The 71,018-nt window shown below is 43.0% G+C and overlaps 2 protein-coding genes across 4 annotated transcripts; one reads left to right on the forward strand and one right to left on the reverse strand.

The window, feature by feature from the left end:
- Positions 1-1,205: 1,205 nt before the first annotated feature.
- On the reverse strand, positions 1,206-23,031 carry RNASET2 (ribonuclease T2). 2 transcript variants are annotated; one of them, XM_064158417.1, is made up of 10 exons: positions 22,785-23,031; positions 18,069-18,173; positions 15,747-15,810; positions 11,216-11,271; positions 10,274-10,331; positions 9,364-9,434; positions 5,349-5,462; positions 3,165-3,210; positions 2,424-2,498; positions 1,206-1,595 (listed from the first exon to the last, which is right to left on the reverse strand). In XM_064158417.1, exons 2-10 carry the CDS (start codon positions 18,155-18,157, stop codon positions 1,404-1,406), a joined length of 765 nt encoding a protein of 254 aa, XP_064014487.1. In that variant the 5' UTR covers positions 18,158-18,173; positions 22,785-23,031; the 3' UTR covers positions 1,206-1,403. The 2 variants fall into 2 exon arrangements, with proteins under 2 accessions (XP_064014487.1, XP_064014488.1); XM_064158418.1 differs by lacking the exon at positions 22,785-23,031 and adding an exon at positions 22,698-22,718.
- A 5,871-nt stretch (positions 23,032-28,902) lies between these two features.
- On the forward strand, positions 28,903-50,029 carry CEP43 (centrosomal protein 43). Of its 2 annotated transcripts, XR_010305558.1 has the most exons (13): positions 28,903-29,443; positions 34,419-34,472; positions 35,518-35,572; positions 36,175-36,263; positions 38,125-38,259; positions 39,002-39,085; positions 40,495-40,712; positions 43,865-43,974; positions 44,548-44,616; positions 45,429-45,468; positions 46,502-46,595; positions 47,770-48,256; positions 49,056-50,029. XR_010305558.1 is itself a non-coding variant. In XM_064158419.1 (12 exons), exons 1-12 carry the CDS (start codon positions 29,354-29,356, stop codon positions 47,842-47,844), a joined length of 1,113 nt encoding a protein of 370 aa, XP_064014489.1. In that variant the 5' UTR covers positions 28,903-29,353; the 3' UTR covers positions 47,845-50,029. The 2 variants fall into 2 exon arrangements, 1 of the variants encoding a protein (XP_064014489.1); XM_064158419.1 differs by having other exon boundaries at positions 47,770-50,029.
- The last annotated feature ends 20,989 nt before the right edge of the window (positions 50,030-71,018 follow it).

The following is a 71,018-nucleotide window of genomic DNA, read 5'->3' on the forward strand; positions in this document are numbered from 1 at the left end:
CTCCCCTCTTGCATGGGCACTGAAATGATGGCACTGTTTTTCCTTCCAGTGGACAGTGGCTGGGAACAGAAGCACAGTTCAGCATTCAGTAGCTGCTGAGGTGCAGAGTGGGGACACCACTGAGGCCTGTGCTACCTCTGCTTCGGCTTGCAGAAGCAGCTTTGCCTAGCAGCTGGGCAATGCCAACCAGTCACTGCCCCTATTAAGAACAGGAGCAATGGGGAGAAGTCCCATTTTCTTCTTCCATCTCTTCTTTCCCCTGCTGCTAGGGAAAGACAGATGTGTCTAGGGAAAGACAGAGATGTCCTTAAGCAGAACACACATGCGCAAAGGCACCTACTACATTTTGCATGAGAGAGCTCACACATAAAGCACACAAATGAGCTAAGTCACTTTGTGAAGCACTGAGATCACACAAATAAATACCCTGCTGGGATTCAGTGAATGTATTTAATGGTGCAGTAAATATAGCCCTCATCTTTCCCAAGTTGTGTTGAATCTTCAAGGCTGGCTTTTATTTTGTTCAGGGGATTCTTTTCAGAAATGAAACAAATTTTAAGGTTCCTGATATATCTTGGTTTACTTGTATTTAAATTGTGTTAGTCCAACTCTTGAAAAGGTAAGACATTCCAGTGGAAAACAACTGCCAAGACTCATAACTGGCTGTGAGACATGGCCAGAGAGAACAATGTCCCGGGTATGATCTTTGTTACTGCATTGTTACTTCACTCACTATGAAGTCATACAAAAGTTGTTATCTTTGGTCTCTGAGTGGGGAAAGGTTTATTGACTCTGAGGATGTGGCCTCTGTTCAGCACCTCTTCTATGCCCAATCAGCATGAGTTCAGGAAGGACATGTTTTGATTGACAAACCTGATCTCCATTTACCACAAGGTGACCTGCTTAGTGGATGAGGCAAAGGCTGTGGTTGTTTTTTTACCTGGACTTTAGAGAAGCATTTCACAAAATCATAGAATCAACCAGGTTGGAAGAGACCTCCAAGATCATCCAGTCCAACCTAGCACCCAGCCCTATCCAATCAACTACACCACGGCACTAAGTGCCTCAGCCAGGCTTATCTTGAACACCTCCAGGGACACTGACTCCTGGGCAGCCCATTCCTATGGCAAATCACTCTCTCTGTCAAGAACTTCCTCCTAACATTCTGGCAAAGCTGTAAATCAAAGACACAAATCAATACAAAGTCAGTGTGACTGATACTACAGTGTGGATCATTCCACTTTAATGGCAAAAGAAGTGTGTTTTCCAGAAGAAATCTTCACAGTATGCTTGTGATAGCAATATTGCAAAGCCCTGATGATAAGCCAAAACAGCTTTCCAAGGTACAATGCTTAAGGGTTCATTTTTTGGTGCCATTTAAAATGTTTCAAACTCTCAAGGCTTCATTTGTGAACTTGAACCTGTGAAGGATAATAGGTTGGGAGAGAATCGTTGCAGATAGACAGCTCCTCAGTTCCAAGCTTCAGGACAGCCGGCACTGGGTTGGATTCACTCTTCAATGCCGTGCAGTTTCTCAGCTGCAGTTCTTTGGTGAAGCAGAATTCAATCTGACCAATTGTTTGTGCTTTTTCACCCTGGAAACGTGAGGGATGAGATCAGCATAATGGGGAGAAGAAAATGAATCAATTCTTAATACATATTGCCTTATTTATAATTAAAGTAATGCATTTTTGTGTATTTGCCCCTTGAAAAATGTGAAGGAGATCAGTACCAGATGCATCTGTTCTGAATAGCTTAGAGTACATACTTGCCTTTAAGGAGAAAGCAAACAAGGAAATGCATTCATAGAATCAACCAGGTTGGAAGAGACCTCCAAGATCATCCAGTCCAACCTAGCACCCAGCCCTAGACAATCAACTAGACCATGGCACTAAGTGCCTCAGCCAGTCTTCTCTTGAACACCTCCAGGGATGGTGTCTTCACCAGCTCCCTGGGCAGCCCATTCCAATGCCAATCACTCTCTCTGTCAAGAACTTCCTCCTAACATCCAGCCTAGACCTCCCCTGGCACAACTTGAGACTGTGTCCCCTTGTTCTGTTGCTGGTTGCCTAGGAAAGAGTTGGAAAGGAGGTGGAAGGGTGGTTGGGAGCCCCTCCTGGGGACTCTGGTTTCTGAGAGGGCTGTTGTGTTTCTCTATTACTTTTAAACTTGTCTAATTTTGTCTATAGCTGTAGATATTGTAAATACCTGCTTGTATATTGTGCTAAGCTGTAAATATAAAACTTCATTTTAATTTCCAGCTTGGCTGAGTCTAGTCGGGGTGATTTCTTAGGTGTGGGGGAGCAGATAACACCCAAACCATCACAAATAACAGGTGCTTTGTATTTTGTTTGTTTGGGGATTGGTTTGCTTTTCAGTTTTGAGAGGTTCAATGAATGTGTGTTTGTTTGTTTGTTTTTTACCTGTTCTGGAGGAAGGCATTGGATCTTTGGAGTTACACCATAGAATCTTGTAAGAGCTTCCTTTATGGCAGTCATCTGAAAAATTGTATAAATTAATAAGTCACAGCACTCTTCCAACAGATTTTAAATTCACCAAAACGTTTAGATAAAGCATAACCTTAAATAACTTTACTATTTAAAATAGGTCATTTTCTAGAAATTACTTGACTCCTGCTGAAAATCACAAATGCATTATATTGTTTTATTAAAAAAATATAGAATCATCATAGAATCAACCAGATTGGAAAAGATCTCCAAGATCATCCAGTCCAACCTAGCACCCAGCCCTATCCAGTCAACTAGACCATGGCACTAAGTGCCTCAGACAGGCTTTTCTTCAACACCTCCACGGGCAGTGACTCCACCATCTCCCTGGGCAGCCCATTCCAATGCCAATCACTCTCTCTGACAACAACTTCCTTCTAACATCCAACCTAGACCTCCCCTGGCACAACTTCAGACTGTGTCCCCTTGTTCTGTTACTGGTTGCCTGGGAAAAGAGACCAACCCCCACCTGGCTACAGCCTCCTTTCAGAGAGTTGTAGACAGCAATGAGGTCACCCCTGAGCCTTCTCCAGGCTAAAAAACCCCACCTCCCTCAGCCCCTCCTCAAAGGGCTGTGTTCTAGGTCCCTCACCAGCTTTGTTGTCCTTCTCTGGACACATTCCAGTACCTCAACATCTGTCTTGAATTGCCTCTTACCTGGTAATATGAACTGCTTGGCTTTATCCCTGCTTTCAGGAGACAACTGAAAGAAAGATAAAAGATTTTTTTCCATGGTTCCTGTGTGCAAACCTAACTTCATAACTGTTAGTTAAATAGATAATCTTATTGAGAACTTGGCAACCACTACAGTGATGGGGAAACTTGTCTTCCATTCTCTGTCAGGTCTAAGAAAGCTTCTCCTTTTCTAAAAGGATGCTTCCATTCAACGTGGCAGGGCCAGGAAGAACTCCCTCCTTCACTTTAGTATGAGGAGCTGGAAGAGTTGAATCTTCAGACGGAGAGGGGAAGGAACAATGTCACTGTCACTTGGACTTTAAAAATGTCCTGTTGAGTGCCACATAAGGGCATGAAGTCTAACTGCCTCCTTTTTCCTATCTCAAGCCATAACCCTTTGCTCTAGCCAGCAGCAGGGAACACAGACCTATAAGGCTGCTTTAGGCAATCTAATGCTCTAAACACAGGCTGGGTGGATTTTGACAGACTACACTGAAGAAAATGACACATGTATGGACCTGGATCAACATCAGTGTCAGTGCAGAAACACTTCCTAATAAATACGTTTTTGAAGAGGAAAGGTTGTTCACATAAAAGAAAGAAGGTAACTCTCAGGAGTCTCCAGCCTAAATACTCCTTCCTTTAAATTCAGTCCTGAGGGAAGTCCGCTCTTAAAAGTTGACAACAAGACTCCAGGACCCAGTAGGTGCCAAATCTTTTAAGTTCCAGCTTTTTCTGTAAGGAATGGTCAAGTTTAGCATCTTGTAAGATTGAATCCAGGAGTGCAGATAATGCTCAACACTTCCAAGCTCAGATTCTGCACAGGACTCTACAGCTGCCTACAAAGGTCTAGCTCTTTGTCGCCATCATTTGGCACTGAATATAAGGAGGCCAATAAAAGAGATGGGTGTTCTGTCATTCTTACACGAGCCTGCATGATGTCCTCTTTTTAACAATTTCCTTTTGGAAATAATCTTTTAATCACTAACACTACTTTTTTTTCCATTCAAGTATAAACAAAGTGCAATGAGAGCATTATACATTGAGTAAAGACTAATTTAAGTATGTTCATTTTTACACTGGAGGCTATGCTCTGAGCAATTAACTTCAACAAGCTTCACTGGTTTTCATTGTTACATAAGCTCATGTAGAGTCATATAGCTGGTCATTGTGCCATCTGTGAAAGGTTTTACTCATTCTATCACATCTACTCAGCCACTTGACTTACCAGATGTTATTAACACTACATATGACATGCTCTTAAGCACTGTGTCTGGAAAAACCTGGTAAAGTTTACAAGGCACATACAAAAATAGGAGGAGGGGTGGGAAAAACACAGATGTCCTCCATGCATATGCAAAGTGAATGAGACCTTGTTAGGAGAGTGCTTGGACAAGATGCTAATAGAACATGAATGGGAGTTTCTATACACAAAAGAATTTCCTCTTTCAGGTACAGTTTCTCTCAGAAACAATTTACAATCAACAAATCTGCACCAAACAGTCTCCTACCCATTATCAAGCACTGCTGAGAAAGGACCCTGGCGTTCTGGCATTTAGCTGCAGGCAGAATGTGTATATGCAGTGCTTGTACAAGCCACAACATTCCCATCAAGATTTTTCATATGGAGTGGCCAGCAGGAAAAAGTAAGTGAGTCACTTCGGGGGGTTGTTTGAAAGGACAGCAGAGGGCTGCCTGCAGTGACTGAACTTCAGGACACTCTCTCTTACTGTTACCTCTCAGCATTTTTCCAGGATGTTCTGCACAATTTTGCCTGCAACTTGTCCTTTCCTCTGAGCAAATAACTATGTTTTCCAAAAGCAAGGGTCCTCAGTATGATTCAAAAGTTTTGGGGGGTGGTGTTAATTGATTAAGTTTACAGGTATCATAGGTTTTGGTAGTGAGACATAGCAGACACATCTCAAAATTTATTGGCTCACATGATGCTGCAAAGAAAGCTGCTGGCTTACCAGACTCTGAAGTGACCAGAGATAGGCTTCTCAGAGTAGACAACCCATCTTCTGAACTCCAAGTCTAAAATGGATCTATGCTAACAGAGTCATTTTCCCTCTGATGTTTAGACTGTTGGATTTTTTTAAGGTTAGATATGATTTTTTATATAAACTGTTTTAAATCAGAGGCAGTTCACCAAGTTCATTTACGTACCTATTAAGATCAATGTGCTCATAAAGTTCCAAGGCTTTACCAAAGTATTTCTTCTGAGAATTAAGGACATCAAGTGTGGCTGCACAAGTGCCATGCTTCTCCCACTCATGTTTCCTACAGGAGGAAGGTAAAAGTTAAGTTGTATGTGCTGTACAAGCTAGCCAGTATACTTAAATCAAGTGTCTGAAAGGCTATGTGTGAAGTAGGACACTGCACTACAAAAGGTACTGCATGTGCAAAAGGCAAAACCAAGAAAAATCACTCACTCCTACCATTTCAGTCACAGCAACAGCAATATATTATTTGGTAGATTCATTTACCATGAGATTCTGGATCCATCAGAAGCAGCTGCTCAAGAAATCTCATCAGACTAAGAAAAATTATTTCAGACAGTAAGTTATATTAAAAATATATATATGAGTGGGTGCCCTGGAAGGCCAATAAGCCTATTAGATGACCTGGCTTGCCTCATCTTTCTGCTGATGGGAGAAACAAAGGCTGGAGGAAAACAAAGGGTTGTAGCATTATATCCCCTCCCAAAGTGATAAACAGGTACCCACAGGCGTTTAGGTACTTGTTGGTGTCTTGCCCAAATAAGCGTGAGCAAGCCCTGCTTTCACCTGATATGGTCAGTTCTGCAACTGCCATTTTGATTGGTGAATTTCTGTGGCCAAAGAAGCCTTTGCACTCAGGCAAATAATATAAATTGAGCTTGCATTTACGGAATCCAAGCTCTCAGTTACAATGCATTTGTCACCTTATTGAAATGTGAACGAGTTAGTCTGTCAATTAACATATTGCAGTGCTACAGCCTGACATTTTTATTGCTTTTCTGGTATTTCTGCTTATAATTTCCAGCTATTCAAAGAAATGCTATTTCTTAGCCTTGAACTGAAAGGGAAAAGCTTTTGATTGCATCTGTTTATACCTGCTGCCTATCAAAATATCTCTGTTAGTAACTAAGGACTGGTATGCACCTGTTTTCATGAACAGGTAGGTGGTAAGGGCATGAAAGGTGCTAGAATAAGAAAAAAATGTGTTGCAAATCTAATTCCTAGAACAGTTTAAGGTGACATAAACTTGTGCTATCACAGAAAAAACATTCTCATGCTCTCCCCAGCACAGTGCATCAATAAAGTACCAGAGGGAAGAAAAGTGAGACCACTTTTAGAATCAACTCTTTCAAGTCTGTGATCACAGCAGAGCTGCTCCAGCCCTCTGAACATCTTCATGGCCCTTCTCTGGACACACTCCAGCATCTCTACATCCTTCTTGTAATGAGGGGTTCAGAACTGGATGCAGTACTCCAGGTGGGGTCTCAGCAGAGCAAAGGAGGAGAATCACCTCCCTCCACCTGCTGGCCACACTTCTCCTGATGCAGCCCAGGATCTGGTTGGCTTTCTGGGCTGCAAGTGCACACTGCTGGCTCATGTTGAGCTTCTCGTCCACCAGCACTCCCAAGTCCCTCTCCTCAGGGCTGCTCTCCAACCACTCACTGCCCAGCCTGGATTTGTGTTTGGCATTGCCTCCACCCAGATGCAGGACCTCGCCCTTGTTCTTGTTGAACCTCCTGAGGTTGGCTTGTGCCCACCTCTCCAGCCTGTCCAGGTCCCTCTGGATAGCATCCCTGCCCTCAAGCCTGTCTGCTGCACCACACAGCTTGGTGTCATCAGCAAACTTGCTGAGGGTGCACTCAATGCCTCTGTTCATGGCACTGACAAAGATGTTGAACAAGACTGGTCCCAGGACTCATCCCTCAGGGACTCCACTTTTGACACTTACAAGTTTATCTTGCTATACAATGTTTACAGAATCAGTTTAAGACTCTGAGAACAAGCGTTAAAAGCAAGGATAAGATTAAAAGATATGCATATTCCATTTGAAGCTTTTCCCTAGTAACACAGGGAGGAAACAGTGATCCAATACACAGGAAAATTTACAGGCACTTACAGCTGAGATGGTTTAAATGCTAACGCCTCTAGCTATGTCCTCTGCTTCTTATCTGGTGTTACCACTTTTACTGTAGAACTATATAGTCATGCTTTGGCTGATGCAGCTCATGGCTCAACAAATTTGCTTGAATGACCATTTTATCTGAAAATAATTCACTCAAACTGAAGCCTGTGCAAACTGAAATAACATCCATACTGCTCTTTGGTCCAAGTGTCTGATTATTCAGAAGCAAAAGAAACATGGAGAAAGGAAACAGGGAGAGATCAAAATCTCCTCTCTTCCTATGAGCCAAGCAGGTTGATTTCTAAAAAAGTTCCTAGACTTAATTTTAGGCTGCTAGGAAAGTAAGAGAGAATTCTGCAGAGAAGGGGATAGCATGATGCAGCATATCCTATGCTCTGTGAGGAAGCCCAACAAGAATGGACTGTCAAGGCTAGCAATGTAGTGAAGCTAGCTAAGTAAAAAACCTAGGAACTGCTCTTGCAGCTAACTGTGACATCCCAGGAGTGCTACAGCTGTTCAAATTTAACACGTCAACAGCAGCTGCTTCTTCCTCCTGGGAGAAAAAGACATTTTTTCTCTCTTTCTTTCACTAAGTTCCATTTTCTCTAAAACCTCTGCCATAGCTGCCTCTTCCAACAGCTGCATTTTGTAGATGCCCTAACAAGAAAACTGATGTATTTTGTAATTACAGCTGACAAGACATGCTGATTTCAGTGGCCTCTTGGAAACCACTTCTCATAGAATCAACCAGGTTGGAAGAGACCTGCAAGATTATTCAGTCCAACCTAACACCCAGCCCTAGCCAATCAACCAGACTATGGCACTAGGTGCCTCAGCTAGGCTTTGCTTGAACACCTTCAGGGACAGCGACTCCACCACTTCCCTGGGCAGCCCATTTCAATGCCAATCACTCTCTCTGCCAACAACTTCCTCCTAACATCCAGCCTAGACCTCCCTTAGCACAATTTGAGACTATGTCCCCTTATTCTGTTGCTGGCTGCCTGTCAGAAGAGACCAACCCCCACCTGGCTACAGCCTCCCTTCAGGGAGTTGTAGACAGCAATGAGGTCACCCCTGAGCCTCCTCTTCTCCAGGTTAAACAACCCCAGCTCCCTCAGACTATCCCTCTACGGTTTGTGTTCCAGGCCTCTCACCAGCTTCGTTGCCCTTCTCTGGACACATTCCAGTATCTCAACATCTCTGCTGAATTGAGGAGCCCAGAACTGGACACAGTACTCAAGGTGTGGCCTGACCAGTGCTGAGTACAGGGGCAGAATAACCTCCCTTGTCCTGCTGGCCACACTGCTCCTGATCCAGGCCAGGATGCCACTGGCTCTCTTGGCCATCTGGGCACACTGCTGGATTATGTTCAACTGCTATCTACCAGTACACCCAGGTCCCCTTCTGCCTGGCTGCTCTCCAGTCACTCTGTCCCCAGCCTGTAGTGCTGCTTGGGGTTGTTGTGGCCCAAGTGCAGCACCCTGTGCTTGTCATACACATGTCACCTGAAGTTCTGGGCCCCCCAGTTTAGGAAGGACACTGAGATGCTCGAGCGTGTCCAGAGAAGGGCGATGAGGCTGGTGAGAGGCCTCGAGCACAAGCCCTACGAGGAGAGGCTGAGGGAGCTGGGGTTGTTTAGCCTGGAGAAGAGGAGGCTCAGGGGTGACCTTATTGCTGTCTACAACTACCTGAAGGGTGGTTGTGGCCAGGGGGAGGTTGCTCTCTTCTCTCAGGGGGCCAGCTCCAGAACAAGAGGACACAGCCTCAGGCTGCGCCAGGGGAAATTTCAGCTCGAGGTGAGGAGAAAGTTCTTCACTGAGAGAGTCATTGGACACTGGAATGGGCTGCCTGGGGGGGTGGTGGAGTCATCGTCCCTGGGGCAGTTCAAGGCAAGGTTGGATGTGGCACTTGGTGCCATGGTCTAGCCTTGGGCACTGTGGTAAAGGGTTGGACTTGATGATCTGTGAGGTCTCTTCCAACCTTGGTGATACTGTAATCACTAACCCACATGTCTCACAAAATAATATCCAAAATACTTTTCAAGTGCTTTTGTACTTACCAGAATTGTGTACGATTCTGGGATGAATGAAGCACATCAGGCCAATAGTGTCTCATGTCTGACATAAGATCCTAAAAACATCACAATTGATAAATGCACCTATAAAGTTGAAAAGCTCTTTCTTACACCATCTATTACATGCACTGATGCATTTTTTACATCTGAAGCCACATCTTATCACATCCCCAAGTAAAACACTTACAGAAGAAAAATGGTATGTTTCCCCAATCTTTTGAAAACTCAGTTGTTGGAAGTAACCAGTAGGTGCAGTTGTCTATCTGAATGTTCTAATACCACCATACTGCCTTCAAAGTAAGATTTCCCTCCAACTCTCTCTGAAGTTGTGCAGTTATGCAGCTTTTCACATTTACAGGCTCAAGCCCTTTAACCTTGTTTAAGACACAACTGAATAAAATACATTTAATTTATATTTTAAAAAAAGAATTAAAAAGGTCCAATGCCCTGAGAGAAAACACAGAAAAATGTACTCTCATCTCTTTCATCTTGTGTGTCTGGATTTGCAGTAGAAAACATAAAAGACAACACTGACTGTAACCTCTTTTTTATAGGTACTTTTTGTCACTGCAGATTCACCACCAATTATTTTAAGGAGGATGTGGCTAACAAGTCAACCCTTGATCTGCTGGACACACTCCTCCTAATACACCCCAGGATCCCACTGTGGCCTTCTTGGCCACAAGGGCACATTGCTGTGCCATGGGTAATTTGTTATCCAACAACTTGTTACCATCCCTAGAGGTGTTCAAGAAGCCTGCAGATGTGGCACTTGGTGGCAGTTGTGCATCGGCTGGACTTGATGATCTTAAAGGTCTTTTCCAGCCTTTGTGACATACAAAAGTAACTGCACTCAGCTTTGCTTGGTAAAACTGTTTCTGTTGTACATAAATACCTTAATCTCAGTGACATTGAAGTGCCAACTCCTATTACATTCTTCACCTTTGTCAGGCCTAGGGAAAAAATACACATGAGGAAAAAAAAAGATGCCTCCTTAATCAGCAATGGGCATTAACGACATTCTACTCCATTTTAAATATGCAACATTATAGCAACAGATGTTAAAGAAGGAAGTAACTCCCCAGTATCTACAATGGTTTAGAAGTAAAAATTGAAGACATTAACTGTGGCCAAAACACTTCCCACGGAGAACTTCTTCACTAAGCTCTCCAGTCCCTCTTTTAAGTCCATATAAAAGTCATACAGGGGGAGTAAATGATAAGGAAAGGTCTTGCATGTGATGTCAGTGATACTGACCTCCTCAATCACTGCACCAAGTCATGATTTTATGAGTATCACCAGACACTCACTGGAAATCTAGACATAATGCTGTTTCCTTTTCCAGGACACATGACTTAAAGTTCTGTACTGAGTTCTGTCCTCTATTTCTCAGGAAAAGCTTTGAAATGCTGCTGTTGGCACCAATTCTCGTGAGGTGATTCCTTTACCATCAGTTAGTTTTTCCTGCACTTTTACAATATTTGTGCTGAGGCAAGATACTTTAAGCCACAAATAGTCATGAGACATGAAAAAAAAAACTGTGTATTTAGAGAGGAGATTAAAAGAGAAACTATGCTTCCCTTTCTGTTTAAGAACATTACTTATAAGATATATTAATACAATGTTTGTGTGGCAAAAGGGTTTCAGGAGCTAAACAAGTCATGAGATATAGAAGTGTATTTCAGCTTTATATGTCAAACCATTGGGGTTTGATTTCCAACAAAATGAAGTTTTTTTGTTTTAAGGAATCATAAAAAACTCCAAGAGATTAAGCCCTCAAACAAAAATATTTGCGTTTTCCTTTCCATGCTGAAATAGAAACATTCTCTGATCGTACCACAGTCCATGGATTGTCCAGTATTCTGGAGGGTCTTGACAGTCATTAGCACTCATCTGTGGAAAACCAAAACACAAAATATTTGTTGCATCTATCCAGGAATAATGGCTTAATAATCTCTTTCCCTGGTCATCCAAGGCTCCAGTTAAGACAGAAGTTTTGCTTGCCCAAAGCAGGAAGTGTGGCCAGCAGGTCGAGAGAGGTAATTCTCCCCCTCTACTCTGCTCTGCTGAGACCCCACCTGGAGTACTGCATCTAGTTCTGGAGCAAGAGGGAAGTGGAGATGATGGAGCATGTCCAGAGAAGGGCCACGAGGATGATCAGAGGGCTGGAGCACCTCTGCTATGAGGACAGGCTGAAAGAGTTGGGGCTGTTCAGTCTGAAGAAGAGGAGGCTCCGAGGTGACCTTCTTGTGGCCTGCCAGTATCTGAAAGGGGGCTACAAAAAAGCTGGGGAGGGGCTTCCTAGGCCATCAGGTAGTGACAGGACTAGGGGGAATAGAGCAAAGTTGGAGGTGGGGAGGTTGAGACAGGATGTCAGGAGGAAGTTGTTCAGAATGAGAGTGGTGAGAGCCTGGACTGGGTTGCCCAGGGAGGAGGTTGAGGCCCCATCCCTGGAGGTGTTTAAGGCCAGGCTGGACGAGGCTACAGGCAGCTTGATCTAAGGTAGGGTGTCCCTGGACATGGCAGGGGGGTTGGAACTAGATGATCCTTGTGGTCCCTTCCAAACATGATGGGGCTCCAGAATTGGATGCAGTACTCCTGGTGGGGTCTCACCAGAGCACAGTGAAGGGAGAGAATCACCTCCTTCCACCTGCTGGCCACATTTCTCCTGATGCAGCCCAGGATCTGGTTGGCCCTCTGGGCTGCAAGTGCACACTGATGTCTCTTTTCAGTAAACGTTCTGCCATTAAACAACAACCTCCCCATGCTTTCTTCCCCTTAAAAACAGATTTCTTTTTCAGTTCTGCATTCTGTCTTAATTATGCCATGCTGCCTTTTATGTGGTGCCAGCATAAGAGCAGAGTGTAGACAACAGCAGAGAGAGAACTGTAATCTCATTAATTGCCTTCTACGGACCAGTGGCAGCAAAACTGCAAGCTCTGTAAGACTTCCTTGTTCTGTGTCCATTTCCTTCCTCTCCTCTCTCACCACTAACAGAAACAATGAAACCAAGACACAGCTTTCTTCCTGAGTGTTTTCAACAAATACACATTGCAGACCAACATCACTCCTGTCATGATAGAAGCTCTGTCAAGCTGAAAGAGCTGATACCTGGCCCAAAATACAGCAAATTAATAGCCATCAGCTAACGAATCATCCCCTAAAAAACACCATGACAGCTAACCAGCTCGCTCAGTTGAGAGCAGTAACAAGAATAGTGCCAGTTGTTCTCCTTACCCAATCTTTAGCCACGCTACAGGAAAGAGCAGAGTATTTTAAATTCACAACTAATTCTTTTATCACAGCACTAACCTCCTTAGCAGTTTCTTCTACACATTTCATCACTCTCTTGGTGTTACACTGTGTGTTGGCAGAACTGTGAGGCCAATGCAACCTATGACACATTAGTTCACACTTGGCCTGCTTTGGCCAGTCTCCATTCATCCTCCCTTTAATTCTAGCCATATTTTTCCAATGATCACATTAAATCAGTTTCATAAAGTGACTAGTCTAGAGAAGCTGGATAACCCTGCTGCTTCTGCAAAAATACCACTTCTTGTCAGCTTTCCTTTTTATCAGACATTGATTGCTAAAGGATTAGTTCAACTCTTCTGCAACCCTCGACTTGAAAGTTAGAAATGTACAGGCATTAGACTTCAGAAAGCCTTCTATGCATGTCTAATTTGAGAAAAGGAACATTGTTTTATCTTGGTTTAAAGCAATCTGATACTCAGATCAATCCAAACTAACCACATATGATCTCTAAGACTGAGAAAAGTGCCAGTGAACCTTTACACCTAACATGCTGAGAGGGAATGCTGCAACAGTTAGCCTATTTGTAACAGCAAACAGCAGCCCTCAGGAGCGTAGGAGCTCCTTTCACTTCTGACACGCTGTAAAGTGAAACACCATCAAACTGCCACAGAACTACTTGTGTGGTACAAATTCCTTAATACAGCAGTTTGTACGTAGGAGATAGCAGCACTACTGGATCCCATACAAATAAAGTTTAAATGAAGTCAGCTTTTGGAGAGTGAAATATTTCATTCTGCTCTCTTTTGGACATCCTATGGAAGCAGGCTGCCTGTTTAACTAAGCTCAATTCTAAGTGTTATTTTGTAATGAAACATCTGAACTGCTATGAAAAATCCTTGCTTTTGAAATGGTGGAAATGGACTTCTGCAATTGCTTTGCCATTCTATTCATGCCTGCTGTTGCCTGTTGCCATTGCTTACTGCCTTATTGTTTGCCTGGAAACTACACTGGCTTGAGTTTACCAGGGACAGACTCCAAATGCCTCCATGCGATCGGCCTGCATAGCCAGCGTGCCAAGACTGCACATGGCAGGACATCCTGCCTGCATCTGAAAGTCTGCTGCCAAGACAAGACATCCTGGAAATACACAGATCGTCCAGAGCAGCCAGGAGACAAGGTCAGAGATTGTCTGCCTCCTTTCTCCAGAAGCCTGGAAAGAATCAAGTCACAGTGGCAGACAAGACAGAGTTCCCTGAAAGCATTTGGGCACTGTCTGGATTGTGGCTAGCCCCTGCGGGTTGAGTAATAATAATGTTGTGAGTAAACACTTAAAAGCCTCTTTGTAATTCTCCACTGCCTTCTGCCATAAGCAGAAAAGAGCTCCTTGAGTCCATCTACTGGGCAAGCAGTACTCCGACCGTGAGCGGTATTTGGCTGCAAGAACATTCTCTTCCAGTTTAGTTAATGTTTAGATATTTTGCTGGTTTTTACTAGATCTGGATATTATCTGTAAAACGTTTCCATGACTGTGCAAATAACTGATTCTTATTAAAATCAGTGGTTGAGGGTGGTGAGAGGTCTGAATATCAACATTAATAAACAGTATTAATTTTGGAAAATACATAATATTGCATTAATTTCCCCTTCATAACACCTTTACACAGGAAGCATAAACTAGTATTTGCAGAAAGTAGTGTCTCACAGGCTTTTAGAGAAATTATGAGTTGTGCAGTTTCCTTCACCCAGCTATTTTTCCTTTCAACAGCTTTAAACTGAAGAATGACATAAAAGTATCTCCTCCCTGAAATAACAGCAAACATATATAAGTACACTGTATAAGCAGAATACATGATAAAAGTGCCCATGGCTGAATTGGGGAACTTATCTTAGATAAATATTATTAAAAAGAAAGCTGTTACAGGAGTACAGATGAGATATGTTTTTTCCATATGACTCACTGATATGAAACTGGGCAAAAAGTCACTTAGTGTCATTTTATTTTCACTTTTTCTACACTCCTTTGGAATACTTCTACCTCTCACTACAGAAGATCATAAGGAATCAATAAAGCGTAAGAAAGTCTACAGTTTCTGATGTATCTTCAATTATTCATTCATTATTGTATCTTCAATTGTTCATTAAAATCTTACTGGAAGGTTATAGAGCTTATTTGTTAATAGACCAATGGCACTGCTCTAGGATTAAGAGTATCAGTCAGCATGAATATATTGTATGAGAACTTGTTAGTAAGGTGCTTTTTTTGTTTGATAGGTTTGTGGGCTTGTTTGGTTTTATTTTTATTGTTTGCATATAGTTTACATAAGCAACTGCCATAACAGCTTCACATCTCTCTTTTCCCTGACTAAATCCATATTTGATGGCTTATCATTAAAATGCTGGAGCTAACATTACAAAGTTAAAATTTGTTATACAAGGGATAGTTCAAGTACTAACCTGGAGCTTTTACCCAAGTAAGGCAGCCAGGCCTCCTTACAGGGTCTCAGGAAAGCCTAGGACTGTCTACAACTACCTGAAGGGAGGCTATAGCCAGGTGACAGTCAGTCTCTTCTGCCAGGCAACCAGCAACAGAACAAGGGGGCACAGTCTCAAGTTGTGCTGGGGGAAGTATAGGCTGCATGTTAGCAGGAAGTTCTTGCCAGAGAGACTGATTTGCTGCCCAGGGAGGTGGTGGAGTCACTGTCCCTAGAGGTGTTCAAGGAAAGACTGGATGAGGCACTTAGTGCCATGGTCTAGTTGACTGAATAGGGCTGGATGCTAGGTTGGACTGGGTGATCTTGGAGGCCTCTTCCAACCTGGCTGATTCTATGATTCTATGACTGAGTTCACAACCAACAAGGCATTACAAGCAATTAAGTCTTAGTGTACAGTATGTCCTACATTGACAACTCTATCTGTAACACAACAACCCTGTATTGTTTACTGCTACTCTGGAGCTCAGAAGAAGTAGCAAAAGTTACACCAGTTAAAACTTTCCTAAACATATAGAGGCATAGGCAAGATTAAATTCTTGATGACTTTTATTCTTTGTTTTCAAATATCTATTGTCCAATACCACCTTTGTTAGGATAAAAAAGGAAACACAAAAGTCTCACCTTACACACAGTCACTGGCCAATGATGAGCAAGATACAACTTTTTCCAGGTATGAGGGGTGTCACTGGATAAAAAAAAGAACAAATTTATTTTTCCTCAAGCATTTAAAAAACAGTGACAGCTTCAGCCAGCAGGGCGATGTCTACTAGCAGAATGCATCAATGATTTTAGAGCTGGTTATTGCTTATAGCTTCTCTTGCAGTATTTGAGAACTCCAAACAAAGCAGTACGAAAATAACACATCACAGACACAATATATTTTAAAAACTGCAAATACCTGCCCATTGATAAATAAATTGCACTCCTTGTATCCAATCTCCATATGCTTTCCACTTCATAAAATCATAGAATCAACCACCTTGGAAGAGAGCTCTAAGATCATCCAGTCCAACCTAGCACCCAGTCCTATCCAGTCAACTAGACCACAGCACTAAGTGCCTCAGCCAGGCTTTGCTTGAACTCTTCCAGGGACGGTGACTCCACCACCTTCCTGGGCAGCCCATTCCAATGCCAATCACTCTCTCTGCCAACAACTTCCTCCTAACATCCAGCCTAGACCTCCCCTGGCACAACCTGAGACTGTGTCCCCTTCTTCTGTTGCTGCTTGCCTGGCAGAAGAGACCAACCCCCACCTGGCTACAGCCTTCCTTCAGGTAGTTGTAGACAGCAATGAGGTCTGCCCTGAGCCTCCTCTTCTCCAGGCTAAACACAGCCAGCTCCCTCAGCCTCTCCTCACAGGGCTGTGTTCCAGGCCCCTCAACAACTTTGTTGCCCTTCTCTGGACATGTTCCAGTATCTCAACATCTCTCTTGAATTGAGGAGCCCAGAACTGGACACAGCACTCAAGGTGTGGCCTGACCAGCACTGAATACAGGGAAGGAATAACCTCCCTTGTCCTACTGGCCACACTGTTCCTGATCCTGGCCAGGATGCCACTGGCTCCTTAAATAGGGAAGAATCATGTTTTTCTGTTTTACATTTAAGAGACTGCTTACTGTCAGGCTTTTATAACAAAAATTAAGATATCTTTGCCACTTCTACCGAGCAATTTCCAACAGTTTGGAGCAGATCTATTCTGGATGAACTTGTAGTAGGTAAAAAAGCTGCTTCAGACACACCAGCAGATATATTTAGCTATTAAGCAACCACACTAAGTGACTAAATAAAACAGAAAGTGGGAAAAAAAACAAAGCAGAACTGTAAATTGTTCAATCTGACAGCACTATGTGCAGTACTGTAAAATAAATTATTTGTGCAGTACTGTCAAAATAAATGATTATTCTCTGGAAGCTAATAGCCACATGGCCTTCATTAGTTATGTTTATTAGGCAGAGGTTACACTAAAAATAAAAAGAAAGAGAAAAAGAAAGTTAATTCTTCTTAACCTGAAGAGTAGGGATGGTCCCATGTTACATCACTTCTCATCCAGCTATTAAATAGTGCAAGAGCTTAAGCTCAGATCTGGACTATCAGGAAAGTAATTTTCAATACCTATCCAGCTTCAGGGATATCCTGCCCTTTTTTACCCCTTACAGTTCAGCTGTGTCTCTAGTTTAGCCTCAGACACCAATATGGCTAAGTGCTATCCCAAGTCCTGGGTATTGGAGAAGTCTTTGCATATTGCCTTAAGGTACCAAAGATTTGCAGTTTAGCCATTCAGTTCAGCATTGAATTCAGCACTCCTAACCATTCTCTTGCCAAAATATTGAAAGGAAGGAGCAAAGTTTATTTCTCAATATAATGCAATAGAAATGAGAGCTTTTACCACAGAAACCCATGATCTGCAGCATAAATTCCTCCATGAACAACCAGTATTCAGGCTCAGGTTATCTCAAGTGCTACAAGCACCAAAAGGCTGCACAGCACTGATACAGCCCCAGCTGGGATGCTGTATAGGAAGGAATTTCAAATTACTGGAACTGAAAAAATAACAAGGGGAAAAATATGAAAACAAGTACACAATGTATCAGTGCAATAAAAAAATATCATGCCATAGAACAGAGACAATTCCAAGGATTTGTTCCAGCTTCCAAAATCATTTGTTTTTTGTCCTTTCTGCATTACAAGTCTGAATGATTCATTTAAAGCAAGACTATAAAGTTTTTAAAAAGAAATTAATGTAATTTAAGTTCCCCTCTCATTTCATGCTGACACATTAATAAATATAAAGCTTTTCTTAAGCATGGCCCCCCACTCCTCAAGTAAAAGCACGTGCTTCATATTACCAGTCACCTTAGGGAAGAACAGCACACAATAAAACAAGTTAATTTACACTAACTAAACTTAGAACTACCAGAGATTTCTTTTTGAAGCATAACTTACCTTTGTGTGAATTTATCTGAAGCACACCAACAGCATAATGCCATAGAAAACCAACATAGAATCCAAAACTGTAGCTTTGTAGGCTTCATTTTGTTAGCCAAATACCTGTAGAAAGGTATTAAAAGAACTCTGTTATTTATCCAATGCACTAAATTGCAAGTGTTAAAATACAGGAAAACACAACTACATCAGAAAGGGCAGGTTATATCAACTCTAGATTAGATTTACAACCATGGATAAAATTATTTCTCTTTCAAGACTGTGCTGGAACCGAAGTATGGTGTTTGTGCTAGTTTGATGCTAGCTAGAATATTTTGGTGAGAAGAATTAGATTATAGGCTGTGAGAAGGAAACAGTGGTGATGTCTACTTCCCTCACAGGCTTGCTGAGATGTTTAAGAACAAGAACATAAATACAGATAAGAGAATATCTCTCTCTGGGCTCTGGCTGCAGGCACTTCTCTCTAACCCAACTTGCTGCCTGACTAATCTGTCTGCTTCCTAACCCTCCTGGCCAACCCTCCAAACTTACCTTGAACATAAAATAAGGTCTGGAGTAAGGTAGAGGGGTGGTTGAGAGCCCCTCCTGGGCACACAGGTTTCTAGGAGGGCTGTTGTGTTTCTGTATTACTTTTTAACTTGTATATTTCTGTATATATATTGTAAATATCTACTTGTATATTGTGCTAAGCTGTAAATACAAAGCTTCAGACAATTTCCAGATCGACTGAGCCTAGTCTGGGTGATTTTTCCTCAGTAGGGGAGGGGGGGGGGGGGGGGGCAGGTAACCCAAACCATCACAGTGTTCAAGCACAAAATTCTCTTAAATGCTAGATGATTACTTTAAAAAAAAGGCCATGAAAAATTATTAGTTCCTCTTCTTATTCTAAATCTAAGACAATGTGGTGGGTTGAGAACTTTCCCCTTCATACCCTCTCCCCTTGCATGCTATTGAAATTTACCAGACTAGTTCAGACAACTTGAAAGATGAAACTGTATTTACAGCAAAGCACAGTTTATACACACAAAGTAAATATGTACAATATATTTACAAGTATTTACAATTATATATAACTTAAAAACAACACAGAAATCCAACCTCCCACCTGACTGCTCACAAAGGGCTCAAAGCTACCTTCTCTACCCTCTTCTTCTCCCTCTACTTCCCCATACAGGCAAACAAAAAACAACCAGCAAAGCTTACATTGTTATTTGTTAGTGGAGAGATGAGAATGGGGTGAAGGAGAAGCAAACAGGAACAGCATCACAAACTGAGTGAGACAAATTATTTACTTTTTGGCTTTTTATGCCTCTCAGCAAACCAACGACGTAGACTTCATCATTATTTTCTTTTTACAACCAATCACCTAATTTGTCTCATTAAAATATTCCAATTCACCTCAAACCAGCACAGCCAGCCTCTACAAAATCATGCACAATTGGCCAACTACATCTGAAACTCTAGAAATCATTTTTGCCAACAAGAGAACTTTCACTTGGCACAGGTTTAAAAAAACCCCAGTTGCCACCTCTATCGTTTCACATCACTTCAAATGTTTCCTCCTAGAGCCAGAAATAGGTGTACATGCATGTTATTTATATGCAGTGATTAATGCCTCACCAAGCTTACTTTCCAACTTCCTCATTTTCAGAGCCCTAAAAAAAGCACTACAAGACACTGAGTGTAACCTACGTGCCCCTTCTAAGACAGTTCACTACAAAAGTCATATTCTTCTCTCTGTAAAGGCTTTTAAATTAATCCTTTCTATAACAGTCAAATAATGCCTGTTTCAATGCTAGTTAAAACACTGCTATTAAGGCTAACTTTGGGAAACTCAGTGTAGCTGATCCACTGCACCTTATAATGAAGAATTCTTTTATTTGTCTGTGATATTGATGGTGAGAGGTTAAAAGTGCATCAGTCTTACGTGAAAAGCTTGCAAATGATGTACTTTGCAGGAAATACGCATCCAAATTAAAACTGTATTAACAAGATGTAGAAACCACATCCAGTTTTAATAACAATTGCTTCTGTTTACTAAAAATTACACTGGATTACTAATTCCACAAATATGAAAAAGGAGAGATTAACAAACTTTAGACAATTCTACTCTAACAAGAAGAAAAAAGGGATTTTCATATTGTTGGTTATGTCATGATGTTCCCAAGACTTCTTAATGAAGAAAGCTTAAAAATGAAACATGCACACAGACATAAAATCATCATTTGAAACTATGTTATCATCACATGAAACTATCCAAGGAATAAGAATATCTTTAGGATAACTCTTGCTTTATTACACTTGGATATAAATGTGCAATATTTGTGCATGTTACTGATCAAGACAAGGTCATTTTCAGCTTAGTTTTAGTGCTGGTATCAAAAATACCTGACCAAACAGGCTTATCAAGGACTAGGAAGAACTTGTAATATATAGTGATGAAATCTTTAACAGATTTACTATTGTATGAAGTCTAATATCCCCTTGAGAGGGCTGCTGACTTAGCACATTCTTCTTTTGGACACTAGCAATTAGTTACAAGTGTTCCCCTCCCTTTTTTCTTCCCTTTCCTCCTCCACTCCCCCCCTTTTTATATTCTTTTTTACAAATGACTGATAGACCCTACATTTATATAAAATTTACTGATTGACACTCTGGTTCAGGCATATAGGTGTGGAGAACAGAGAAGAGGCTGCTGAAGAGAGCTGGGCCCAGAGAGTGGTGGTGAATGGTGCCACATCCAGTCGGCAGCTGTCACTAGTGGTGTCCCCCAGGGATCAGTACTGTCCTGTTCAATATCTGTTGGAAGGTAGGAGAGCCCTGCAGAGGGACCTAGACAGGCTGCATGGGTGGGCAGAGGCCAATGGGATGAGATTTAACGAGGCCAAGTGCAGGGTTCTACACTTTGGCCACAACAACCCCAAGAAGTGATACAGGCTGGAGACAGAGTGGCTGGAGAGCAGCCAGGCAGAAAGGGACCTGGGAGTGCTGGTAGATAGTAGCTGAACACGAGGCAGCAGCGTGCTCAGGTGGCCAAGAGAGCCAATGGCACCCTGGCCTGGATCAGGAACAGTGTGGCCAGTAGGCCCAGTAGGTCCCTGTACTCAACACTGGTCAGGCCAGACCCTGAGTGCTGTGTTCAGTTCTGGGCTCCTAAATTCAAGAGAGATATTGGAATACTGAAACATGTCCAGAGAAGGGTGAGCGATGAAGCTGGTGAGGAACCTGGAACACAAACCCTATGAGGAAAGGCTGAGGGAGCTGGGGTTGTTTAGCCTGTAGAAGAGGAGGCTCAGGGGGGACCTCATTGCTGCCTACAACTACCTGAAGGGAGGCTGTAGCCAGGTGAGGGTCAGTCTCTTCTCCCAGGCAAACAGCAACGAAACAAGGGGAGACAGTCTCAAGTTGTGCTGGGGGAGGTGTAGACTGGATATTAGGAGGAAGTTCTTGCCAGAGAGAGTGATTGGCATTGGAATGGGCTGCTCAGGGAGGTGGTGGAGAAGCCATCCCTGGAGGTGTTCAAGAAAAGCCTGGCTGAGGCCCTTAGTGCCATGGTCTAGTTGACTGGCTCTGGGTGCTAGGTTGGACTGGATATATCATCTTGGAGGTCTCTTCCAATCTGGTTGATTTTATTATTCTATTAGCACTTCCTAAGAGGGGTCCAACAGGTAACAGCATAGCACACATGCAGCTATAGTCAACGCAAGTCTGGGTAGCAGCAGCCAGAGATAAGAATCAGGGCAACAGCTAGCCTGGCATCTAAACCTATGAAAATGAACCCATAAGGTTTTGCTACCACCTCAGAAAAACGCAGCGCACACAGTCTCTGTTAGTTACATGAATTAAACAACTGAGTTACAAAGTTGCACACCAAGCATTAACTTGTAACAACTCTCTTAGCTCTGGCAGCTTTTACGTCCACAGCCCACTCGTGGCTTACAATTTATCCCAAAGTCCTAGAACTGCTCCAAGTACAAAAAGCGCTTTAAAGATTTACAGATGCAACACTTCACGTCCACTGCTTTCTTAGAACTCTCTTCCTACTGCTCTCACAAAACACACTTCAAAGCAGAACTTGCCCAGCAGGGCGAGGCCGGCAGCAGCTCCCTGCTGCACTCGGCCCTTGCCCAGCAAGTACTGAAGAAGGTGGGACGCTGCTCTCCTTACACACAAACATACTGCTCTACTTCCAGCAGTGTTCCAAGACTTACCTTCCGGACACCATAAAGTACTTGTTCCAGATAAGCAATTACCACCTTTTATAACAAATGGATTTTTATTGATTTGAAGCCCGCAGCCGAGCAGAGAACCCGAAGCAGGATGCCTGCAAGCGACAGGGAAACAATGCAGTTTCTTTGGCTTTCTATTTGCTTCACAAGGAACTGCAGCGTTAAGAAATGAAGCCTAATGCGATGCGAGCCCTTACCAGTCCTGCAAATCTCACCTAACTTCGTGCAAGTCAGCAATTTCACCGGACGCAACTGGCCAAAAAAGCCGACACAGAAATAACCCAGGCAGGTGACCGCTCCTGCCTGCAGCACGGCCGCTGTCACCGCCGTGCAGCCACACATGGGTCAAGCGGTGGCAATAAGGTGTAGAAGGGATGCAGAAGCTGAAAGGCTTCCAGACCTGACCCCCGCTGCCTTGAACACGAGACTTCACCCGACCTCATCTTGCCGCTGCTTGGCCCTGCCAGATCCCACCGGCCCGCGTTACCTTCCGCCGACTCCTTGGGCCCTGCTACGCAGGAGCACACCTGCGGCCCGGACCTCTGTGCAGGGCCGTGCACACGGACTCGCAGCCGGCGGGTCTGACCTCGCACAGCAAGCGCCCCGGCGGGAGCTGCAGGTGGCACGGCCAGAGGAACAAAGCAAACCCACACACCCCCAGCACCCCACGGCGCAGGGCCGCCTTCCGGGCTCCTCCGCGGGGCCGAGCGGAACCCGCCCCGCCTCCCGCTGACAGCCTGCTGGCGTCCTGCGGCCTGCGCACCGCGGCGCCGCTAGCCCTGCCGCCCGCCCGCCCCGCCTTGCTCTGGCCCCTGGTGGGCGATGGCTCTACCCGGCGACCGGGCGCCGCTGGAGCCGGGCTCTCCGGGGAGTAGGAGCGCGGGCAAGACAGTGTGGCTGGGTTGCTCTAGAGGACACCATTAATACCCATGCATTTGCTCACCATAATGCTTTGGGTTGCCTTTTATGATATTCTAGAAGTATCTGTGTTTCCTCCTGAAAATGTGTGCAGAACAGAGGTGTTCAGTAGTGAAGAACGGTTCACATTTTAAATAGCCTGCTCACAGGGCAGATGGAGATCTCCTGGCTGAAGCAAGCCTAGCAAGGGGAACCGAAGAAAGCTGACACGTACATCTGTGGTGTGCTTCTGCAAAACAGTGAGGGAAGTTTGAAATGGGAACACTTGTGTTTGGGAAGAAGTGTAAGTTTCTGAGGCAGAAGGAACCCAAAAGGATGAGTCAAAAGTATCCCAGGTGGGGCTTGGTTCAGATTTCCTCAGCGCTATGGTAAGGCGTGAAACAGATTCGAACACCTGCTGATGCATGAATCACAAATGTGAAGCATGATTATTCATTACTATTGTAAAGTTTTGAACTAGGGGGTCTGTGTCACAACCATCCTCCCTTAACGTGCTGCAGAAATATGTGGGCAGATCCACTTCCACAAGCAAAACAACATTTGTTTTGAACAGATTAATTACAATCTGTGCAATAAGGTCTTTGTTCAAAATGACTGTATTATTCACCGGTAAAAAATTGTTAGTTATATTTACACAGCAAGATGAAAGATGAGTCAAAACTAATCCCTTTGCCCACTTCTCTGTGGAAACATGAAAATATTGGATAGAAAGAGCGATCTGTCTGCTGTTGTCTTTACAACAATGGCTGGGAGGTATCAGAATCATAGAATCATCCAGGTTGGAAGAGACCTCCAAGATCATCCAGTCCAACCTAGCACCCAGCCCTGTCCGGTCAACTAAACCATGGCACTAAGTGCCTCATCCAGTCTTTTCCTGAACACCTCCAGGGACGGTGACTCCACCACTTCTCTGGGCAGCTTCCCAGGCAACAGCTTCCTCCTATACTTCCCCCAGCACAACTTGAGACTGTGTCCCCTTGTTCTATTGGTTGCCTTGGAGTGAAGTTCTCCAAATCTTTGTGTTTAGAACTCCTTCTGCTGCTGCTTGAGGGCATCACCCTACCATCTGGCACTGAAGTCTTTGTCACTGCCCCCAAGGAGTCTGTAGGCATGGACTGCAGCTTATTCTTTCTGCCTGAGATTTTATCTTTGTCTGCAGACTAGAAAAGAGTGGGCTACACTGCATGTATAATCTCATGCTTCAGTATTAGGCCTGTTTTGAGGAGCAGTAAGAACTTACACTCTGATGCTGCCAAATTAATTTCACTTCATGAAAACTAAGCCCAAAGACAAGTTTCTTTTTAAGATGGTTTTAAGGACAGATCCAGAGCTACTCTAAAATAATGCAGGTTCTTGAAATATTAAGACAAGGAAGGTGTGTTTTTATATCATGGTTTCGTTACAAAATTGCACGCTAACAGAGGCTGTTATTAAAGAGAATGGTTTTGAGGAGATACAAGAAAGATAGACAATATAGAGCTAAACTGGATAACTATATCCTCAACACTTTCCATTTGATATTTGCCTATATACTGGAAGCAAGAAAATTGTTAATGTTAAATCAGACAAGTCAGAGGTAGATGCTGACATCTATAATGAGAGAGACAATTTCTACTTTTAGTGTTTTCAACATTTTTATGTTAAGTTTAGAAAATGTTCTGCTTTCAGTAAGTTTGTTGTTTCAGTAATGTGAATTGCTGTTGTTGCAACCTCCTTGAAGAATACCACCAAGTATAATAAAGCTGCTTTCTCAGCATTTGTGAAAGCAGCATTTCTCAGCTGCTTTCTCAGAATTTGTGAAACAAGAGTACATTAATCTTTCATCAGTAGTTGGCAGATAGACCATCTTCGTATAACTCAGAATACTGTGGATTGTTGACAAGCATATATAAATATCCAGGTGCCAAGACTTCATGTATTCTATGTTCTGACACTTGGTTATATTAAAAATAAGGTTTAGGTGCTTCAGTCAGCTCAAGCTGGAGTTTATCCAGCTGGTGGCCTCCACTCACATCCATGGAGTTATGAATAACGTAAGAGACTGTTCATAAGGAGGAAGGCAGAAAGACTTTACCACATCAATTATAATGAAAGGACAAGAAATTAATAGGCATAGAGGTCATGGAAGTTCTTTGGGCCTTTGACTTTTCCTGAATCATAGAATAGAATCATAGAACCAGTCAGGGTTGGAAGGGACCATAAGGATCATCTAGTTCCAGCAACCATGCCATGGGCAGGGACACCCTACCCTAGATCAGGCTGCCCACAGCCTCACCCAGCCTGGCCTTAAACATGTCCAGGAACAGGGCCTCAACCACCTCCCTGAGCAACCCAGTCCAGGCTCTCATCGCTCTCATGCTGAACAACTTCCTCCTCACGTCCAGTCTGAATCTCCCCACCTCCAGCTTTGCTCCATTCCCCCCAGTCCTGTCATTCCTTGAGAGCCTAAAAAGTCCCTCCCCAGTTTTTTTGTAGGCCCCCTTCAGATACTGGAAGGCCACAATAAAGTCACCTGGGAGCCTTCTCTTCTCCAGACTGAACAGCCACAACTCTTTCAGTCTGTCCTCATAGCAGAGCTGCTCCAGCCCTCTGATCATCCTCGTGGCACTTCTCTGGACAAGCTCCAGCATCTCCACCTCCTTGTAATAGGGGCTCCAGAACTGGATGCAGTACTCCAGGTGGGGTCTCAGCAGAGCAGAGTAGAGGGGGAGAATCACCTCCCTTGTCCTGCTGGCCACACTTCTCGTGATGCAGCCCAGGATCTGGTTGGTTTTCTGGGCTGCAAATGCACGCTGCTGCCTCATGTTGAGCTTCTTGTCCACCAGCACCCCCAAGTCTCTCTCCCTGGGGTTGCTCTCCAGCCAGGCACTGCACAGCCTATATTTGTGCATATATAGTAGGTAAATTAACTTCTATGTTCACACACCAAGTATTTATTGAGAATCCAAGATTCTGAAGGAATAGGAGTTCCAGACTCCTCTTCCAATAGCTTAGACAAATGATGGTCTCCTGATGCAGCCCAGGATCTGGTTGAAGTGTGGCAACATCCTCACTCAGATATAAGGTCTGCTCCACAGATTTACACACACTCAAATCTAGGACAAAAGCACATATAAATTTAGAATACTCTTCTGCATTGGGGTAAAACTAGAACCAGAGAGTTAAACAGGATTTTTAATACTCTGTATCAGTAATTTGGATAAAAATATTGTAGTGAAAAATAATAGATCTCATATGGGAAATTATCACTAAAATTACTGTGCTCTTTCAGTACTGAGTACTCTCTCCTGATCACTCTATTGACACTCACATTGCTTTGACTAGAAATTGATGGAAAACTCAGGAAATGTCAGAACATTTGAAAAGTTGTGGGATTTTTTTTTTTTTACAGAAAAAACAATATTTTTTCTCCAAAAGATCTGGAGATATTCAGTTTATATTTTGAAATGAGTTGCCTGAATAAAATAATCTGAAGTGAAGCTGGCATGATTCATCTTTAAAGACTTTATATGAAACACTTCAGAAGAATATTTTTTTCCAGCTTCCAAAACTTTGATTGGGTTATAGAGTCAATATACAGACTTCCAAATTTTGTCTCACAGTATCACAGTATCATCAGGGTTGGAAGAGACCTCACAGATCATCAAGTCCAACCCTTTACCACAGAGCTCAAGGCTAGACCATGGCACCAAGTGCCACGTCCAATCCTGCCTTGAACAGCCCCAGGGACAGTGACTCCACCACCTTCCTGGGCAGCCCATTCCAGTGTCCAATGACTCTCTCAGTGAAGAACTTTCTCCTCACCTCCAGCCTAAATTTCCCCTGGTGCAGCCTGAGGCTGTGTCCTCTCGTTCTGGCGCTGGCCACCTGAGAGAAGAGAGCAACCTCCTCCTGGCCACAACCACCCCTCAGGTAGTTGTAGACAGCAATAAGGTCACCCCTGAGCCTCCTCTTCTCCAGGCTAAACAATCCCAGCTCCCTCAACCTCTCCTCATAGGGCTTGTGCTCGAGGCCTCTCACCAGCCTTGTCACCCTTCTCTGGACATGCTCAAGCATCTCAGTGTCCCTCCTAAACTGGGAGGCCCAGAACTGAACACAGTACTCAAGGTGTGGTCTAACCAGTGCAGAGTACAGGGGCAGAATGACCTCCCTGCTCCTGCTGACCACACCATTCCTGATGCAGGCCAGGATGCCTAACACACTGGGCCCTTTTGCTCTAATTAGTCCCACTGCACAACAGAAAAAAACAAATCTTGCTATGCTTTATTATTGTGTTTATAAGAAATTTGCAGTACTTTGAGCAGATGCACAGACTTTGAATGTATGTATATTCCCATGTCTTAAACACCCATTCCGTGCATGATTTTGAAAGCAGTGTTAATTTTACAGAATACTTTATTTCCCACAAAAAACACTTTTTCTTCTTTCTGTGGTAATGCTAGTCACATTTGCATTGCTGTACAGACAGTAGATTAGTTTTGGCATTTCTTTTGCAATGAGTTTCTAACATTTCCATAAATGTAGATTTGGGAATTACATATGTTCAAAGTGGCAACATTTCCTTCCAGCATGAGACAGTCTGGGATGGTACCTTGTGTACTGGGTAGAAAATTGGACTATTAGAATGCTTTGCTGCCCTCTAGGTGATGAATGTTTAGTTAAATAGTATCAGAGCTCAGAAAGGGCTGTCTGTAAACTGGATTTGAAATATTCTACATGTAGAAAACCACTGTTGAAGAAATGCTGAAATGAACACTTTGGCCACAACAACGCCAAGCAGCACTACAGGCTGGGGACAGAGTGACTGGAGAGCAGCCAGGCAGAAAGGGACCTGGGTGTACTAGTAGATAGCAGTTGAACATAATCCAGCAGTGTGCCCAGGTGGCCAAGAGAGCCAATGGCATCCTGGCCTGTATCAGGAACAGTGTGGCCAGTAGGACAAGGGAGATTATTCTTTCCCTGTGCTCAGCACTGGTCAGGCCACACCTTGAGTGCTGTGTCCAGTTCTGGGCTCTTCAATTCAAGAGAGAGGCTGAAATACTGGAATGTGTCCAGAAGAGGGCGACAAAGCTGGTGAGGGGCCTGGAACACAGCCCTGTGAGGAGAGGCTGAGGGAGCTGGGGGTGTGCAGCCTGGAGGAGGATCAGGGGGGACCTCATTGCTATCTACAACTACCTGAAGGGAGGCTGTAGCCAGGTGGGGTTGGTCTCTTCTGCCAGGCAACCAGCAACAGAGCAAGAGGACACAGTCTGAAGTTTTGCCAGGGGAGGTCTAGACTGGATGTTAGGAGGAAGTTCTTCACAGAGCACTGAGCCCTGGCGAACATCACTGGATTCAGCTCCATTTGCCCCAACTCAATAGGCTCGGCCATCCAGTTTTTAACACAGTATCATAGAATCAACCCAGCTGGAAGAGAACTCCAAGATCATGCAGTCCAATCTATCACCCAGCCTTATCCAAGCTACTAGACTATCGCAGTAAGTGCCTGATCCAGGCTTTTATTGAACACCTTCAGGGACAGCGACTCCACCACCTCCCTGGGCAGCCCATTCCAATGCCAATCACTCTCTGTGTGAAGAACTTCCTTGCTGCAGGAGCAAGCTCAGCTCCAGAGAGGGGATAGAAAATGAAGTTGTTCGCTCATGAAACCCGTTTCAGTGCTCCCTTCGGGTGAGAGCACGAATACAGAGCAGCTGTAGCCGCTGCGTGCGACAGGGAAAGCGTAGATGAATTGTTCCTGCGTTCGCCGGGTTCAAGCGCGGCGAGAAGCACCCAGAGGAAGAGACGAACAGGTAGTTCAAGGGAGCGGGCAGGTCGTAGTGCCACTAACTGCGAACGGCCACGCAGCTCAGCCGTTACCGCTACCTCTGCTTTAAACTTCCCGCGCGTCACTCGCAGCGCCGCTGGCTGCGTTGCCGATTCGCCGTCGCAGTTTCCAGGTACCGCGAACGGGAGAGGCGTCGGAGAGTTGAGGTCGCTGCGTCTCCCATCGGACCAGTACTGAGCGTGGCCGCTTGCTTTCCGCTCCTCGTTTCTTCGGGTCCGCCGCAGGGTCGGTGCCTCCGCCGGCAGCGGAGACGAATCTGCTGGGCTCGTCCTGTCGCTAGCGCAGTTTGGCGGTTGTCAGGGTGAAACAAGATGGCGGCCGCAGCGACGGAGGAGGACACGGAGCTGCGGGACCTGCTGGTGCAGACGCTGGAGAGCAGCGGGGTGCTCAATAAGATTAAGGTGGGAGAAAGGAGAGCTTCTTGTCGGCGCACACGTTACCCAACGGGAAGAGGGCAGTGTTGGCTGGCTCCGGTTAACGGCCCCGCGGGGGCTGGGATCGAGGCTTCGTGGGTTTCCTACTCTCTTGCTGCCGCTGGTGTTCCTGGCTGGGGCCCTCTCTCGGCGTCACGGCCTGGAGCTGCCGTTTGCTTTCCCCGTGGTGCTTCTCGGCCGCTGGGCCTGGGGCTCGGCGGGGAGCGGGGTCCAGCTCCTGCCTCGCCTCCCAGGGCTGATAGGGGCTCGACTCGGAAACGAGGGCCCGAGGCCTGGCCTCTGTGTGTGCTCTGCCCGGCGACCGCAGGAGTTTAGGGATCATCTAAGAGGGAAGAGGGAATGGAGCTTTCGGCCGCTGCAGGGAGCCCGGCGCCCAGCTGTGCAGTTTTGTCCTTGTAGGTGCTGTGTGGCCACAAGAGCTCTCTTGCAGCTGCCAGGCCCGCTGGAAGAATGCAGCCGCCGGGTCGTGTGCGACAACATTGGTAGAGTTTCTCTTCATTATGTAAAGCCCCTGTTGGTATTTGCAAGCAGGAATTCTTGACGGTCGCTGTTTGAACGTTATTCTTCAGCGTGGGTTGCTTGAGCTGTGTCTTGGAGGCTTGCCAAACCTGGAAACTCAGGCAATGCTACCTGCCTACAGGGAACAAATAACACTTTACTAAGAAAATATATGGAAGGTAGTGTTGTAGTGGAGTGTATGGTACAGGTGCAGCATGAACTTGTATCAGAAAGGATGTAAAAACTGGCATAATCGATTCTTGCTCAAGTTAGAAGCTTCCAGGAATTATTTCTGTAAAGAGCCATACACATGGAACTTAAGAATTGCTGGATGTCATTCTAAGCTAAAGGAGAAATGAAGTTTGGATTTCAGATCAAGGATAGTGGCATTTATCCACAGTGTGCTATTTAAAGCATCCAAGAGTTGGATGATCGTTGTTGATGTTTCAGGAGCAGCTCAACAGCCGAAGTGGTTAATGGTAGTGAGAATGACTGTACTTTGAAGTGCACTGGATTTTAGGCTAGTTGTCACACTTTTAAGCAAAATACTGTTATTGATAATATTGTGTTCTTGTGTTTCAAATGAATAAGCCTTGCATAATCATGAAAAGCAAAGGAAGATTCTTGCTCATGTAACTTATCTTGAGAGACCTTTTTCAGCCTAAGTTGTCACATAGGTCTTTTGAGTCACCTGTTAATCTCCCATGCAGTGTTACCCAGTAAAGTTATGGTGTTAATAAAATGATAATTTAAAAAGTACCAGGCAGTTAGGTCATATGAAACATAATATGAAAGCTTTTGTACTGTGGTTGCCAGTTCCTTAACTTCTGTATAAAAGTATTTATTGTCTTCTTTCCTATAGTGTAATACTGGAAGTATTGTCAAATTACTTACAATAATACAAACTGCATTCTACTTGCCAGGTTATGTTTCTTTTTAATACTAGGAGTTACTGTTATATAATTAGTTAACTTGTGGTTAAGCCTGCTCATTTTAGGAATTCATAGTGTTTTTTCTTAGCTATAAGCCTTACCTAGCACACAAGTTCAGCTGTTGATTGATGATCTATTGACTTACACAATTTGTTGTGATAGTACCTTACCAAAAGCCCATTGGCTTCCAGAAGAATTAAGGTGGAGCAAGTCATCTTAAATGGTCATATTTTAATTGAAATTGGATTATACCATGTAATAAAAAAACCCTGTTGTCCTTTAATTAAAATAAACAGTTGTGATCAACAGTATTTCTTTATTGTTTTATTTCATTATGTGGTAGAAATGAATGAACATTTACATATTATCAAGAGTTGTTTGTTTTATACTTCAGAATGAGCACTGGCCGCTTCTCAAAATGGATGAGGCTAGAAAGCTAACTACAGTAATGTACTGAGATTTATTAATATAGATATTAAAAGCACATGATCAATGTGTAGGTGAATTGGTATGAAGCACTACAGGTAAAGACACCTCTGGAAGAATCAAAAGTGAAGTGGGATTATTTCAGTGGACAGAAGTGTCCAGTTGGCAGCTAATACATGTACGATTGCCTGATTTTTAGAAAGAAACTTGGAATGATGCCTTTGTTCTCTAACACAACAGAATTTTGTAGTGAATGACCATTTAGTTGTGTTTCTTATTTTGAGGTTGATTTCCTAGGCACGTTGGTGTTAATGTAAATTATTTAGCTAAAACAGTTTTACTTGTGTTATATTTTAAAAAGCTTGTCCTGATTTTTCTATTTACCTTAGACTTTGAGCACTGGAGCATTTCCTGAAGCTACATTTTGAAAACTGAAAGATGTGTAAACATATTTGCCATTTGCAGTTGAGAATTTCCTGTCTAAGCTGCAGTGTGCGTGGATATATATGTGTGTGTGTATAAAAACATATGATTTGTCAAGCATTGGAATTAATCTGGTGGTTAAAACTGCTTCCTAATAAATTCCATAAATATGCCGAATATAGCAGGATGTTTGTACATCAGTGAAAATTATTACTGATACTGTGTGGTGCACGATGTACAAATGGAGATGTTCTGTCTTGAAGAGAATGTGGTCTTTGCCTTGTGCAGAGGCTGTTATCATCAGAGCAAGAAGAGCTATTATTCCTTTTACTGTGTTCCTTTGTTAAGGTGTTTTGATGTGTGTCTTTTAATCTCATTCTGGGAAAATAAGTTTATGCCACGTGAATTTTGCATCTTCTCTGGAACTTGCTGTTGCTACAAATATGAGGGAAGTTAGCATCGCTAACGTTATGAGACTAGTAGTGGTTTTGGCTGCTGGTATCATTCTTGCTAATTTGCTAGACAGCTGATGTAGTGGAAAATAAGTAAGATCAGTGAAACCCAAATTAAAGTCTTATTCACAGGAGTTGTTGCTTGATGAAAATACTTAGGGGTAGAAGGGAAGGTACAGGATGACAAGGAAGCTTGTAGGTTTTGTGGATGCAGGAATAATGGCTATCACCATTACCTTACTTATCAATGTCTAGCACTATTGGCATAACCCTGTTTTATTGAAGACTTAGGAAGAATTCAAGTGGTGAAAATGATTGTCAGCTTTGACCTGCTTTACTACTAGACTATGAATAAAATGTATATTCTTCCAAATGTATTTGGATTATGTTGAAAAATGCTGATGGGATGAGGAAGCGTGGAATAGGGGAATGGCATGACCCTCAGAGGGTAACAATGTATGGAACACAGATTGGGCTGGTGCTGAAGTGTGCTATGGCAAAGAAAAATGCAAAATGTTCACACAGTTGTTGTTGGGTGTTTTGTTTTTTTTAAGAGGGGAGACCATTAAGTGGATTAATCTATGCAGGTATACAAGGCTTCATATCTGCTGGTGGGAGCAAATTGCTGTGACTGGTGTTCAGATTCTCTGTGACTTATCTTAGATCTTGAAAAACCTGTGTAACGTTTTCCTTCCTACTGTGTAATAGGATTAATCCCCTTGCGTTGGAGTGATTTTTCTCCTTTGGCCTCAGCTTTGTTATTGTTCCTTTTTATTTTCTTCCTCATGAATCTGAGACTTACTGCTTTAGCCTCACATGGATTAAAAGGTGTGGTTCCATGTCTAAATTTGAGATTATATTTTGAGATTATTTTAGTATAAGCTGAGCAGTGTCCACTCCAAAGGACTAAGGTCAGTGTGTTGAAATACTGTAAACCTTCCTTGTGGAGATTGGACAGGAGTACTGTGATGGTTTGGGTGTTACTCACCTCCCCACACTATGTAAATCACCCAGACTAGACTCAGACGGCTCTGGAAATTAAGAATGAAGCTTATATTTACAGCTTAGCATAATATACAAGCAGATATTTACAATATATATACAGTTACATGCAGAAATATACAAGTTAAAAGGTAATACAGAAACACAACACCTCTCTCAGAAACCTGAGTTCCCAGGAGGGGCTCCCAACCACCCTTCCCCCTTTTCCTTTCCCCTCTCTACCTTACCCCAGATGTTGCCATGTGCTCAAGGAGGAATGGAAGTTCAGCCAGGGGGGTTAGGAAATGGATTAATCAGAGATACGAAAGGTGAGGTTACAGAGATGCAGTATGTGACTCATACTGTTCATATTCTTAGGTAAGTCAGTTCTTTAAAAACTTGCTTTCTTCTTGCTTTTGAGGCAAGTAGCATACAAAGTAGCCCTGCCTGTTGTAATTTTTTCCTTAAGTGTTATCTCCTGGCTACTTCAAAGTGTTGGATTAAAAGTTGGTTGAAGTGGCAAACTGCTTTATTAAATTATGTTGTCTATTTGATATGTTCAATGAAAGAAGTAGAAAAAAATGTAGTGTTTAAAGAAAATCAGAAAAAAGTAGGCAAGGCTTAAGTTTAAATATCAAAAATAGGCCTTAGAAGTATTCTGATGCTTGATTTTAAGATAGTCAAAATCAGTTAGGTAAAATCTTTCTACAGGAGTATTTGAATGACTGAAATCATGCTCTCTTGTCCTGGAAAAAAATTTTGTGAGTGTAATCTCACAAGAAATCATGGGAGTTTGTATATCTTGACATTAGCTTTTTAAAAAATTATTATCACAAGCTGTTTGTTCATGTTTCCTGAATGCATTGCAAATAAAGGGTAGGTGTAGCAAAGCTGCCTGGAAGAGCTGGGTTTTTATCTCTTGAGAAAAAAATGCTAGGAGATACTGTAGGTAACTTGGAATATTCTGTGTATCATTTAGAAAGTCTTATATCAAATCCTGTTGTCTCCTTTCCCTTCCCTCCTTGTACTCAAACTGAATTTTTTCTCAGCCTCAAGTTGCATTACCTGCGGTCTTGAGTTTCTTAATTGCACTGATGTAGATGGCAATGGATGCCAAGCTGCCTGAGGAGAAACAAATAGCTGTTAAACCCCTTCCTGGCTCTTTGCATTCTGTTTGCATGGGGAAAACAGTGCTTGTAGAAATGTTGATGGTTTTTTTTCCTTTTGCAGGCAGAGTTGCGAGCAGCTGTTTTTTTGGCATTAGAAGAACAAGAGAAAGTAGAGGTAAGAGAACCTACTAATACCTTTAATACTTTCTCTGTGTGAAATGTAATAAGAGAAAAAATTGTATTACTGCTGTGATAGTTTGGATGTTACCTGCCTCATCACACTTAAGAAAATCACCCAGACTAGACTCAGCCACTGGAAATTGAATAAAGCTTTATATTTTACAGCTTAGCATGATATAGGAGCAGATATTTACAATATATACAGCTATATACAGAAATATACAAGTTAAAAAGTAATACAGAAACACAGCATCTCTCCCAGAAACCAGAGGCACTTATCGCTACTCTGAATTCCTACATCCTAAGCAAGATGTATTTCTTCTTTTTTGTGAAGTACTTTCTTGTGTGTGTTAGCATTTATGACTATAGTGATAAATACCTATAGCGCATCTTTCTTCTTGTTTGATTTTTCACTCAGGGTACTTTGATATGTTAGGAATGACATTCAGAATTTGGTTTGAAAACTCCCAAAATAATTTTGACAAGCCCAAAATCAGCACATTGATTTCTCTGTTGAACTGTCAAAGAGGACAAGTCTAACAAGTGGAAAAAAAAAACATTTTCATAGTACCTTTTAAGATATTTTAATTACTACTATTGATTTGTGAACTCTTAGTTAGAATGGTCCACACATTGTCTTGACAATTTATAAATTCTTTGATTTTTAAAAAGTGGAACTTAATTTCCTTACATAAACTTGGCAGTAAATTAGAGGAGCAAGTTGGGAAGTTAACTCCTTGACTTGTAACGATTGGGTACATAAAAATCAGTATGCTGCTAAAAACCTTTATGAAATTACTTCTGTAGCTTTTATGATAGAAATGCTGGGAAAATTTTAATTTCCCTAAATATGTATGGCTCTGTACCTTTTAATTGTAGGTAGCAGAATTAATACAAAGGTAAATTTTGAGGAAGTGAATTACCTGTGCCAGGCATGATTGTGGAACAGTGTACAGTGAAGCACCAACTTGCTCTGATTTTTACTATCTTGTGAGTACAAGAATGATGTTAATCAGCATTTGGTTTTTGCTTTTTGACAGAACAAAACACCGCTGGTAAATGAAAGGTTGAAAAGTTTTTTAGGTACAAAAGATGGTAAGTACTTTGTTTAGTATACTTTTCAAAATAATACAAATAGAAAACAAAGGATTAGATCTTAGAATCATTTATTAACAATGCAGTCTTTGTGACATAAAGGATTCTTTTGTTCCTGCCAAGTAATTATTGTTCATCCAGCCCAGAATTCCATCTTTAATTCCTGAAGTTAATATTGCTGAAGTTTTAACTGAAGTGACTAATGCATTTAAATTATTTCATGATGAGTTATGATTATGTTAATTTGGAGCTGTTTTAGACCAAAAAAAAACAGTAATAAGTGAAAACTCACTGTAGAGGTAGTGTAGTGAATGGGAGAAATGCCAAAATGATGTCTTTAAAAGAGCTGAATAAAAGAAAAAACACCTGAATTTTGTAATCATTCTCTATGTTTCTGCAGTATTAGTGACTTAAGCGATTTTGATATGATGGCTGAGTTTTGGATTAGGGAACTGGTACGCATTAGCTGTGTGCTGAATGTCTAAATTATGTTTGTAAGAGTGTTGAGTCAATGTAGATGTTCATATTGAAGCCATGTTAAGACCTTGAAGTCAGATTTATTTCCATCTGGTGTATTTTTACTCTTCTCTTTCCCTTTGTAGGTCGTTTGGTCGCAGGGCTCGTTGCAGAGTTTCTACGGTTTTTCAATCTTGATTTTACATTGGCTGTTTTTCAGCCTGAATCAAGCACAGTAAGATATACTGTTTTTATTTGTATGCTATGCTGATTGTTTGGAGTGCATGGCAGTGGATGGATTTAAGCCACTTGCTAGTGTTTACTATAAATATTTTTTATATATCCAGTTTGTAAAAAGTAGTTATTGCCACAAAGACGTATTCCAGGAGAATGTGCTAATATGAGTGAGTACTCCCTTTGTCAAAAGACAACGGATGATAATATATGTTAATTTTGAATTCAGAAGTTAATAGTTTTGTGAGATCTTAGAACAGCGTATACAGTGCAATATTTCTCCAATGTTTTTTGCCAAGAATTTACTGTGTCATGATACTAAGTATTATCACATGAAAATACAAATAACACCAGTAGACTGCTCTGAGAGACATTTCAGTGGAACACAGGCCCTTGTGCAGATGATAGGATGGTTTGAGTTGAAAGGAACCTTAAAAATTGTCTAGTTCTAACCCTGGGCACCTTCAAAGCTCCAGCCAGCCAGGACTTGAACGCTTCAAGGTATCCACAGCTTCTGTGAAGAATCTGTTTGTTTCTCACCACTTTCACAGTGAAGACCTTTTCCTTATATCTAATCTAAATCTACACTATTTCAGTTTAAAGCCATCACCTCATGTCCTGTCACTATGTACCCTTGTAAAAAATCCCTCTCCAGCTTCGTGTAGGCTTCCTTTGTAGCAGCCTTTCTGTACCTAGGCTCTTTCCAGAGCCTTGTCTTCTCCAGGATGAACAGCCTCAGCTGTCTGACAGCTCTTGTAAAGGAGGTGCTCTAGCCCTCTGATCGTCTTTGTGACGCTCATCTGGACTTGCTTCAACAGGTACACATCCTTCTTGCACTAGGGGCCATAGAGCTGAAAGAAGTGCTGTAGATGGAGCCTCATGAGAGCACAGTAGAGGGGGAGAATCACCTCCCTTGACCTATTTGTCATGTGTCTTTTGATGCAGCCCAAGATAGGGGCTTTCTGGGCTGCTACAAATGCTCATTGCCAGCTCGTATTGACTTTTCTCATCAACCTTTGCTCCCACGTTCTCAATGTGTTCTCTACCCTGCCTGTTTGTGTGTTTAGGATTTCCCTGACCCACATGCAGGAGTTAGCACTTGGTCTGCTGAACATCCTGAGTTTTGCACACAGCCACCTCTCAAGTCTGTCAAGGTCCCTCTGAATGGCATCCCTTCTCTTCAGCGTGAAAACTGCACCACACAGCTTGGTATTGTCTGCAGACTTGCCAAGTGTGCACTCAATTCCACCATCAGTGTCACTGACAAGGATATTAAATGGTGCCAATCCCAACAGTAACACCTGAGGAATGCCACTTGTCACTAGGCTCCACCTGACCATTCAGCTGTTGACTCCCACTCTTTCAGTGTGAACATCCAGGCAATTCCTTATCCACTGAGTGATCCCTCTTAAATCCATACTTCTTCAATTCAGAGTTTGTCATGGGAGAGAGTGTCAAATGCTGACTGTCACCCTTCTGTTTTATTTTCCATGTGCCCTAGGCACATGGTTAGATGTCCTAGGAGCCTCTTTTAAATGTGATAGGCTAAAATAACCTGACCATATAGGTCTTTAATTCCTAGAGCCTGCTAATGGTGATTACTTGCATATTTAAAGCAACTGTCTGTATTGAGGTACAGATAAAGTGAACCAGTACAGTGCAATATGCTGTCATTTCTTTAGTCCACATGCAGTAGTCTTAGTCACTCTAGTCAAAATATTGCTGTATTCAAAGCTTTAGTATTTGTTGTTTTTTTTTTTGTCCCCAGTTAAATGGCCTTGATGCAGTAGTCTTAGTCACTCTAGTCAAAATATTGCTGTATTCAAAGCTTTAGTATTTGTTGTTTTTTTTTTTGTCCCCAGTTAAATGGCCTTGATGGTCGAGAAAACCTGGCTCATGATTTGGGTATTACAGAAGCTGAAGGTACTGTAGGTGGTCCTCTGTTGTTGGAGGTTGTTAGGAAATGTCAGCAGAAGAAGATTTCAGGCAGTGGAGAAGTAAGTACTGTTAACGTCATTTCCTACTTCATGATTTTCTGTTCACTTTGTTTTCAATGATGGAAAAAACCCTGGAATTGAGAACACTTGGCAGTTGTTGTAGTGTTATGGTTAAGTCTTTGCTATGTTATGCCTTCATCATAAATTACTAGAAAATAATACCAGAAGGTGAAGATTATAACTTTTCTTTTTAATGCTACCTGAAGTACACTTTACTGTTATTCCACTACAGCATAGTACACACAGTGAGCCCATATGAACGGCACACAATGCTATCTAATTTCTAGTGGTTTGACAACACTTAGCTGCACTTATTTTCTTTGGTGTATGTCTGATTTTAATATGACCTACAAAGAATAGATTTGGTTTTGTTAAAAACTTTAAATCTGTTCTGAAAGCATATGTTATGTATTTAAAATTGAATATATTAAAATAATGAAGTATCTGAAGGCAATGCCAGTAATGTTTTAGTGGAAGATAGAATTAAATTGTTAAATGAAATCCAGCCAATGGTATTTGATTAATGTGTGTTGTGACTGGCTAGAGAGAGAATTCTCTGCACTCAAGATGTCTTTAGTCCCCCAAGCAAAGGTTGAATTCAGAAGTATTTGTCATAGGCCTCCTAACACAGCATCATGGTATCAGAGTTTGCATACTGTGTGAGTGACAGTGATAGCCTTGCTTCTTGTTGGATGACAAAATTCTATATGTTTTTAGTAAGTGTTTATGTGAAACTTCTTAGGTGGCTGCAGTTCTAAGTGACTGCCTGTGCCCTACATCAAAATCATCGGATGAAAGATCAAGTACACATTCTATACCAAATAAGGTAAGATTGTTTATATATAATGAAGAAATTATATAAGGGTCCTCTTATGCATGTTATGAAAGTGCAGATATGATGGCATTCACTTAAGATGTCTGCAGAGCCTGTATCTTCCCAGCTGGGTAGCAGGCAGCACATACAGTCTCTGAGAGACCTAGACAGGTTGGAGCTAACAGACATCAAAGAGATGTCTGATTGCTGCTTGAGAGTGATATGGTGTTAGGATACAATTGTCTTTGTGTTGGGACCTGTGGCTTCTTTTGTCTGTGTTTCCTGATAGCATACAGCCTATAGCCAGTAATGCTCTTACATTTGACCCGAACCAGTCAATGGGTTGAGAATTATGGGAGAGTGTAGGGCGTCGAAAGGGACACGATCACTTAAGCCGCTTTTCCACAAGAACCCAGCTACCCAGTTAAAATGAAACAACAGCAAAAACCAAACCAACCAGAAAAGCCCAAAAAGCCAAACAAGTGAAAAAGTAGCTATTTCAGAAGTACTGGCAGTAACTTAATAATGAAAGCTGAGATATGTAACACTTCATGGGTTTTGTTGTTAGGGAGAGGTAGTTTATAAGGATAAAGGCAAATTAAATGACAGCTCAGTTTAGATCATTTTAATTTTATTCCAATTCTTTATTTTTTTGCCATGCAAACCCTGAATGTCATTTTGAAAAGCAAGCTCTATTTCAAGATTAGTACTGTTTTCCAGAAGTGATAAAGTATTGCAGTCTGTAATATTCCTCTCTTTGAGCTTGTCAGAATTCCTTTGCAGGCTGCTATAAACTATTTACATCTATGAACTAGTCCATCTAAAGCTTCTCTTGTTGACTGACTTCAGATTAATGGTGTAAGAGACTGGTTCTGCCAAGAATGGTGCTGGGTTTTTCTACTGTGTTTATACTTAATCTCCAATAAATATATGGAAATAAGAAGGTGCTTCTAGAATTTATTCTAAGGTCTAAGCTTTAGAGAAGCTACCAGGTAGGAATATTAAATTCTGAACCAGAATTATTAAACTACAGTAAATGATTGTTTGTAGAACAGTATTTTCTTATTTTTGAAAGAGAGTTTTGTGCATTGTCAGAACACCATATTTAGAGTTGAATACTTATGGCATGCAGCAGATTTTTCTGTACTTGATGACCAACATCCTTTAAAATTGATTGCTTTTATAACAGATGATCTCGACAGCATAGCAGTACAGAGGATGGAACAAAATTTTTAGTGGCTCCAGCCATAGATTTCTACAAGTACAAAAGAATTTTTTTTTCTTGTGTGATTCCTGATGGTGCTAATGAATTCCTTAGAAGTATTAATAAATTTGAGCTGTATCTAGTGTATTTATATTACCACTTAGAGTATTACAAGAAATACTTCTTTCAGTGAGGACTTTTGTCTTTGTCTTTTAAGGCTGCTGAAAACACGCGAAGTGATACAAGTGTCTCTTCAGGGGAAGTAAGCAAAGGAAGCATTCATTTTATGCCTAATGAAACAAAACTAGATCCTCAACTAGAAAACAGAGACTTAAATACCAAAGTAAAAAGTGATACAGCTGTGGATGAAGATGATGCAGAGGGAGATTCTTTCTTTGATGATCCTATACCCAAACCAGAAAGAACTTATGGCTGGTAAGTAACTTTGATGTTCTATTTAGGTGTCTCTTGTCCTCAGTATGCTTGCAGACCTTTGAGAGGTAGCTGGTGTTTGATTATTTGCACTGATAAATGTTTTTAGATCTGTTCTGTGTCATTTTGTTTCTAAAATGTGCGTTTATACAATTCTTTTCTTTGAAATGCTCAATGATATCAGATCTTTTGGATTTACCATGGGTAAAAAAAAAGTTACAACTTTAATGTGCATCAGTTAGACTATATAGTGTCCCCAGCCAGCATTTTTTTCTTGCAGCAGAACTGTGACAGTGATCAGCACTAAAGCAAGCGGTGATAGCAGTTTTGATATCTGTATGATTTTAAGGAGTGCAAAAAGATGTTGAATGTGCAAACTGGCTCCATAAACTGAGAATGAGGAAAGTTCTCTCAAAGCTGAGGGCTTCTTCTTCACATTGCAGTGCCTTTTGTGCACAGCTTTGTTTTCAGTGAAATGTTGTTTCTGCATATGCCAATTTTTCTCATGCTTCTGTAGGGCTTTTGAAATTTTTATCTAGAGTCCAATGACTGAAAAATACCACTTGAAACAAGAACTAGTGACTCAGCTATACCATGGCTTTGTTTATAAACCTGAAAAGCCTCTTTCTGGTGTCATGTATTATCTCTGTGAGAAATATTGCAAGATCATTTCATGGTATTCTTCTGCTGTACTTGAGTAATTGGGGAATTACCCAAGCTCAATAGAGGTTAGTAGAAGATGTAGAATCATTTGTGAGTCAGTTTCTCAGTAGCTTCCCTCATGTTGGCTTTTGATGTCCATAATAGCTGGAACAACAGACTTTACAGTAGATGCCTACTTACTCTTTGTCAGGCTTGCTCTGATACAGCACAAAGCAGTTATGTCAGTACACCAGGTCTCTTTCGAGTAAATTAACAGATAAAATGGTTCTCAGTAGATGTGTTTAGTTGGAGATGATTATTTTTTTCTCTCAAAGAGCAGTGATTTTTGCCTGGAAAATACTATGTGTTAAAAAGAACCTTTCTGTAGCCTTCTTTATAATTTTCTCACTAGAAGTCTCAAGATTTAAAACTACACCTGGATGTATTTGTTCCTCCTTACTCAAGAGGTCATTTAACTAGCCTTTAACCAAAGTCTAACTGTCATAGCATTTGGTTGTGTTGCCTTAAAATAGGATTCAGTGATAAATTCTAAAAACTGGAAAAGGCTGAGAAACTTTCTGAGTAATAATACTTCCTGTTCATGTGTTTTCATATCAGAAGAAGGGAAATCTACTTTTAAGTAAACTGGATTTCTTAAAAAAACTCCCAAGAAAAAGACTCAGATACTCAGCAAAATAAAGATGGATTGGATTTTTTTTCCTAGTAGAGAAACTCTCTACTAAAAAAAGTATTTCCAAATTGTGTGCCTGTAGTAGAGTTGCATTTCACCATCTGGTAATTTGTGCCTTAGAATGCTGTAGCAATGTAAATCATAAAATAATGTTCCATAAAAAGGCTGCTCTGGCAGGGGAGTTGGACTTGAAGATATCCAAAGGTCCCTTTCAACAATTAACATCCTGTAGTCCTGTACATATATGAACAGTAAATGAGATAGCAACTAATTGTAACTGAGCTATCTCTGAGTCTTTCACTTCTACCTTTCTGCCACCTCTTTAGAGGAGAAAAAGAACACTCTTCAAAATCCTTTTGTGGTATGTTATGCTGGTGTGCCTGAGTCCCAAGTCCTGAGTAAGTAGGAGAGGCACCAGCGTTGCTTATAAACTCTCAGGTCTCTGACCTGTTGTTTTTCAAATGTTTTAGTATGTAATGCTGTACATTTTATTTTGGTGATATAGATATAATTAATGATGCAAAATGTTGTCCCTTACTAATAGGAATGAGGTCATAGGAGCAGATAGTTGTGGTAATACTGAATGTGAAAATTTTCATCTCTTTTTGATAGTGTTTCTTTACATTTTACTAGGAAGTAATATATGAACTCAGCATTTTAAGTAAATATATGAACAGATCACCAAGCTAGGAGCAGGTGTCAATCTGTTGGAGCATAGGAGAGCCCTGAAAAAGGACCTTGACAGGCTGGATGGGTGGGCAGAGGCCAATGGGATGAGATTTAACAAGGCCGAGTGCAGGGTCCTATACAATGAAGCTGGTGAGGGGCCTGGAGCACAGCCCTGTGAGGAGAGGCTGAGGGAGCTGGGGTTGTTGAGCCTGGAGAAAAGGAGGCTCGGGGGGACCTCATTGCTGCATACAACTACCTGAAAGGAGATTGTAGCGAGGTGGGGGTTGATGTCTTTTCCCAGGCAACCAGCAATAGAACAAGGGGACACTGTCTCAAGTTGTTCTGGGGGAGGTCTAGGCTGGATGTTAGGAGGAAGTCCTTCCCAGAGAGAGTGATTAGCATTGGAATGGGCTGCCCAAGGAGGTGTTGGAGTCACTGTCGCTGGGAGTGTTCAATAAAAGACTGTATGGGGCACTTAGTGTCATGGTCTAGTTGATTGCCTAGGGCTGGGTGCTAGGTTGGACTGGCTGATCTTGGAGGTCTCTTCCAACCTGGTTGATTCTATGATTCTGTCATTAAGTAGTTGCCAAGTGAACTTTGGCATGTATTGGTGAAATCAATCTTGCCTGTAATTGAAAGATTTTCATTCTATGAACGAACTGTTCAGGATTAATAGAGACAATCTCTTCAGGTGTAAAACTAATTTAAATGTTGATTACATGTGAACCTTTCTTCCTTTGACTGCTGGGGATAATTAAAGGCCACTTGATTAAAAGCTGTGACACCAATGAAAGTGAGCTCTGCCTGTGAAAGAAAGCAGACAGATGTATTTGCATATGTGAGAACGCATCTTTGCATTCTTACTGGATGTCTTTGTTTTGTGCCAATAAACTACCTAAGATTTTTAAGACTGCAGAAGGAATAGTCCTTTCTCCTTGCCCTTTTTGCTGTAAATACTGTTGTTCAGGTTTTATGAAAGTTGAATAAATAACAGAAAGGAAAGTCACCATGACCATTTTGCAGGTCTGTGGAGGAGTACTTGTTTATTTGTTTTAGGTTTGGGTTTGTTTGTTTGGGGGAGTCGTTTGTTTGATTTTATTGTTATTTTTTGTGTGGTTTAGTTTTTGGATTTCTTTAATTATTTTTTTTTTAGGAAAACTGAAGGTAATAAAGCAGGAGGTCTAGCATCCCTCTCTGATGCACCACCTCTAAAAACTGGATTAAGCTCCTTGGCTGGCGCACCTTCACTAAAGGAATCTGATAGTAAGTTTTCACATGTCTTTGTGTTATGGTGACTGTTGGAGATATTCTCCATAATATAATGTATGATCCAGAGATTCAGATGCAAATGTAATTATGTGATCCCCTCCTGGTTGTTTTGTTTTGTTGTTTGTTTTTTTTTTTCCACTTAGTAATTGCATGCTGGCTTTGATATGTTAGTGTTAGAGCATCTTATGTTTTGGAGCATGTTATACTTGCCTACGCTCCTGTTTTTGTGTATACATAAAGCAATTTCCAGGAGTATAAAATTCTGCTGCTCAGTTTCCAAATGAAAACTTACTCTTTTGTGTTGTTATCTTACCTTATTTGCAGAAGTTCTTTAAGAATATTTACTTTCATGCCATAAAATCTGAACCTATATACTCCTACTCATGTTTTATAATGTTAGCAGAGCTCAGGTTTGAAACTAGTATTGTATGGTAATTGCATCAAAATTATATAAAGTTATTGTAAAAGATCACTTATTATAAATGATTGGTGTGTATGTTTTAGTGGCATCTTAGAGTCATAAGTCAAGTTTCTGGTATAATTGCTTTGATTTGTTTTTTGTTACAGATTTGACTAGAAACTCTGTTTTGAAAGACCTGCGGTTGGTCAATGCAAAACTGGGATCACTAGAACTAGGCAAGTAACTGCTAAACATGAGGAAGCTCTGATATTTTTAACTGTAAGTTTCAGCCCATCTTCTTAGAGGAATCTGAGAAACTGAAATACACACATTGAACTAAAATCTTCAGCTTTTAGTTCTGTCACTATTTTAACCACCATTGTGAAACTTCACGGAGTTAAGAACAGGATCTGATTTGAAGGAATATAGGAGAGTGAAAACTCATCTCTTGTGTATGGATTAGTATTTTATGCACACAGCAGAAATGGTATTAATTCCGTGTATGTATTTGCTAATGCAAAGTGATACATTTTGTTGTCTGGGTTTCTAAGGAAAGAAGGTATTTATGTTTGTGGAAAAAGATAGCCAGACAAGTCTTGCTGGTTTTCAGTGGCATACCTACTTGCCCTGCATACCCTTTGAAGGTTGCTTTGTAAACTTTGAGCAATATGAAAGTAATGTGATTTAAGTATTGGCACCTCTGTTTTGAGAGAGAGCTGTTAAGTGTTTCAGTTTTGTCTTCAGCAACATACTCAACATCCTGAAAAAATGTTTAATTTCGAAGTGGTTTGTGTAGATGAGATGGAGCTTTATGACAGAGATTAATGACGAACTCCTCTTCCTAGCTGGGTGCTAGGTTGGACTGCATGATCTTGGAGGTCTTTTCCAACCTGGTTAATTCTATGTTTGTAATCTGTACAAATAATTTACTCTCAGTTCTGCTGACCATGAGGCTGTGTATTTTGATGGAGGAATGCATTCTCTGATTTGTTTTTTCATTTCATGAAGAGAAAACTTGTCTGATTAATACCTTCTACAAATTGTTTAGGAAATGGAGATGACGATGAGTATGCCGATGACTTCAACAGGTAAGAGAAGGATGATTCTGCAGTACCACAGGATTTTGTGCATTCTAAACCTATCCATTAGCATATTTGAAATATTTTCCTACCTCAGCTACTCACTATTGCTGGAGTCTGTCAGTATTTCTGAACTCCTTTAAGTTTTGATTTGCTGTATTAATACCTGTAATTAAAAATTAAGTGGAACAAAAAATGCAAAACCAACCAAAGAAAACCCCAACAAACAAATGAAAAACCACCACCACAACAAAAAACAACCAACAAAATAACAGCCAAACAGATCTCTTTTGTGTAGAGAGTAATGGATTCTGTAAAAACATAGTGCTAACTCTAAGTGATACATTGTTGCTTTTTTGTGCAGAATTTTCGGCTTTCTCCTAAGTCATGCACTTAATGTTCTAATACTTAAATGTTATTAGTGAATGTGGTGTATGCTGAAATGCTCAGCTACAAAATAGAGCATTGTGCTGTCTAAAACTACCTGAAAGGAGGCTGTAGCCAGGTGGGGGTTGGTCTCTTCTGCCAGGCAACCAGCAGCAGAATGAGGGGACACAGTCTCAAGCTGTGTCAGGGGAGGTCTAGGCTCGATGTTAGGAGAAAGCTCTTTCCAGAGAGAGTGTTTGGCATTGGAATGGGCTGCCCAGGGAGGTGGTGGAGTTGCCGCCCCTGGAGGTGTTGAAGAAAAGCCTGGCTGAGGCACTTAGTGCCATGATTTAGTTGACTGGATAGGGCTGGGTGCTAGATTGGACTGGATGATCTTAGAGGTCTCTTCCAACCTGGTTGATTCTATGATTCTAAGTAATAAATATTTAACAGCCTCATCCTTATGATGTGAAGGTATTGGTGTTTTAAACAGCAGGATCAAGGCCTGAGTATTTATCAGTATTTATCCTGGCTTCTTAGTAGAAAGCCTGTAGATATTATGGGATTTTAAGTAACTTGTTAGGATGTGAAATGTCATGTATAAAGTGAAAATGAATGTAACACCTGGATGTTCAAAGAGACAGCATTATTTCTGTTTTCATGGGTTTCTTTTCAGTACCAGTCATCGCTCAGAAAAAAGCGATATCAGCATTGGTGAGGAAATAGATGACCTTTCTGTGGAAACAGAAGAATCAAATGCCAGTGATAAAGTATGTTTCTTTTTAAACTATTCTTTTTGACATTCTTCTTGTGATAGTTCCTAGAATACATGTTAAAGCTTTCTTCATTATGTTCTGTGTTTTCACACCTACTATTGCTGCCAAGCGAGATCCTGATTTAAAAAATAACACTGATTTAAAAAACAACAACAAAAAAATTTGAAATAAACCCTAACAACAACAAAAACCCACAAGAAACAAACAAAACCACAAACCAGGCTCATCATTTTTCAGTAGCACAACTCACTGTCTGTAGGCATGTAAAATTTATCTGAGACTGGTTTAGTATCCAGCAGATGAATGTCTGATCCCAGAATGTTAAGGGCTGGAAGGGACCTGGAAAGATAGTCCAACCCTCCTGCCAGAGCAAGATCACTTAGGTCACACAGGAATGCATCCAGGTGGGTTTTGAGTGTCTTCAGAGAAGGAGACTCCATAACCTCTCTGGGCAGCCTGTTCCAGTGTTCTGTGACCCTCACAGTAAGAAAGTTCCTGTTCATGTGGAACCTACTATTCTTTAGCTTGCACCCATTGCCCCTTGTGCTATCATTGAACATCACTGAGAAGAGCCTGGCATTGTCCTCCTGACGCTCACCCTTCACATATTTATAAACATTAATGAGGTCACCCTTCAGTCTCCCCTTCTCCAAGCTAAAGCACCGCAGCTCCCTCAGCCTTGTTTCATAAGGGACATGTTCCACTCAGTAATTATCTTTATAGCTCTGCACTGGACTCTTTCTAATAGTTTGCTATCCTTGAACTTGGGAGCTCATAACTGGTCACAATATTCAGGATGCCGCCTCACTAGTGCAGAGTATAAAGGGAGAACATCTTGACCTACTATGCATACCCCTTCTGATACACACAAGGATGCCAGTGGCCTTCTTAGCCACAAGAGCACATTGCTGCCTCATGGCCATCCAGTTGTCTACCAGGACTCTCAGGTCCTTTTCCCCAGAGTTTCTCTCCAGCAAGTCAGTCCCCAAACTGTATTGGTACATGGGGTGGTTCTTTCCCAGTTGCAAGACTCTACACTTGATCTGTCTGAGCCCCTCTTAAAGGAGTAAGAAATCTTACTGAAAGTGTGAAATGAAAAGGGTGGGATGGTATATGAATATTTACTGTTTCTATGATTTGTGAATATGTAATTTCATTTAATTTCCAGCTTGAAGTCATCACACAAGACCTTACCATTTCTCAATTAAGTGATGTTGCAGATTATCTAGAAGATGTGGCATAGAATTGGACAGCAAAATTGGACAGCATTGTGCTGGACTGGCAGACTGCTGTGGACTGCTAATTTCAGACAATCACTTCTTGCTGGATAGTCCACTCCCTACTTGTGCCTTGTTTCAAAAAGACTGGTGGAGAAGGCTTTTAAATATTCTTAACAAGAACTGAATGAAATACCATGTTCCCATTTGAGTCTGATACCAGAATTATTTTCTTCATTTGGTTCAGTCAAACCTTTTACAACAGGAGATGGATTTTCAGAGCAGAATGTCGGCTGCTGGCAGCGGGCATAACAACACCCAATTTGAGACGAGAACATCTACAGAGAGGCATGTGGCTTTATAATGAACTTGCACTGTTGTTGTAACAGTCTGATTTTTTTTTTAATTGAAGGATAACCAAAGCAAGAACCTTCAGAGGTAATGGTTCAACTCACACTTCCTTTAACACGATTTTGTCAAGTCAGCATGTAAATCTAGCCACAATACTAATTGCTCCAGACTTACTTGAAACTGCTGTTTTTCAGACTCTTCTGAATATTGAACTTTTTTTTTTTAAGGCATATCAAATTGAGAGTATCTAAACTCTCAGCTCTGACCTTGGCTAAATTTAGGAGCTAAATTTAGCGCTGGTCTTAACTCCAAATGTTCTTGTTTAAATCCGTTTGTCAGACCATTCATGTTAAGATGATAATAATTGCAGCAATGTTTTCTGTCATGAAATCATGAAAAGTAGTTCTGTAAGGATCCACAAGTCATTATATCTTAAGTTTTTAACAGTGTGGTAATGATTTGTGGGGCTTTCATTACAGAGGCCTCTTCATGTGCTGTAAAGCTCACCTTTCTTCTTGAAAGTCCTTGTTATGTAAAAATGAGCGCCAAAAAGTGACACCACCAACCTTCTGGTTTTCAAATTCTGACTGCTGCACAGAATTAAATGCAAATACTTAAAAATACCATACTAAAGGCATTATGGACACTAAGCTGTAGCTAAGGGCAAATCCTTGTGTTTTCATTCTGCTTTTGCAAAACCAGGGTTGAGAATGGAAAAATCAAGTTCTTTAACAGCACTGTTGAGTGTGGCGCTGCTGTAAGGTATCGGTCCTGGACATTTGTAATACTGAAACAAGACTTCAAAATGTGCACTTTCTGAACACCTTTGGAAATACCTTTGTAAATGAACACAAGTTTTTCATTAGGATTTGTAATTCTTTTTCAGGGACACAGCCTCTCACCAGTGGTCACCACAGCAGAAGTAGCGTGCTAAACTAAAGCCATTGGTTGTCATATATAGCTGCTACTAGCAGTGGATGCTGACTTTTTGGTTTGGTTTTTTTTGCACTGAGCCAGCAGGCATGGAGCAGTGCTGGAGAGTTAGGCTTGTACAGTTACAGAAATGATGTGAGAGCTGAGAGGAATAGTGTGCCTTTTATTTATGTGCACCCCAAAACAAACAGCAAAAAAAGGCGGAATATTTAGTCATGGTGTTAGCTTTTAACTTGGTGCCATATTGTAGCATCTGAACACAGAGGAGAATTATTTATTTTTTTGCTCACCCCAAAACATCAACGTGCCATAGACTTTGAATAGCAACAATGTTGTAAGATGATATTATGCTTCCTGTGTAAAAATTTCCTTTAAGTTTGGGGTGGGGGGGGAACCTGTGCCTCAAGATACTACATATGAAAAGTTTGGATTGGACTTCTTTTTAATATATATTTTTTTTAAAGAGCAACAGCATGTCTGAAGGAAATAAAATTCCACTTGAACATCTGGGATCAGTGATTTCTGGCATTCATTTTTAAGGTGTATGGAATAATGCAGAGACAGCGTTGTTTACTTTTCTACATGTCTTGGGAAAACACGATGTTCTGTTAGCTGTTGGCTGGAAGATGTGGCAATGAATCATACCAAAAGAAGCAGAAATTTTATTAAATGATTTCTAATTACATTTGAAGATGTTGCCTTTTAAATAACTGATTAGCTGTTTTAAGTGTTGACATTGCTTTTGTTAACAGCGGTGGTGTTCTCTTACCTTGGGAGTTAATTGGAGACTTTGCGCTTTGGCTCTAATGTCAAGAAGTGCCAAAGAAGTGGGAAGTCTCTGTGCTGTTCCTCCTGTGGGCTTTTACTGAATTGTGTATAGTAATCCCAAACATTCAAATTGCAAAATAAAGCTGTTGTGCTGGCTAAGTTGTATTTTTGAGACTTCTTGAATGACAAATCTTAGCATTTAGGAAGCCCTGGGGCTTTTGAGGGGGAGTTCTTGAGAATTTTTTATTCCAGTTAATCCAGTCTGTAATTGTGAGAAGGTGTTCATACTCAAGTTTTTTTTTCTAAGCCCAAATGTTCTTGCAATTCCTGATGAAGAGATCTGCTAGGAAAAAGCAGGCTGTACCTGATAGAGATGATTATGTTAACATCTCTGCCAGCAAAGACAGTGAAGAGTTAAACTAGGTTTGTTGAGTGTAGAGACCAAAGCCTGCAGGTAGCTGGGAGCTGAAGGGAACATACACAGAAGAGGAAGGGGCATGTCTCAAGTGCAAGAAATCAGGGTGACTGGGATCATCGCCAGGTGGGGGTTGGTCACTTCTCCCAGGCAACCAGCAACAGAACAAGGGGACACAGTCTCAAGTTGTGTCAGGGGAGGTCTAGGCTCGATGTTACGAGAAAGCTCTTTCCAGAGAGAGTGATTGGCATTGGAATGGGCTACCCAGGGAGGTGGTGGAGTCACCATCCTTGGAGGTGTTGAAGAAAAGCCTGGCTGAGGCACTTAGTGCCGTGGTCTAGTTGCTTGTCTAGGGCTGAGTGCTAGTTTGAACTGGATGATCTTGGAGGTCTTTTCCAACCTGGTTGATTCTATGATCTGAGATTCTTTTCCATGAACAGATGTGCAACAATAAACAGGAGTAATAGAGAGTCTGTGCAGTTGCAAAGCTGTGCCATCTGGGATTCTAGGGCCACGGTGGAACAGTTTACACAACTGAAGTGTTACACTGGATTAACGTGAGCTTAATAAGAAAACAGATGAAAAATGGAGGGAAGGTGTGCAGAGCATAAGTGGGATAGAATTCTACCAAAACAGACTTTTGTATGTTAGATTGTTGTTACAGGGACAGACAGGCTCCACCTGACTGCCTCTGTGCATGCAAACTGCTACTGTTTAGTGATGCAGATGTTCATGCACACGCAAACTCTTCCACAGAGAAAGGCCAGCAATTGCAAATATAGGAGTCAGACATTGACCATACGAAGGAGTTTAAGCTTTGTGTCCTTGAAGGAATCTCATAGAAAAGATGAACTTGGAACATAATTGGGTAGTGGGCTGTCCAAATAACTGAAGCTGCTCCTTATGCTTGGATCTATTTATGTTTAAATCCAAGCCACACAGTTTCTCCTAGCATCTTTAATTGTTTCATTTCAGTTGCTCTGCGCTCTGGTAGAAAAATCAAGCCATTGCACAGTTCCCTTGTGAAAGTGCCACGTTGAAAGGTGCTTCAACCTCTTCTGCTCTTGAACTTCTGACGTATGGAAAATGAGACCTCAACACGCAGAGTGTCATCAGGAAAGATAAGTTTTTAATCAGCACTGGGTGACAAGGGGAGGTCCTCTTCCAAAGCCCTTGCACACCTTCACCTGGGTCAGGTAGAATATTTATGCTACAAAACCATGCATATTCAGTACAGGGGTAGGGTTACTATGATTAGTTCTTGGAATAGGAGGAGGTACTACATTCCTGGAACTCATTTCCATAATGTCCCACCTCTTCACCCATGCTTATTGCCACCTGGTGGTCATCTTTTGGGGTCTTTGGGAGGAAAGCCAACATCTTCCTCAGGCTGACCTCTACCTTTCAGCCGCCTGGCATCAGTTGTGGGTAACATTCTTGGGTGGAGTTTCCAATGTTCTCATCTTTGAATACAGTATTCTCCATGAGAGTGTTTCAAGACTCTCTCAAGCTTAACCCACCTCTTTTGAGCTTATCTCCTTGATGGTGCTTAATATCAGTGCTCACACAATTAATGATTTAACTAAGGTGCTTCATTCTATGTTCTCTATCCCTTTTTCCCATATCACTCCCACCCTGTGCTCACAACCTGGTCTATTTGGGCTGGCTTATGTCTGTCAGGGCATGTTTCAAGGAACACTACTGGGAGAGGGATGGCACGTGGCAGAGAGGGATGTTTCCAGTTATGTTTTTATCTTAGGTGATCATGGCAGAATCACTTTTAAACTGATGTTTTCGTTGGTTTAGACAGAATTCTGGTGTTTTCTGCTGGGTCACGTGATTAAAACCTCATCTCCACAAACAAAGGAGGAGAGAGGAACAAGGTAACTTCTGTAGGTTTGTCTGTCACTACTGGGGGTTACTCTGGTGCTGCATCTCCCTTCCTGAGGCATGGGGCTGTGAAGTTCAGCACACTGTAGCCACACAGACTGACAAGTGCCTCAGAAGCTGATCTGCAGCAGCCCCAGCACAGCTGGGGAGCACAGTCCACCCACAATGTGAAATATGGCTGGAAAAAACTGCAAGGAGAGGCAATGGTGCAGTCCACCTACTTTTACGTAAGTGAATGCTAGGTTATGTGATTAAGGCTCAATTCCAGTAAGGACAAGGGAGCAAGGTTGGGGGGAGCAAATATTGAACTGGATCATAGAATCAGAGAATCAGTCAGGGTTGGAAGGGACCACAAGGATCATCCAGTTCCAACCCCCCTGCCATGGGCAGGGACACCCTACTCTAGAGCAGGCTGGCAACAGCCTCATCCAGCCTGGCCTTAAGCACCTCCAGGGATGGGGCCTCAACCACCTCCCTGGGCAACACAGTCCAGGCTCTCACCACCCTCATGCTGAACTTCCTCCTCACATCCAGTCTGAATCTCCCCACCTCCAGCTTTTCTCCATTCTTCCTAGTCCTGTCACTCCCTGATAGCCTACAAAGTCCTTCCCCAGCTTTTTTGTAGGCCCCCTTCAGATCCTGGAAGGCCACAAGGTTACCTCAGAGCCTCCTCTTCTGCAGACTGAACAGTCTCAACTCTTTCGGTCTGTCCTCAGAGGAGAGGTGCTCCAGCCCTTTGATCACTGAAACCACTGCCCTGTCTCTTCTTGGATTGCCTCAGGAGGAGAGGTGCCAGCCTGCTGTCCCCTGGGCAACCCCTAAGCCATCTTACAGGCCAAGAGACCTAGAGGCATGGCTTTACAGTAGGATGCCAGGGACGAACATTCTGGGGAGTGCATAATTCCTGCTCTGATATTTAGGGCTAGGACCAAAAAGGGGGGGAAAAAAGGGATCACAGTGGCTTGGGGAAACAAGTATAGGTAAACAGAGGGAAAAAGACATAAAAGGGGATGGCAGTGTGCAAATAGTCTGCAGCTCAGCAGCAGCTTGTCTAGCCATGCCAATCCCTGACCAGTGATGTCTCTCCCGTCTCCTCTTGAAGCACTGTTTCCATCCCTTTCTAAACATAAATAAAGATAGTTAGAACAGTCTAAATAGTTCTGTCTCATGGATGAATTAGAGGTAAATTTAGGCAAAATCTTGAAGCATACATTTCCATGACATTAAAGTGATATTTGCTTACTGAAGAAATCTTTTAGAGGTTGGGTTTTACAAAATTGTTCTGTCAGCCTTTGTAAGAAAAGGTAACTTTATAATGTTAAGTGGCTCAAACGAGTGGCTGACACGTCAGCTGAGGTTTTCTTCATCTCCTTTGAACTGCAAAGTAGGAGGGCTGTGCTCTGCTCATCAAAAGGAAACCAGCAACAGTAATAGGTTGAACTGGATGACCTTGGAGATCTCTTCCAACCTGATTGATTCCATGATAAAATTGAAAGATAATTTTATCCAAGTAGAGATTTACAAACTCTTACATCTAATTTTTCCAAGCTGGATGAGGCTATGGCTAGACTGATCTAGGGTAGGGTGTCCCTGCCCATGGCAGAGGGGTTGGAGCTAGATGTTTGTTGGAACTAGATGTTTGTTGAGATACTGGAACGTGTCCAGAGAAGGACAGCAAAGCTGGTGAGAAGCCTGGAACACAAGGGGTTGTTTAGCCTGGGGTTGTTTAGCCTGAAGAAGAGTAGACACAAGGGTGACCTCATTGCTGTCTACAACTATCTGAAGGGTGGCTGTAGCCAGGTGGGGTTGGTCTCTTCTCCCAGGCAACCAGCATGATTGTATGATCCTTGTGGTTCCTTCCAACCCTGACTGATTCTGTGATTCTATGATTTTCAGAGACTAAAGCAATCCTGGAGATTAGAATTAGGTAGCCTTGAAGTTCATAATTTAACCCATTCTAATTGGTGAAATAGGAAAGTTAAAATAACTCAGTAATGAATGCATCGTAGATCTGAGGTAAGCAACTCTGCCATGAAAATGTGACTTACACACCAGCTACTGTTAACTGTAGCACTGCAAAACTGCTGTTCCTTAATTACACCCAAACAGTCGACTAAGTTAATTAAGCCCTAAGCGAGTGAGATTTAAAATTAGACACTTGGACAGAAACTGTTAAACAAAACTGCGTTGAAGTCTGGGGTTTGAGCAGGTTTTTAGCACTGCAGATGACTTTAAGGTATGATTACAGATGAGGTGAGATGCTGACATTAGAAGTCTGATGTTCCCAGAGACAAGACAAATTCTCAAGGAATTCTGCTATGAAATAGAAATTAAAATGATCTTCCTGTAGCTTCTGGTTTCAGTAAGTATGTGATAATTTGATGCACTTAATTTGAAAGACTTGAAAGTGCAAGCCAAAAATGCACTGGGGACACAGGTCTCACCTAACCTGAGAAGCAAAAGCAGGATAAACTAGTGTGTTGTTAGTACACAGTAGCTCTTAGGCACTTATTCCTCGCCTCCATGCTCCTTTTGCATTAAATGTGAAATGTTCCTTTTGCATTAAATGTGAAAATTCATTAAGCTGGGGAAAGATGCAAACAGAGTCCAGACAGGTGCTAAAAATATAGGCAGAAATTAGTGCCAAGTACCGCTGTGAAATCCAGTGTCTGCAAAGAACCCAGTGTCTGCAAAGAACCCAGTGTCTGCAAAGAATCCAGTGTCTGCAAAGAACCCAGTGTCTGCAAAGAAGAAGAAATCACGTTGCCGTGAATTCGGACTAACAGGGAGAGCAGTGAAGATGAGAAGGCAATGGGTGGTAGCAGAGAGCAAGTTATGTAGGGCTGACTGAAGCAGCACCCGAGTGCCCGCAGCCAGCGCTGCGGCTCGGTGCAGGAAGCGCTCTTTGCATTGCCAAAGGGGCGGCTGAAGCTGCTGCTCCCTGCAGGCACTATCTGGGGCATGTGACTGTGTTCCTGGTAGTGAAGCAGACACCAGCTTGGGCCGTTTAGAGCAGGGAGTAGTAGATGCTGTGGTTAATTCGAGTTAGAAATAGCAGCACCTCATTAGACATGAACTGTGTGGAGCACTCTAGTTTTGACGCAGGGAGTCAGAACCTTGTTTGGAAACAAAAACTCAGAGGCGGGTTTGGGTTTGGCTGCACCTGGGGTTGTAAGGGATGTGCTAGAAAATACAGTTGTTGAGAAAACAGAGAATCATAGAATCAGTCAGGGTTGGAAGGGACCACAAGGATCATCTAATTCCACACACACACACCCCCGCCCCCATCATAGGCAGCGGCACCCTGCCCTAGAGTAGGCTGCTCACAGCCTCATCCAGCCTGGCCTTAAGCACCTCCAGGGACGAGGCCTCAACCACCTCCCTGGGCAACCCAGTCTCTCACCACTGTCATGGTGAAGAACTTCCTCCTCATGTCAAGAGGAGAATTGTGTGTTGATAGCAACTCAGATAGACTACATGATCTCACACCTCTTGTCAACTGTATGTCTCATTCTAGCAAGCTTATTTGCAGTACATACCACATACAGAGTTATTGTGCCTGTGAAACACACAGTTTTTAGATAGATAGAATCATAAAATCAACCAGGTTGGAAGAGATCTCCAAGATCATCCAGTCCAACCTAGCACCCAGCCCTAGACAATCAACTAGACCATGGCACTAAGTGCCTCAGCCACTCTCTTCTTCAACACCTCCAGGCACAGTGACTCCACCTCCTCCCTGGGCAGCCCATTCCAATGCCAATCACTCTCTCTGACATCAACTTCCTCCTAACATCCAGCCTAGACCTCTCCCAGCACAACTTGAGACTGTGTCCCCTTGTTCTGTTGCTGGTGATGCTTACTGCCCTCTCTTTCGTTAATGATAGCGGCAGAACCACAGAGGTTCTCTTTCTGCACTATGACAAGTTCACCACCACAGCCAGCACTAACTAGTCCCACCCCACCTTGGGCTTTGGCTCCACCAAGCAGTGCAGCTTTGAGTGTAACTGAGAAAGAGGTCCTGAAAGAGAAATCTCCTTGTGTCTTTCTGTGTCTTCCTTTGTCCCTGTGCTGAAGAGTAGCATTTAAGGTTTGATTCAGGCTTCAGGCAATGTGGAAGTTAGAAACCACGCTAGTTAGAGAGCCGTGCACCATGTACCCAGTGCTGACCATTCCTGCTCGACACCTCAGGCTTTGCACCAAGGGATAAAAACATCTGCAATGCAGCTGCAGATGTGAAAGAAAAATGGGGTCACAAATATAGGCCAATTACCCATGCACCAGGGAACAGGAAATTTTGCAAAAGAGCCTTTTCCTTCTTTGTCTACTCACGTCTCACTGTGGGCTCATCACAGTATCACCAAGGTTGGAAGAGACCTCACAGATCATCAAGTCCAACCCTTTACCACACAGCTCAAGGCTAGACCATGGCACCAAGTGCCACGTCCAATCCTGCCTTGAACAGCTCCAGGGACGGCGACTCCACCACCTCCCCGGGCAGCCCATTCCAGTGTCCAATGACTCTCTCAGTGAAGAACTTTCTCCTCACCTCCAGCCTAAATTTCCCCTGGCACAGCCTGAGGCTGTGTCCTCTCATTCTGGCGCTGGCCACCTGAGAGAAGAGAGCAACCTCCTCCTGGCCACAACCTCCCCTCAGGTAGTTGTAGACAGCAATAAGGTCACCCCTGAGCCTCCTCTTCTCCAGGCTAACCAATCCCAGCTCCCTCAGCCTCTCCTCGTAGGGCTGTGCTCAAGGCCTCTCATGTCTCACAGGAGGCTCCTGTCTCACTGTAAGCTCATGTCTCACTGGAGGCTCCTGTCTCACTGGAGGCTCCTGTCTCACTGGAGGCTCATGTCTCATTGTAGGTTGGTCTTCTGGTCTTTGAATTTAAGAAGAATGCATCCTGATCTATGGTAGGCTGTCTGGATCTGCTGCAAGCTGTTGGTTTGTCAGACCATCCAGCTCTTGCCTTGTGCTACATCCCTGAGCACTGCTCGTGCCTGCAGGGCTTGCCTGGCGCGCTGGCCCTGTCACCCTGGCTGGGTGAGCCAGGCCAGAGGCCTGCCAGCTTGGCTCAGCGACTTCCTGCAGAAAGGGAGGTGCTTTGCAGCTGCCTCACTGCTTCAGTCTGGAACAGGTTGAGAGGACAGCAATGCTTTTGTTCAGAGAGAAAAAAACCCCACACCCTGGTGATGGTCCAAGCCTTTAGAGCAGTTTGGAGAGGAGAAAAAGAGACACCAGGCTCTTGATAGGAGTTGGAGAGTTGGACATACTTCTGTATGTGAGTGGGAGGCCTAACTACTATACTGTAGAACCATAGAATCAGAGAATCATAGAATCAGTCAGGGTTGGAAGGGTTCACAAGGAGCATCCAGTTCCAAACCCCTGCCATGGGCAGGGACACCCTACCCTAGAGCAGGCTGCCCACAGCCTCATCCAGCCTGGCCTTAAACACCTCCAGCAATGGGGCCTCAACCATCTCCCTGGGCAACCCAGTCCAGGCCCTCACCACTCTCATGCTGAAGGCTGTGGAGTCTCCTTCTCCGGAGACTTTCAAGGCCTGTCTGGATGTGTTCCTCTGTGATCTGTGCTGGATAGTACTGTCCTGCTCCGGCAGGGGGGTTGGACTCGATGGCCTTGTGTCCTCCCTCCCAACCCCTAACATCCTGTGAGGCTGTGAACTTCCTCCTTGCTTCCAGTCTGACCCTCCGCACCTCCAGCTTCGCTCCATTCCCCCTACTCCTGTCACTCCCTGAGAGCCTAAAAAGTGCCTCCCCAGCTGTTTTGTAGGCCCCCTCCTGCTGGTCTTCTCAGGATGCAGGAACAAAACCCTTGATTTGCCTTCAGCTCAAGCAGGAGCTTTGGTTTCCCCAGCGGAGGCCTGTGCTTTTGGTAGTACACTGCCAACAAGCTGGTTTGGAGCGGGAGGAGACACCAGAACTAAGCAGACTGAGGGGATAAAAGTTCAGGAGGGACTGCTAGGCAGACCCTGCTCATGACAGAGGTGTGCTTAGAAGTCCTAGGGTGCAGCAGTGCTTCAGACTCAGGTCTGAGGTTCAAAGCATCTGAGAGAGGTAGAGAAAGAAGAGATCCAAGTTGAAAGGGCAGGCTGGCAACTATCCCAGAAAGAAGCCTCTGTCTATGAGAACTTCAAAGCCTCAATCTGAGTTTGATGTTCATGTACTCCAACACAGACTGAAAGCCACTCTGGACCTTGCAGAATGACATAACAAGATGAAAGACATCTAACATAGGACGTTACCACCTCAGATATAAGGAGATAAGTTTGGAGGCAGTGAGCAATCTCTGCAGTTATGACTATTAAAAGACACAAGTCTGATTCTAATCTTTTTAAATGATTATAATAATGAGATTTCAACCTCATTAAAAAATCATGTCAAGCCTTCTCCAAAACAAAGCACCCTTAATACAAGGCTTACAGCAAATCAAATTATCTCAAAGCTTCTTTCTTCTTTATTCAATTAGCAGCTCTTGTATTTAATGTATGATCAGAGGAGAGCTGTCAAGAATAAAATCTTGTGAGGGGAGGCATCTTCCACAGTAGGAGCTCAAAATAACACTTAACCACAAATCTCCTCTTGCTTCTAAAAAGTGTTCAGTCTAACTTTCCATCTTGTCTTTTGCACTCTTCGTGGCTCTCAGCTGTGACAGTAAGGGAAAATTAGTGGGGGAAAAAAAAGTTTTCTTAAAGTACTAAGATAAACTTCAGGGAGAACTGCAATGTGTCCAGAGAAGGGCAATGAAGCTGGTGAGGGGCCTGTTACACAGCCCTGTGAGGAGAGGCTGAGGGAGCTGGGGGTGTGCAGCCTGCAGAAGAGGAGGCTCAGAGGGGCCTCATTGCTGTCTACAACCATCTGAAGGGAGGCTGTAGCCAGGTGGGGGTTGGTCTCTTCTGCCAGGCAACCAGCAACAGAACAAGGGGACACAGTCTCAAGTTGTGCTGGGAGAGGTCTAGGCTGGATGTTAGGAGGAAGTTCTTCCCAAAGAGAGTGATTTGCCATTGGAATAGGTTGCCCAGGGAGGTGGTGGAGTCACTGTCCCTGGACGTGCTGAAGAAGAGGCTGCATGAGGCACTTCGTGCCATGGTCTAGTTGGTTGGACAGTGCTGGGTGCTAGGTTGGACTGGATGATCTTGGAGGTCTCTTCCAACCTGGTTGATTCTATGACTTACAATCACTGACTTGAGATTTAATTCTATTCTATTCCATTCTAAAAGTACTGGCTTTTCCCACACACCTTTTATCACAAACTGGAATGGCCTCACACTTACCCTCCATTCCCTTTCACCAGGCAGGATCTACTTTAAGCACTTGAGGGTTTCTCTGCAGCTCTTGGCTGAGGCTCACCCTCCCATCACAGCACAGCACATTTGTGCAGAGAGGTAGCAGTCTTTTTCTTACCTACCTCCATGGTGCACAAGAAGTGCCTGAGGACTGAAACATCAGAGATGGTTCACCTGATGAGGAACCCACAGGAGAAAAATGACTATCATAACACTGTACCCTAACAAGACTTCAGGTTTTGAGTCATTAAACCTGTCATCAGTTCCGCTTCTGTAGAGCTGATGGCTGCCAAGCAATAGCATTTCAGTAACACAGGACACGAATCTGATAATTATGGTGCAGCTCTCCTTATAGTTACTCCTCAGTAACGTCCTTAAGTAAGGTCTCACAGTGCAACTTGGATTACATTTGTTAAGCAGCTCCAGATTATCATCAGTTCAGGACTTCCAGGAACCTTCTGGCTCAGCTTAGCTGGTAGGACCCCATGCCTTCCCCAGCACAGCTGTAGTAGGCTGTTCTATCACATAAATTACTGGGAAAACTGTAGCAAAAATCCTCTACTAGTGAAATATTAACAGCAAGGATTCTCTGACAAGGGTACCAGCAGCCTGTACTAGGGCTTTTGTGGATCAGGCTGGTAAGACAAGTCCAGTAACACCTGGAGTACCTCTCCTATGATGCCAGACTGAAAGAGTTGGGGCTGTTCAGTCTGGAGAAGAGGAGGTGCCCAGGTGACCTTCTTGTGGCCTTCCAGGATCTGAAGAGGGCCTACAAAAAAGCTGGGGAGGGACATTTTAGGCTATCAGGTAGTGACAGGACCAGGGGGAATGGAGCAAAGCTGGAGGTGGGGAGATTCAGACTGGCTGTGAGGAGGAAGTTGTTCAGCATGAGAGTGGTGAAAGCTTGGACTGGGTTGCCCAAGGAGGTGGTTGAGGCCCCAACCCTGGAGGTGTTTAAGGCTAGGCTGGATGAGGTGGGCAGTCTGCCCTAGAGTAGGGTGTCCCTGGGGATAGCAGGGAGGTTGGAACTAGATGATCCTTGTGGTCCCTTCCAACCCTGACTGATTCTGTGATCTGAAGGGATGTAAACCCCCCTAGTTCTGCTGTCTCTATTTATTGTGGAAAGTGGTATGACTCCCTTCTCTTTTTCAGCCATGTGGGATGAAACCCAGAAGTCCTCTTCTCAGTTGTGCCTTGAGCGGTGATGACAGGGAAGAAATTGCAGCACGTGTCATGTAACACCTGTATAAGTTAACATGGAAAAAAGAAAGCAGCCCCCTCAACACACCCTAGCTGACAGGAGGTTGCTGTGTAACTTGGGTATGGGGAACACACCCTAGAGTAGAGCTGGTTGATGAAGATCCCCTCAGAGACCCTGGCTTGGCAGTGAATGCCAGTCAATATCAGTGTAATGGTAACATTTCTGCTGGACAGGCAGAAGGTGGCTCCTGAAGGATAGGCTGCATTGTGTGCCTGCTGCAGCAGGGAGACTCATGTGTAACCAGCACACGCAGCACATCATGTCCTATGAGGCAGATATCATTGTCCCTCCAGAATCAGGTCATGGTGAGGCTTAGGGGATCATTTCCGCACTTCATGCGTCACTGTGGATTAGTGTTCATGAACATCACCCGTGTGGGTGAGACCCTCCCTTGTGGATGTGGACAGGATGTGGGTGGGAACGACAATTCTCACCATAGAGAACCATTTTTCCATGAGCAAAAGAAGGGAGGCAAACCAGACTTGATGGTCTTTAGGATCAGGGTCATGTCTTCTTGATGTTTTGTTTATTTTTTTACAGACTCCTAAAGGAATTGGTTCTGTTTGGGGCAATTCCTCACTTGAGGAAGACAAACAAGCAAGCCAATTAATAAAGAGAATCAACAGTGTTGTGTTTTGGCAAGTTCAGCCTGGTACCTGGAAAGAAATGCACATGCCAAAGCCCAGGAGAAGGTAGGTGAAGATGATTTGATTCAACTGTCTCTTAAAATGTGACTGAAACACATTTTTGGGGTTACTCATATTTGAAAGTAGGCAGAATTCTAAACTTCCTGCCAGACTGAAGCCTTCCATGGTTCAAAAGGGCTGAAGATGAGGCACTCGGTGCCATGGTCTAGTTGATTGGACAGGGCTGGGTGCTAGGTTGGACTGGATGATCTTGGAGGCCTCTTCCAACCTGGTTGATTCTATGATTCTATGATTAAGAGTCAGTACTGCAATATTCAATGAAGTGCAGTGGTTAGCAGGGCATGTTGACTATGTGCCTTCACTTCACACTAATGTTGAGAACTCAAGGGTAAAGCTGCACAAACCTAATGTAACCAACACTGCATAGGGAAACTGATCACAGTGGTGGAGTCCCTGTCTCTGGAAGTGTTTAAGCAGCATGTGGACCTGGCACTTAGGGATATGGTTTACTGTTGGCTTTTCAGTGATAGGTTGGGGGTTGGACTGGATGATCTTTGAGGTCTCTTTTAACCAGATATATTCTATGATTCTGTGAATCTGTGATCATTGAGTCCAGACATCAACTGAACACAAGCTCCCTCAGTACCTTTGAGTGTATGCAGGTTGCTAGCCATTTCCTCTCAGACTAAGAGGGTTTCATTCTGCTCCCATTCTCTATCTTCCAGCTCAGGGGGCTGGGGGTTTAATGAACAGCTGGTCCTACTACTAAAGACTGAGGCAAAGAAGGTGTTGGGTACTTCAGCCTTTTCCTTATCTTTGACCACTATGTTCCCCCCTGCATCCAACAAAACACAGAGATTCTCCTTAGTCCTTTTGTTACTAATATACTTGTAGAAGCATTTCCTGTTCTCTTTTACAGATGATGACAGATTAATTTTCAGCTGGGCTATGCTTCCTGCATGGCCTCTGTAGCCCTCTCGAGTGGCCTGCCTCTTCTTCCAACAACCATGAACTCCTTTTCTCCCTGAGTTGCAACCAAACCATTCTTTTCAGCCAGGGTGTTATTCTGTGCTGCCAACTCATCTTTCAGTATGTTCCTGTGCCTTTAAGACTGCCTTCTTGAAGAATGTCCAGCCTTCCTGGACTCTTTGGCCCCTCAGGACTGCCTCCCAAGAGACTCTGTTGACCAGTCTCAGATGCAGACCAAAGTCTGTCTGCTGGAAATCCTAGTTCTGCTGACTGCCGTCTTTACTTCCCCAACAACTGAAAACTCTATCTTTTCACAATCTCTACTCATGAAATTGCTGTTGTAATTGCTGTCTGTCAGATCATCCTCTATGATGCTGGTAGACAGTAGCTGAACATGAGCCAGCAGTGTGGCCAAGAGAGCCAATGGCATCCTGGCCTGGATCAGGAACAGTGTGGCCAGTAGGACAAGGGAGGTTATTCTTCCCTTGTACTCAACACTGGTCAGGCCACACCTTGAGTACTGTGTCCAGTTCTGGGGTTCTCAACTCAACAGAGATGTTGAGATACTGGAACGTGTCCAGAGTTGGTGAGGGGCCTGGAACACAAACACTATGAGGAGAGGCTGAGGGAGCTGGAGGTGTGCAGCCTGGAGAAGAGGAGGCTCAGGGCTGACCTCATTGCTGTCTACAACTACTTGAAGGGAAGACTGCAGCCAAGTGGGGGTTGGTCTTTTCTTCCAGGCAACCAGCAACAAAACAAGGGGACACAGTCTGAAGTTGTGCCAGGGGAGGTCTAGGCTGGATGTTAGGAGGAAGTTGTTGGCAGAGAGAGTGATTGGCATTGGAATGGGCTGCCCAGGGAGGTGGTGGAGTCGCTGTCCCTGGAGGTGTTGAAGAAAAGCCTGGCTGAGGCCCTTAGTGCCATGGTCTAGTTGATTGTCTAGGGCTGGGTACTAGGTTGGACTGGATGACCTTGGAGATCTCTTCCAACCTGGTTGATTCTATGAAGAGGGGGACTATAGTGGAGCATGTTAGAATTGGTTTCTCCCTGTCCTTCTTTGTAGGAGGAAGCAGATAGAGCCAAGACTGCATTGTGTGTGGCTACATGAATCAGCTGTGGGGAGTAGCTGCAGGTCCTGGTAAGAGTGTTTCTGCTAGCGTCCATGTGGTGATTCCTGGGATAAGTGATAAAGCTGCAGGGTAGTGAAAGGATAAGTGATGAACCATTGAGATTTAGATGCCTGCGAGCCCTTGTCAGCAAAATCAGGAGGAAGTTACAGTGAATCAGGAAGTGGTTAATATTAGTACACTTTCCCAAATCTCAGTGGTGAAGGAAACCAAAACATCCTGGGGAGGAGGGAGCATGGGTAATTATCACTTGCCAGCTTTCTCAAGTGCATCCTTGCAGACACCAATGCTTTTTACCTTCTCTAAAGAGTGGGTACGTACTGCACAGCACAGCCATACAGTAGTTTGAGTTGAAAAGGACAGAGTAAATATCATGAAAAGGTGAGGTAGGTGCCTGGGTGGGCATCAAACCGAATCTAATAAACTGATCCTTTGGGGGTGGTACTGTATCTGGCAGCTGAGATATCTGACATAGCTTTGCCTTGGAAAGAAATACTGAGAGACCTGTTAAAAATTCTTGGGCTTGCTGCAGATGGAGAAGTTTTCTTGCCAGTGCCAAGAACCAAAAGCCATAACTAAGTTTCTGGTTTTCCAGCTCTAAGTTTAGATCAATGCCAGAATGCCTACATAACTGAATCTCTCCCTTTGTGCTACCACTGTCATCTGGTAGGAGAGTTATACCTGGGTATTTGTGCTAATCATCTACTGTTCCTTACTACCCAGCTTGTTATAATATTATCATTTCAGAAGATTCAGCTGTGCTGCTGTTTTTGCAGAACATAGCCCACAGCACTAGCAGGTGGCTGCTTTAGTGCAGGCTAGATTATGGAAAAAAAATCATCTCTCAAGAATGAGATATCTGTCTGCATATACAGTGTAAAATTATCAACAGCAGTTGCCAAATTCATAGAATCATAGAATCAACCAGGTTGGAAGAGACCTTCAAGATCATCCAGTCCAACCTAGCACCCAGCCCCAGTCCTATCCAATCAACTGAACCATGGCACTAAGTGCCTCATCCAGTTGTTGTGGCCAAAGTGTTGAATCTTGCACTTGGCCCTGTTAAATCTCATCCCATTATCCTCTGCCCACCCATCCAGCCTGTCAAGGTCCCTCTGCAGGGCTCTCCTACCCTCCAACAGATCAACACCTGCTCCTAGCTTGGTGTCATCTGCAAACTTACTGATGCTGGACTTAATCCCCTGGTCTGGATCATCAATAAAGATATTGAACAGGACTGGGCACAACACCAATCCCTGTGGAACACCAGTAGTGACAGCTGCCAACTGGATGTGGCACCATTCACCACTACTTCCTGGGCCCAGCCTTCCAGCCAGTTCTTGACCCATATCAGAGTGAATCTGTCCAAGCCAGGAGCTGCCAGCTTTGCCAGGAGCTTGTTGTGGCAGATGGTGTCAAAGGCTTTGCTGCAGTCCAGGTAGGCTATATCCACAGCCTGCCCCACATTCACCAGGCAGGTAACCTGATCATAAAAGGAGATGAGGTTGATGCTCCTATGGGCAAACAGTCAGTAGTGTGCATCCTGTTACTTCTTTGGTGTGTAGGTTTGGGGGTTTTGTTTGGGGTTTTTAGTGTGGTTTTTTTACCACCTCCATAGTCAAAGTGGAAAACTTTATCAAAGCACTAACCAACAGTAAGTGACTGTAAGCATGAAGACCTAGAGATCAAATGATAACTACAGGTGGACTATGTGCTGAGATAAAAATTCAGAGAGCTGTGGCAGCTCCTCACAGAAGAGGATCCTGTGTCAACAACTGCTTTCCCTCTCATCTGCTTGGCACAGTACTTCATTGTGCATTTACTTTCCCTCCTAATCCATGTGGATGTTCGTGGGCATGCTCAAGCCTTTAAAGAGGTTGAAGTACCTATCTTTTGTTGACTGCAGTGAGTTAAGTACCCAATACATTTAAAGCTTATGCCACTGATCCACTTTTGATCACAGAGAGGATGTGTGTTTAGGCTGTCAGGGAGTGACAGGACTAGGGGGAATGGAGCAAAGCTGGAGGTGGGGAGATTCAGACTGGACATGAGGAGGGAGTTCTTCACCATGAGAGTGGTGAGAGCCTGGTCTGGGTTGCCCAGGGAGATGGATGAGGCCCCATCCCTGGAGGTGTTTAAGGCCAGGCTGGATGGGACTCTAGACAGCCTGATCTAGGGTAAGCTGTTCCTGCCCATGGCAGGGGGGGTTGGAACTGGATGATCCTTGTGATCCCTTCCGAATCTGACTGATTCTGTGAAATAGATGTGTACACAACTGTTTTTCTATGCCAGTCTTCACAAGTGACATCTCAGTGGTGACTGATTAGAAACAGTAATTCCCACTGTACAGAAGACCTGGAATATTTTCTTCCTCATAGAGCAACCTCTCATGGAAGATTTTCTCTGTTTTGCTTCAGATTATTGGTGTGATTAGTGGATAGCGTGTTCTTCGCTGGATGAGGACTGAGACTGGTTGAGGCACTTCATGCCATGGTCTGGTTGATTGAATAGGGCTGGGTTCTAGGTTGGACTGGATGATCTTGGAGGTCTCTTCCAACCTGATTGATTCTATGATTCACAAAGAGAGTGATTGGCATTGGAATGGGCTGCCCAGGGAGGTGGTGGAGTTGCCGTCCCTGGAGGTGTTCAAGAAAAGCCTGGCTGAGGCACTTAGTGCCATGGTCTAGTTGATTGGGCAGGGCTGGGTGCTGGGTTGGACTGGTTGACTCTATGAGTCTATGATCTTTATCAGGTGTAAGACTGTGGCATCAGCTTGTAGCATTGCTTGGGGTTGTTGTGTAGAACCCTGCACTTGGCCTTTGACATTGAGAACATGAGATGTGCCTGCTTCAGTGATTATGAACCATTACAATGTGATTATTTAAATCCACCAAGCCACATTTTGCCACTCTGCAGTGTTTCTGTTTCACTCACTGGGTCTGCTAAGCAGGAAGCAGCACCACACTTAACTGATAGGGAGCGACTGCTGTTGTGATGTGCCTAGTTTGAGAAAAGTGAGGAGTGTGCTATCTGCCATCCTGCATGCCTATAAATTTGGTAATATCTTACAAGGATGCCTCCATTAATGCTATGTGGTGTCTCTAGTGAGATCACAAGCTGAAACTGAATGCTCACAGGTATGATTTCTAAAATAAATCTAAATATCTCTAAAAGGTTTGAAGGGGAATCTTTACTAGTTTGTGGTTTGTGATTTTTCACAGAATCACAGAATCAGTCAGGGTTGGAAGGGACCACAAGAATTATCTAGTTCCAACCCCCTGTCATGCCCAGGGACACCCTATCCTGGAGCAGGCTGCCCACAGCCTCATCCAGCCTGGCCTTAAACACCTCCAGCCATGGGGCCTCAAACACCTCCCTGGGCAATCCATTCCAGGCTCTCACCAGAAGAACTTCCTCCTCATGTCCCATCTGAATCTCCCCACCTCCAGCTTTGCTCCATTCCCCCTAGTCCTGTCACTACCTGATATCCTAAAAAGTCCCTCTCCAGCTTTTTTGTAGGCTCCCTTCAGATACTGGAAGGCCACAAGAAGGTCACCTCAGAGCCTCTTCTTCTGCAGACTGAACAGCCCCAACTCCTTCAGTCTGTCCTCATGGCAGAGCTGCTCCAGCTCTCTGATCATCATCCTGGCCTTTCTCTGGACATGCTCCAGCATCTCCACATCCCTCTTGTAATAGGAGCTCCAGAACTGGACACAGTACCGCAGGTGGGGGTCTCAGAAGAGCAGAGTAGAGGAGGAGAATCACCTCCCTTGACCTGCTGGCCACACTTCTCCTGATGCAGCCCAACTTGGCCCTCTGGGCTGCAAGTGCACACTGCTGGCTCATGTTGAGCTTCTCATCCAGCAGCACCCCCAAGTCCCTCTCCTCAGGGCTGCTCTCCACCCACTCACTGCCCAGCCTGGATTTGTGGTTGGGACTGACTTGACCCAGCTGCAAGACGTTGCACTTGTTCTTGTTGAACCTCCTGAGGTTGGCTTGTGCCCACTTCTCCAGCCTGTCCAGGTCTCTCTGGATGGCATCCCTGTCCTCCAGCATGTCTGACACTGAGTGCACCTTTTGCAAAACCAGGCCATCATTCAGAACACATTCTGAGCACAGTGACAGTTAACATCCTACTTTTTATGATTCTAATGCTGTCATTATTATTTTAAAAAGTAACATCATTACACAGGTAACCTAATTAGTAAATGAGTTGCCTCCAGCTTGCACGTTTCCAGCACAGATAAGGTTAAATATTTTCCTTTATGTAAAAAAAAACAACAGTCACTCTTATTGCTTCTCAGGAGGAAGTGGTGATTATTTCACTTTAACTCTATCTTTAATGCTATTGTTTCTTGCTTTTCAAATTAAAGCACACTCCCACTGAGGCTGATGGTAAATGCGCTTGAGGTAGCCACAAGAGAATGTAACAGAGTGACACATCCTCTTTCACTCCATCTTCAGACAATTCTGAAATCTGGTGAGTACTAAACCAAAATTAAATACAGTTTAAAAGTTAAATAGGTAAAAGTGATCTGCAGTGTATGTGTGTGATGGATGCATTAAACTGATCATTTAAGGACTGTACTTTATCTAGGGTAGGATATCCCTGCCCATGGCAGGTGGGTTGGAACTAGATGATCCTTGTGGTCCCTTCCAACCCTGAGTGATTCCATGATCTAGGGTAAGGTGTCCCTGCACATGGAAGGGGGGTTGGAACTAAATGATCCTTGTGGTCCCTTCCAACCCTGACTGATCCTGTGATTCTGTTCTATATTTACAAAGGCAGTGCTTAAAAAACACTTACAGATGCCCTCCAAGGAATTAGAACCTTTTTCTTTATAGAAATCTGTCCTTTTCCTGAGGTCTCTCTTTGTCTACTGTCTTTTGTTCATGTAATTCCAATAATGCATTTCATATTTCAGATTGTAATTTAGTCTTACTTTGCATATTGCTTCCATAGTGAAAAAAACATGATAATGTCAGTAAAGTGGAAAAGTAGTAAGCTAAAAAAAATGCCAAATATAAAATATTTAACATTCAAAACACAAGTATGTTTGTGTGCAAATGAATAAACATGTGACTATATGTAGCATAGAAACAATATTTGGACACATGCATCCCCTTTTACATACATGGGAAGTTATTTTTTGTGATTACCTTGTTCATTGCCTGTGGAATTACCTGAATGTAAATACATTCATGGTGAATGAAGCCATAAATATGTAGATAATAGACCCTAAAGGTGCTTATTGAAAGGTTGATAGGAAGATTAAAGCTGAAAAGAATATTGTGTTTATAGGAGTTCTGATTCAACTTCCTTTGCAGGCAGTTCATCTTAATAACTTTAGCAAAAGCTGTTTCAAATTCAGAAGAGGAAATCAGCTCAAGAGATTTAAATCAGGTCCTAAATCTGATCTCTGTAATTATGGTTTCATTTTGAGTCCTTCTGTACTAGTATTTTACCAACCATTCTCAAGAAAATTTGCTGGAGGGGGGAAATCTTTTCCTGAATGTATGTGACTGGTGGTGCCTTTATGAATTCCTATAGCATCAGGTAGCTTTCCTATGATCATAGAATCAACGACCTCCAAGACTATCCAGTCCAACCTACCAACCAGCCCTGTCCAATCAACTAGACAGATGAGTAGTTGTTCCCTATTAAGGCTTATGCTGAGCTCTTCTGAGGACTACAGAGCATTTCTTCAGTGCTTATTTGATGAGAACTCATTTCTTAGCCCTCCTTGCAGGCTGTAGGGAACACCTGTACTTCCTTTCTTACAAATGCCTTCACCCTGTCTTCTACCTTCTGTGTGTCTCATTAATGTTTGATAGTGCCTCTGACTAAGTGGAATGAAGAGTGACTGTTTCATAGAGAATGCAGGCTGACAGACTCTCTTTCCATATTTTAACCATGTGTCCTAGAAACATCTGAATGACAGATGCGTAGAAAGGTGTTTTTTCTTGCAACAGCAAAGGTTTCTAAACTAATAATCTAGACACTTCCTCCTTTTGTGTGGTCTAGCTGGAGTTACTGTAGTTGCAGAGGGTAACAGAGACACCAAGCAAGGGCATGAGTGGCTGGCTGGAGTCAGAGGAGAAGATGGAGACTAAAGCTGCTCACAAGAGCAGGTGAAGCGTAACTTCTTGACTTGTACTTCTTTACACTTCTGAGAGACTCTTCCAAGTGTTTAAAGCTTGCTTCAGAAGATGTTCCAGAGCTTTCAGACTGTCATATTCCTGCAGCTTCTGAAAATCACCTTCTAAAAGCAAGCATAGGAAACTGGAGAAAAGGTTAAAGATTTATCTAAAGAGCAGGAAAGTCAGGGAAGCTATGAGGCTTAGGCAACATTGTATAATACAGATCTTTACCTATTTGCAGCCCTCTGTTGTGAGACATCCTCCTCACACGAGTCACAGAGAATCTCACCCTCTTTATGCTTTTGGAGAATGTTCTGTCCCTTCCTTCCCCCTATTTCCCAGTTACACCTGGACTGCATCCTACTCCACTTTTACAGAATTTCTGTCTCTATCTGTCAAAATTCAGGTAATTCCCAAACGGGAAGGATTTGTTTATTTAGACTTAAAGTTGACCCATGCACATTTGCTTATTAGCAACACAACTAACACAAAGCAGGGAAACTCTAGACAAAAGTGCCATTCATGGCATTAGCAAATGTGGGACCTGGTGTCATGCAGGCCCTGCAATTACTGCATAGGTGGTACATGTCTTCCCTAAGAGCAGCTCATGGGAAGAGGAGGACTGAACTCATGCAGGGAAATGGTGAGGAACTAAATGCCCTGCTTGTGGGTTCCTGTGTGAGGTTAAACAAACAGTTCAAGCTCAGCTTTGTGCATGGCACATTCCTCATTTTATTTATTTGTGACTTTAGAGTCTGTGGTCTGATTTGCAGAAGTCTGAGTCTGGCTGCAACCAGTCAATGGATTTAATCCTTTAAATAATTGAAGTCTGTCATAATGCTAAGCACTATTCAAAGTGTTGTTAGGAGGGGATGAGTATCTCATACTAAACATCTGCCATGGACAGAGAGTGGTTGGCATTGGAATGGGCTGCCCAGAGAGGTGGAGGAGTCACCATCCCTGGAGGTGTTCAAGAAAAGACTGGTTGAGGCACTTAGTGCCATGGTCTAGTTGATGGGACAGGGCTGGGTGATAGGTTGGATTGGATGATCTTGGAGGTCTCTTCCAACCTGGTTGATTCTATGATCTGTGCCCTGAAAGAAGACAAAATAACACTAGTGCTCTATCTGTTCAAATGTTGTGTACTACATTTTACACAATAAGAAGCAACTTTCTTAACATTCTTTCATTTACCACACTAATGTAATAAAGAAGGGCAAGTAGTGGGCATGTTGAAAGCACTGAGGCACACTGATAAAACACTGGAGTGAATACAAAAAACCAAAGGTTCGAGTACTGTGTTATTGCTATGGAGTATATTAAGGTAGTGCTGTTTATTTTTCCCTATTTTCCCCAATACCACTGACTGCCATTGTCAAAGAATTTTGGAAAGT

Source organism: Pogoniulus pusillus, chromosome 18 (genome assembly GCF_015220805.1).
Source record: "Pogoniulus pusillus isolate bPogPus1 chromosome 18, bPogPus1.pri, whole genome shotgun sequence".
NCBI classification, from domain to species: Eukaryota; Metazoa; Chordata; class Aves; order Piciformes; family Lybiidae; genus Pogoniulus; species Pogoniulus pusillus.

Coding starts and splice junctions, on each gene's coding strand:
- RNASET2 (XM_064158417.1), bottom strand. CDS start 18,157: ATGAAGCCTACAAAGCTACAGTTTTGGATTCTATGTTGGTTTTCTATG. Junction 9,435..10,273: donor TCAATGTCACTGAGATTAAG/GTATTTATGTAC, acceptor TGATGTTTTTAG/GATCTTATGTCAGACATGAG. Junction 1,596..2,423: donor AATGCCTTCCTCCAGAACAG/GTAAAAAACAAA, acceptor TCACGTTTCCAG/GGTGAAAAAGCACAAACAAT.
- CEP43 (XM_064158419.1), top strand. CDS start 29,354: ATGGCGGCCGCAGCGACGGAGGAGGACACGGAGCTGCGGGACCTGCTG. Junction 44,617..45,428: donor ACTGGGATCACTAGAACTAG/GCAAGTAACTGC, acceptor CAAATTGTTTAG/GAAATGGAGATGACGATGAG. Junction 46,596..47,769: donor AATCAAATGCCAGTGATAAA/GTATGTTTCTTT, acceptor TTTAATTTCCAG/CTTGAAGTCATCACACAAGA.